Source organism: Lynx canadensis, chromosome A1 (assembly GCF_007474595.2).
Source record: "Lynx canadensis isolate LIC74 chromosome A1, mLynCan4.pri.v2, whole genome shotgun sequence".
In the NCBI taxonomy this organism is placed as follows: Eukaryota; Metazoa; Chordata; class Mammalia; order Carnivora; family Felidae; genus Lynx; species Lynx canadensis.
Window position 1 is genome coordinate 158,354,788 of NC_044303.2, and position 72,089 is coordinate 158,426,876.

The 72,089-nt window shown below is 37.4% G+C and overlaps 1 long non-coding RNA gene and 1 pseudogene across 2 annotated transcripts; one reads left to right on the forward strand and one right to left on the reverse strand.

Moving 5' to 3' along the window:
- Positions 1 to 290: 290 nt before the first annotated feature.
- On the forward strand, positions 291 to 44,654 carry LOC115520669. 2 transcript variants are annotated; one of them, XR_004344149.1, is made up of 5 exons: positions 291 to 427; positions 15,283 to 15,396; positions 17,000 to 17,239; positions 21,216 to 21,307; positions 44,544 to 44,654. It is a non-coding gene; the product is annotated as an uncharacterized LOC115520669 (long non-coding RNA). The 2 variants fall into 2 exon arrangements; XR_004344150.1 differs by lacking the exon at positions 21,216 to 21,307.
- LOC115520652 lies at positions 22,538 to 22,891 on the reverse strand (annotated as a pseudogene).
- Positions 44,655 to 72,089: the final 27,435 nt, after the last annotated feature.

A 72,089-nucleotide genomic window follows, 5' to 3' on the forward strand; every position in this document is an offset into this window, starting at 1 on the left:
AAAAGTGGTGTTAAATTTTGTTGCAGGGAAACTTGATGGAGACAAACTTTCACATACATGAATAAAATATTATGGCTATAACTTAGAAGGTTGAGTGCTTAAATGCTTCACAGCAATTATAAGTCAACCCAAGGAATGTTATTAAATTACTAGTATGTAAATTCTTAGTATACTATTATTTCATTATTACACTCAGATGGGATTTGTATGTCCTACACACACAGTTGTCAGAGATCAGAGGTTGATGACTGCTGTCCTTTGTCCCAGTAATTATTTTGTATTTCTCAGATTTACATCACAAATTAGGAAGAACTTGTCTAGAAATAGCTAAGGTTCTGCTGAGAAGAGGATTTAACTGGGAATGTGCTCTTGGAATTTCTGAATTTGAAGAAGTATGATTGCTGAAAGCATACCAAGTGTTTAAAAGGTAATATTTGCCAACCATATAAAACCAGAATTAGTCGTGGGCTAGAAATTGAGCTATTTGTGTGGTAGGAGACCGTTGTTTCCCTTGCTTTGAGTTGCTTATCCTTTTTTGATTTCTCCAGATATAAAACAATAATCATATTTTCCATTGTTTAGCTCATGGAATGTTAGAACGGAATAGGATAATGTGGGCCTAAGATTCTTCACTTGTTTTCCATTACTTGTAGGCTGAAATCCAAATTCCTTAGCAATATCATAGTGGTTGAAAACATAGGTTTTGGAATTAGATACAGGTTGTGAGCCCAGATTCTGACTCTGCCATATACAGCCATGTTCTTGGGCAGTTTACTTGAGCTTTCTAAGTTTCAGTTTCCTCGTCTATGAAATGGAGATAATAATAGTTCCTTCCTCATCGAGGTTGGTATGAGAGTTAACCTAGGTAGTATAAGCACAATACAAGCACAGGGTTTGGTGCATTTTATGTGTTCAGTAAATGGTAGTTGCTGGTATCCACGTCTCCATGGCATATAAGGCCTTTGCTACCTGGTCTTTTTCACTTCATCTGCCATCATTAACTCCCTAAATTCATCCCATTTATCCTGAATACACTCCTTTATTACAACATACCTTACTTCCTGACTTTTCTCCTCTGTGTCTTTTTGATGTCAGAAATGTTATCTTATTCATAGGTGGATTTTCCTTAGTTAGCACATAGTGGAACTATAGCCAGTTGACTCAAGAAAATTGTGTAGAATTAAACTAATGTTGGGATCGTCATAAATAAATAAGGATTGGTCAAATAAGTATATAGTGAGTACATTAAAAAATAAAGTAAATAAAAATCCCTGTGTATATAAGACATCTGAACCAGTGGTCATTGGCCAAACTAAGTATAGACCTATTTTGTTAAAATAAGTCAGGAAAATTTATAACAAAAGTTTTAATTTCTGGCTTCTCTTGAAAAGTTTGGAGATCTAGCAACTGAACCTCCCTTGCTGCATAGAAATGGTTGGAATTCTTCAATTAGACCCATTCTCCATTCAAATAACATAGATGCATCACAACAGTGTCTCTATGTGTCTACCAGTATAAAGTTCATCATTTCCTCCAGAAAACATGATTTGATTAATGCAGAATAGGAAGAGTACTGCTCTTTACCCATTCCCAGGTAGGTAGAGTTAGCTGATCTACCTGAAGAAGCAATGGCAGCCACCCACCCCACACCCCAGAAAGCCTAATCAAATGCTCTTAAAAATGTTTGATCTTGTTAAGCTTATATCGCCAAAACTATGTATAGTCTTGCTGATTTTGGTATTGTTGATTTATTCTGTGCCCTCCTGAGAAGCCCTACAGTTTGTGAGGATGAATTCGAGTTATTAATAGAGATAGTGGCTTATAATAGATGAGTTTTGTCTCTTACAGCCCCATGACCCAGGTGCATGTGGTTTTGGCCACATTGAGACAGGGCCAAGGGACTATGTGTAGTCATGTTAGGAGGCTGCGTAGGGGAGTATTTGATGTGGGCATCAGGCCAGTTTACATGCTGATTTTTTTTGGGGGGGGGTGTACATTCAACTTTTGACAACTTGAATAACTTTGTCACCTCTGTGACTATAGGTACATCCCATACATTCCCATGCTTAGGAGAATACCCATAAAGAACAAAGGGAAATGATTTAGCAATGATCTAGTTAATTTGGTAAATGTAAACACCCAATTGGCTATATCATATTATGTTTTGGAACTTGAATTGTGCACTACACTGACTAAATTGAGCATAAAATTGCCAGATCAGTTTACTCCATGTTTTACAGATACAGAATAAAAGCCAGATTAAGCAAAGAGATAGTATTTTCCTTTGAGCAGAGTGTGGGAATTTGAGTTTCTTATCAGACTTTGAAAACTGTGAATGTTAAATTATACTAGGATGGCACTTCCTGTTTTTATTTGTCGTTGAATTTATTTTCTTCTTCTGAAGCCCACAGCGAGCTTTTGACTGTATATCCTTTAATGCACTGATGTGAGCAGAGATGGGGTAGAGTTGCAGCCAGAAAAAGATTTAAAAATTTACTCAAGAAAATTTTGTATCATTCAGCAGCTCAGGTACAGGAATAAACATGACTTGTCTGAGATTTGGCAACCTCACATTCCTCTTTCAAAATGAAGCACATCCAAAACACCTTCATGAGGTGCATACTAATTGGCTCTTGCTGCTTGCTAGTTATTGTATTATTACCTAATCCAATCCAATCAGACATTCAAAAGGATATCTATTTCTAATAGTGTGATCTAGTTGGATTAAGTACAGACCCTGACATTTGGCACTCTGGTGCCACTGACTTACTTGTCAGACTCTTTGAAATATCAGTCAACACGACAGTGTCTGAGTTTCCATAAAGGACATTATGTTATCTGCCCCTGTGTCCAAATAAAGGTATTATAATGACTTAAAGGTAAATTGCTATAAATGAAAATAATACAATTCAGTGAATATGCTAGGAAATCATTGGATGGATATATAGGCAATACATGTAAGAGAATAACAGAGTGACTCCATTTTCATCCTTGTTCTCCCAGGGACTGGTAGAGTGCCAAGCTGCCTATTTCCCTCATGATTGCTGAAGGATGAATTTATCCATCAGCAGTAGTGCTTTGGTAACTACTTACTCTAACAAGGTTAAGTTACTTCAACTCTGCAGATCTCAGACTTTTCTATCTATAAAATGATTGGGATTAGCTTGTAAAAAACATTTTCTTACAGGTCCAAAATTTGACTCTTTGATTTGATGTATTGTAAAACATGGCAAATATAAATATATATATATATAAACATATATATAATGTTATATATATAAATAAATGTTTATATTTAAACATATATAAATAAATGTTTATATTTATAAATATAAATATTTATATTTAAATATATATAAATAAATGTTTATTTATATACATATACTTGATAGGATGGTCTTTGAGGATTAGAGTAAGAAAATGAGCAATGACTTAAATAATAAACTTATATAAAATTAAATAATGAAAAGAAATTTATAAAAAAGATAAATAGATGTTTTAGTGGCTGATAAACAACAACCATGACTGTTAGCATATGACTATTGTCCTAAGTGAAAATCTGTCCCTTTTGTGGTGTGGAGTGTGGAAATTTTAATGTTTGAAAGTTACCATCAAGAATTTTGGTGTATTGGGGTGCCTGGGTAGCTCAGGTGCTTAAGCGTCCAACTCTTGGCTTCGGCTCAGGTCATGATCTCACAGTTTTGTGAGTTCAAGCCCTGCGTCTGGTTCTGCACTGGCAGTGCGAAACCTGCTTGGAATTCTCTCTCTCTCCCTCTCTCTCTGCCCCTCCCCTGCTCACAGTGTCTGTGTCTCTCTCAAAATAAATAAATAAACTAAAAAAAAAAATAATAATAATTTTGATGTATTAAAAGTTCCAGGTTGAGAGAGGCTTCTGTACATATAGAATTGATTTCCTCTTAATTCCAGGTGACCCCTTTTATTATGAAATGACTACCAAATCCTTTCTCTTAAAGATGTTAGGGACTGGCCTGGAAGGAGTGTGAGAACTTTCCTTCCTTTAGTTCCTTTTAAGGTGCTGAAAGCCTTGCTCCTCTGCTGAGGTCTGATTTGCCTTGGGAGCTCAAAGCTGCAGGGCCTGTTTAGCTGCTGCGTTTTACATGTGCTGACCAAGGTTTATATCCCAATTGCTTATGTATCAGAACACTGAAGTTGAGAAAGCACCTTTGAAAAATTCAGTGATATCTGTTCCTAGAGGGATTTATATTTGATTCTTTTTCCTATCACTCCTTCCTCTTCACTTTGTTCTCTTTTGTTTCTTCCTTTGCGTGACTCTCATTCATTTATTTATTCATAAACACATATACCAAACATGGTGTTGGATCATGAGAATAGAGAGCTAATATATGTTACTTACTGTCTAGGAGCTTACTGCCCAGCATCATGTTTTTGGGTGCAATTTCTTTGCAAGTTTGGTCCTTTGCTATTTATAGCTTCTGGGAATGTACTTACATTTTGAATGCTTAGTTTTTGACTCTTAGCCTTATATAATTCATTCCTAAATTCTGTTATGTATCTGTAATAGTCAGCCCATTGAAGGAAGCTGTTTTTAGCCATCATTTAGTGGATATGAACACTTAATATTAGTTTTCTTTCATTTTGCAAGTATCTCTTTCAATAAAAAATTCAAAACTAGGATTTTTGCAGCTATAAGCTTTCTGGTAACCAGGTTCTAATCTTATTTGATGACTATACTTGGGGGTGAATGTGGAAAGGAAAATTTTTATTTTATTCCTTGCAAGCTTTCAGAGTTGAGGATGGAGAAGCTGCCTATTGTTGTAGCTAAACCTAAGGAGAGGGAAATATTAGGAAAACACCATTGTAAGGAGCCAAGGAGTCAGTTTGTCTGAGACAGAAGAATTTTGGTTAATCAGACCTTATTGAAATTTGACTTAGATAGTGCTTTTCCAAAACAATGAAAGTGAATGTTTCGATTCTTTATTGCTTCTTAACTTCCCTTTTCCCCCAAACTTGGTGGCTTTAAACAACAATCATTATATTATATCTCCTCATTCTCTGGGCTGAATGGGTTCAGCTGAGTCCTTTTGCTTCACATGAGGTCACTTGGGGATACGGCTATCTTGGAACTCACCTGGGCCAGAGCATGCAAGATGGCCAAGATGGTAGTGGACAGGTAATATTGGTCATCAGCAGGTAGCTCAGTGGGGGCATTCTGGTGGGGGGGTGGTCTTGATTCTCCTCAAGGCCTTCCACGCTTCTCCTTATGGCTACTTAGGCTTCCCTGTAGCATGGCTGCTGGATTTCACAAGGCAGGAAGTGGACGCTGCCAGTCCTCTTAAAGGCTAGCCTAAAAGGTGCACGACTTTACTTTCCCTGCATTCTATTGGTCGGGAGCAGTCACAGGCCCCACTTCTATTCAAAGGGGGTGAGGAAAGAAGACTTCACTTCTCAGTGGAGGTAGTGACAAAGATGTTGCAGTTATCTTTAATCTGCTATAGTAAATCTGTTTATAGCTAATCAATGTAAAAGCTGACATTTGAAAAAAAGACAGGGGCATAAAAAGGCCTGGGAAGTTCAAAATCTGCCCGAATGCATATTTTATAAAGGGGAAGAATAGCTGCATGTTGATCACATTCAGGTGGACTCAAGGAAAGGTTACCTTAGACCGTTCATTGTTTCTCAAACTTAAGTGTTCACCAGAATTACTAGGAGGGTATGTTAAAATATAGATTGCTGGGCCACACTCCCAGAATTTCGAATTAAACAGGCCTGGGGTGGGGCCAGGGGATTGACATTTCTAAGAAACTCCCAGATGATGCTGATGTTAATGGTCTTGGGAACCACACTTTGAGAACCACTGCCTTAGACTGTGCAGGGCCAGAAAGAGTGAGGAAAAGAGGAAAAAAGAAGGAAATATATTATTTTCCCTCTAATAGTATTTTAAAAAGCCTAGTGTCAATAGTATAAATTTAAGTTTCAAGCCACCATGAACATATTAACATAGGGCCTTTATGTTTGTCAGGGTAATTCATCCTAGTGCTACAACATGAGCCCCTGAAATCTCATTAGCTTAACACAACAAAGGTTTATTCTTACTTATGTCAAGTCCAATATGAGTCAGTAGCGTTCCTCTGTAGGGGCTACAGCATCTGGAACATGTACCTCTTTGCTGCTGATGCAGGGGAAGAGAGAAGAGAAGAGATAAGCAAGCCACATCAGCTCTTAACTGCCCCAGCCTAGAAGTGACTCAGGTTCCCTTCTCTCAGAGTCCATTGGTCTGAATTAGTTGCATGACCCCCACCTAACTGCAAATTAGGCAGGGAAATGTAGGGTGGGAGGACACAGTTAGCTAGTAAGCCCTAACTATCTCCACTATGGCACCCGACTAACTTTAGTGTCCACGTTCTGTGGTTAGGCAGAGCTGGACGTAGAAAGAATCCCATGAGCCCTCAAACCCATATGTACACCTCTGCTTATAGTTATTCAAACATTATTATTTCTTTAAAAAATATTCACTCTCTTCTATGAGTAATTTTTTGTTTTATTCCTAATTGTCTGTGTGGCATTAAACACAGTGTCTAATGATATCATTATCTCAAAAGAAAAATTTATTGTGAAAACTTCATCTCCTGTTACAAATAATTTGGTAAACCCTCGTTATTAGGCCATTTTAGTTGTTCTATTAAGGACTGATTAAATAAGATGGCATCTCTTTTTCTTTGCCAATTTTGCCAAGCACATAATTCTTTCGGTAATTATTAAAGCAATTATTTATGGTGCTGGATTCCATTGGCAATAAGTAGTATCAGGACTTTGAAAATCATCTTGTGGGCATTTTTGAAAATAAAGGAACGGAATTTATTTTTATCCCATCTGTACAAATCCCATTGTTAGCTGAGTATTAGGTAATATAGTAAAGAATATTGTCAGTGAGAAACAAAGCACAATTTAGGTTTTATTCATCGGATTGTCTCTTACTGTTGTTGCCTACCTTTGTCTGGAATTCTTTTTTTGTGGTGCTCCCACAAAAACTGATAGTGGCGAACAGGATTCCCAGCCACATAGAGACTCTTTGGTCATGGGAAAGCAGTTCCTTTTTCCCTCTGCTGATGAGAAGACTTTATTTGGCAGATGAAACCTTTGGAACATGCTACACACCCAGTCTCACTAGCTTTGAGGCCAATTTCCATTTCAATTTTGTTCCTTAAATTCTACAGGTTTAACATCTCTGATATGTTGAAACAATATGGCGAAGAGGTGGTTTTTTGCAGGAACGTGCTTGACTGGTAGCAGTCACCTGTCTTTTTTGGTAAACTAAAATTCTATATGTCATGATTATTAGAAAGCATCTGAGTTATGTACTTTGATGGCTTTGTTACATAGTCTCAGTTTATACTTAGAATCTTTATAGGATTTCCCCCTGCACACACACAATTATTTAGTGGCTACAAGACCGGCAGCTCCTTTAAATTAACAAGTGACAGATCAGCATTATTCTTCCCAATGAGCAGATGAAGAAACTGAGACAATTTTGTGACTAGTCCAAAGCGTCCTGGTGAGTCAGAGGCAGAGTTAGGATTAAACTTTAGTTTAAATGCTCAGGCCAAAGCAGCTTGTGTAACTTAGAAGTTAACTTTTTGAAGGTAGAGACACTGTCTTATGTTAATATTTGCTAGAGCAATAGCATGATGTGCAGTTATAAAAATTGGAGACTATTTAAATTAATTCATCTGATCCATTTTAGAAGTATAGCTGCAATTCCATACCTGGGATAGGTGAAGACAGGCTTACGTATACACAGAAAGCAGCATAATGAATTGGAAAAAGCAAGACACTACAGTTGGAAGAAGCAGATTTCAGTGAGAGCTGTGTGATCTTGGTCATGTCACATAACCTCTCATGAAGTTTACAAGTGTCTTCACTTGTAAAATGTGAGGCATCAGAACAGATGTTTCCTAAGGTCTCAATTTCTATTGCAGAATTTTGAAACTGTTATATTTGTGTGAGGAGGGATCCTCCTTAGATAAATCTTAATATAACCAAAATTAGCATTCTTTTAAAGATTTATTTTTAAATGCAATTGCTATGAGAGACAGTTTCTTTGGTTCTGACTTGGCATCTGGGATCTTTTCTCTGACATCAGCTCTGCTGAAGATCATAGAAGGGGATTATGGAATAAGGCTTGGCTATGAGGAGGCTGAGTGTGCAAAGCAGGAACAAACTTGTAAGGCCAAGCTCTCTCTACAACCCTGCTTCCCATTCTTCCCAGAGCTGGAGGCTGAACTCTAAACCACCTCCTCCTACCCACTACCATACTGATGGATCGAAGAAATGTTTGCATAGGGAGGGTGTTTGCTAGGCTATTTTGGTAGTAGCCCTCGTGTACACCCTCACCCCCATGTACTTGGTTGGATTCCCATGGAATGAATCTTGAGAAATTTGCTTTTTCAGCTTCTTTGTCTCCTCCCACCCTTTTACCTAGTGACAAGAAGGATGTGGCATCAATCTCAATAAAATACGATGGTGCCTCCCCATTTCTCCACCTGTCCTTGTGGAAGAGAGCTTGGTAAAAATTCATCAAGGGCAGAGTATGGGGGGTTGGAGTCCCGTGGAAGAGTTTTCTCTGCAGAGTTCAGGCTTAATTCTGAATATCACTGACCCAGGGGCCAGTTTCACATCCTGCAAAAAAGCTCTGGAAGAATGTGTCAGCAGAACTGGCATTGCATGTCTAGACAAAGAATTGATATTAGCATCATCAGCCAGCATCCAATCTGTTAACTCTTGTGTAAGCATTTGTTGTCTGTGCCTCAGGCATTTTTTGGCTTAAAATGAAAACTGTTGGTCTAAGATTTAGACTTTGGTCTTTCAGGAGGTTCTTTCAAGGCAGGGAATCACAAGTTAATTTATTTCAAGATCAGATATTTTATTGATTAATATGAAAGTCTCTTCAGTTTTTTTTTTTATTTTTCACTAAAGTGGTATCTGCGTCATCACCACTTTTATTTTATTATATATTCATTGTTTCAAGAAACATTTATTAAGCACCCGCTGGGAATCTACACAGGGAATTCTCCTAGGCTGCTCTGATAGATACATTGATGAATAAAACAGCTAAGGTCCCTGCCCTTCTGGAGTTCATAGCTTAATGGGGGAGAATGACCACAAACAAGAGTAACAGGATATTTCTGTCTCAGTTTCGGCTGAGGCACCAAAGAACAAAGCAGTAGGTGTCAGGTTCTTTGGCTTTTTAAATTGAAGTGCTAGACTACCTCTCCAGGATTTGAAAAAAGGGTACCTCAGAACTGGTTTTGCCAGCCTGAACCCATCATCCACCTTCAGGGCATTGAAGAGAAGGCTTAGTATGCTGAGAGATTCAAGTGCTGTTTGAATTTCTTTAAGAAGAGTTGTCACTGTGCTGTGTAGTTGTCCTCACTTCAGGAAGGGGCTGACTTCAAACCTAGTTGGGAGGAGGCTTCTAGGGAACTAGTCTGAGAGAGCACTGTTTTGTGTTTCCTGGAGTTTTGGGACTTAAGGACTGATATCTGAGGCATTTCAAAGCAGAAGCCATAGTGAGGGTAGGAATGGGATATGGTAGGGCAGCAGAGAGAAAAAAAAAATGGCTCTGTTGGGATTGGCCAGTACTTTTAAAGTTGACTGGGTGAGAACTGACTGAGACAAGACCAGACGGGGTCATCTTGAAGGTAACTTGACAAAGAGGACCATAAGGAGGGATGAGGTGACTGGAAAAAGATAGGCCTCTGGAATGGGGCAGCTCAATGGGAATGAGGGGGAAATTCTTATGGGACCAACCAGAAAGAGTCTTGCCTAGCAAGGCAATTGTAGGTAAGACATCCATTATGATGGGAGCCTCTGAAAACTTCACAAAGAGCAGGATTGGGAAGCTTGGGTGTTTGCCAAGTACAGAGGTATCAACTCCAGATTACAGCCAAATCTGACAAGTTAGATCTGTCTTCCCCTATCCTCCTCCATCCCCTGCCCCAACTTGAAAGGGCCCAGGATGGGAAGAGGTAAAGTGAGAAAGCTGACAAAGGCTGGCTTCCTCGACAAGCTGTCAAGCCTGAAGGATATGAGCTGGCAGAGGGGAGAAATTGTAGATGAGCTTAGGTTTAGAGTCTTGATATTAAAGTCACCCAAGAAAACAGACTATTTGTTTATGACTGGGAAGTGACTAGGACAGTTATGGGACTGGTGGGATATTTTCATTATCTTCCCAACAGGGAAGAACATAGGAAGTTGAGCAGATTTGAAGGCTAAATCTCCCAGAAGTGGGAGAGGATAAATCACTTTGGGTTCATGACATACTGATCCAGGTTCCTTTAACCTGGATATGCTAGTAAATGAGTAAAATATAAAATATGGGGGGCACCTAGATGGCTCAATCCATTGAGCATCTGACTTGATTTCCCTTCAGGTCATGATACCAGAGTTGTGGGATTGAGCCCAGCATTGGGCTCCTCACTGAGCGTGGAGCCTACTTGGGATTCTCTCTTTCCCTCTGCCCCTCTCCCCTGCTTGCATGCTCTCTGTCTGTCTCTCAAACATATATATAAACATATATATATATATATATATATATATATGTATATATACACACACACATATATAAACATATACAAAACATATATATGAAACTATGTTCTTAAAGAATAGTGGGGAGGGGTGGTAGTGGTAGAGAGCCTAGTTAGATAGCTCAACAAGGATGACCTTTCAGGAAATGGTAATGAATCAGAAAGAGTCAGTTGTGCTGTGTTTCATGGGAGTTGGGGGAGGGAGGTGCCTGCAGAGTCCAGGGGAGAGGGAACAGCATGTGTAAAGTTTGTGTGGAATCCTATGATCAGTGTCCAGGAAACATTTGGGTGGATTCAACCAAAGGTATTTTCATTCTTTGTGCAGGGCACTGAGTTTAATGCCACATCTACAAACAGGATAAATACCTCCTTCACTGAGGTTTAAGACTTAATTGATCATTGTTGGGGAAAAAAACACTTTGATAAAAGGTAAGATGTAAAATCTGTAAAGAGTGAGGAAGCTCCTGTCCTCTGCCCTCAAGCTCTTGATGGTCCCAGATAACATTCTCCTTTTCTGAGAATTTCCATGACAAGCAGTCTCTTTTAGTGTGCTGGTGACCTTTTATGGAGTGTAGGGACAGCTGGGGAAAGAAACACAGAGCTCCCCTGACAGTCCCTGGAGGGAGGGAAAGCCTTTTAACTTGTTCTAGGGCTTTGTTTATGTGTAAGGCTGAGAAAAGGCTACTTGTAAGCATGCCATCCAAACTAATAGAGGTAAGATGTCAACAATTCTGTCACTAGGGGCAGATATACCTTCTCAATTTAACACAATGATTGTAAATGTGGTTTGCCTTTGCTGGCAAAAGTTTGTTCACTCAGGAAATAAAAAGAGCAGAAAGATGAACAGGCAGCCTAGAGAAGGCCTGGGGAGAGTCTCTGCCGGAATGTGGACTCAACCATTTAAAGCTGAGATCCCAAGCAGACGGTGACCTCAGCGAGTGCCTGTGCTGATGGCACTTTCCCAGCCTTGCTGGCGTTCCAGCTGGCACTCGGTCTCCACCAGGAGATGGAACATTTTGGGGCAGGGAGTAAGGCACCCAGGCTTGTGGGGACTCCCAGGAAGTGAGGTTTAACCGACAGCCCCTGCTTTCAAGGAACTATCTGATTGGGAGACAGAATCTACATTGCCGACACATCTAGTAGTCATATGTACAGAGTCAACCCAAGGAGGTAAAGAGAGAGGTAAAATATGCTCCCTGTGAAGACCAGGAAAGGACAGTACAATGTAAATTGCCAGAGTTTTCCATGTCTCTAGTTTTTATATCTATTCACCATCCAAGCAACGTGCACTCAGCAGAGAAACTGACAAATGCAGACAGTGTAAGAAATCAGCTATTTTTTTTATTAAAGAATATTTTGTAAATAGAGAAGTGACTTCTGAATTTCAGAGGAATTTGTGCAGTCTTTCCCCCTTTCCCATTGGTGGGGAGAAATAATTTGCCTCATTAGAATCTGTGCCCCTTAGACAGGAGCCAGTCCCCAAACAGGCTGCCAGGTACACAGAAGGTCCTCGATGAATGTATTTAAAACTCAAAGTTCTGTGATTTAGGGATCTAAGATTTTCATTGTTTTGTTTTTTTTTTAGAAATTTGAGTTAGAGTGCTTTGTAACTAGTCTCTCTTGCCAGTATTCTATATGAATATTAGACCTTAAGATATTCTTTTTTTGATATTCCTTATTTTACCAATACAATGTATTTCAGAAATCAGTTTTCAGGTTGATATTGTGGTCTTTAGGCATATTTTTTCCTTGATGACACATTATAGTAGGAAGAACATGAACATTTGAGTCAGGTAAACATTTGAATACCAGCCTTATAACCCTTATATCTGGAGTATGAGGTGAGGCCCTAGATTCCCATTTTTGAGGCTTCACTCTGACCCTCTGACAGACACAGCCCTCCTCATAGAGAGAGAATTCTGAGTGGCCAAGAACACATGCCGACCTGAAACCACTGTCCCTGTGCTCTCAGAATTCTGGATTCCTTGCCCAGGCTACTGGGAACACACTGGGGCCAGACATAAGCTGGCAGGATGGTCCAAATTTTCACAGAATGCGGCCTGAAGGGGATGGATGTAGGGTGGGAAGAAAGACAGGGTAGAGCACTGGGCTGGGGAACTATCATTTTTACTCTTATGTTGGGTCCTGAAAATGTCACGGGAGGGTCCTTTATATCTGACTCTCAGTCACATTGCTTGCAAACAACTTGACCTTTCTGAACCTCATTTACCTCCTTCAAAAATATGTGTAAGAATTTCTTCTTACAGATTTTAAGGGTCCAATTAGATTATTATATAAACATAATTGTATGAAACATAGTAAAGCAAAAATTCCTATCACTGTTATCAATCTTGGCTAGAGTTTCAGGCTAAACTGAAAATGTCTACTAAAGCTGCCATACAACTGAAATGCATTACTAATTACATTATTAGCACTAACAGTATTTCAGGTATATGGTCTCTTATCTGAAATCTTTGGGCCAGATGTTTCCCGAATTAATACCTTTTTTTGGATGGTAGAAATACGTATATAAACCATATATTGCATTACACTGGGAATATTTGAGGCAGGGCCATGTTATTAAATACATTGGCATTTTCATAGCAAAACCTGTTGATCACTATGTGATAAGTAAAAAGCATACATAGCCTAATGTTAATCCAGGTCAGTTTATTTTTTTTAATACATTTTTATATTTTGGAACAGTTTTAGATTTACAGAAAGATTGCAAAGATAGTACACAGTTCCCCTATGTTTTAAATATTGTTATCATCTTACTTTACTATGGCATATTTGCCATAATTAATGAGCCAAGACTGATACATTATTATTAACTAAAGTTCATACTTGATTCATGTTTTCTTAATTTTTACCTAATATCCTTTTTCTGTTCCTTGATTCCATCTAGGCCACTCCATTACATTTTGTTGTTATGTCGGATATTTTATTGACTATGCTTCAGTTGGGATTTGTCTGATGGTTTAAGATTAGACTGGGGTTATGGGTTTGACCACAGAGGGAGAGTGCTATTCTCATCACATCTGAAGGGTACATACTATTAGCATGACTTATCACTGTTAATGTTGACCTTGATTACCTGGCTGTGGTATTTTTTGTCATATTTTCGCACTATAAAGCTACACATTTTTCTTCCCTTTTCATTCTGTGTTTTTGGAAGGGAAGTCACTATGCATGACCTATACTTAAGGAGTGGGGGATTATGTTCCCTGTCCTAGAGGGTGGAGCATCTGAATTATTTAGTATTCTTCTGCATGGGAGTTTGATCTCTTCTTCTCCGTAGTTCAGATTTTGCTGCCGATGGGTTAAAGAATTTTTAAGTTTTATTTTCATTTTTTAGTATTGTGGATAGGGATTATGGACAAGAACCAACATTCTATCTAAATTTAAAAAGTCTTACAACATGTGTGTACCCACTCTTGGTTACAGAAGAGATGAGTGATGTTTCCTTATAAAAGAATGATAGGGGGAGCCTAGGTGGCTCAGTTGGTTAAGCATCCAGCTTCGGCTTACATCATGATCTTGGGGTATCTGAGTTCAAGCCCTACTTCAGGCTCTGTGCTGACAGCTCAGAGCCTGGAGTCTGCTTCACATTCTGTATCTCCCTCTCTCTCTGTCCTTCCCCCACTCGTGCACGCTCTCTCTCTCTCAAAAAAATGAATAAACATTAAAAAAAATGAATGATAGGAACTAGTAGGAAGGGATAATGGTGGCCTGTTTCCCAGAGCAATGGATGGTCCCTGCCCATCACACATGAGAGGCTGTACAGTTTTAAATAAGTAGTATGTTTGGTTGGTTCCATACCTTCATAACAAATTCAGCTTGAAGGGAAATAATGGGAAATATGGTCATGGCCAAGTTAAGAATATAAATTTTAAAAAAGAAGACAAATTTTCCCTTTCATGTTTTGTCAGACCTTTTTTCACATAAATTTTCATAAAAACTCGTGGGATTATTAGGGACTGGGAGAGGTGTGTATAGAAGGAAATCTCGGTGGCTCTTGCCTTGGGCATGCTGTGTCACTTCCCACAGTCAATGAGGGGCCCGGTCCACTCTCCTACATTCCTGCCTGCCTCTTAGATGCCCCATACCTTCCCCCAGGCAGCTTTCTGTGACACATAGTCAGGTTAAATCCTCTTTCTCCTCAACTCTTCTCTCCCACCTTCCCCTCAACCTGGGTAAGACCCTCTTAGGACTTTTCTTGTTCAAACCTAAGTCCCCTGTGGCCTCTGTGTGGCTTCAGAAACTTCTACCAGCAGTAACATTCAAAGTATCTGACACTCTATAACCTAGAGCTACAACTGGGCCTTGTGCCAGGCACAATCCCTCTGGGTGTAGAGAGTCCAGTGCGAGAGAAATCACTGAAGGATATGTGAGGGGGTATGGAACCACAGCTATTTATCAACTCGAAGGGGAGTTTTTGATCTTTTAACATACAGGGAAAGTAAATATTATTAAATATATTTTGTATCATGTTGGTCATTGGAGCTTTCCAGAATTAAGCCCTAGCCTCCAGTTACTGATTACTGACATATTGCTTACACATTCTCAGGGTTGTCTTTCCAACTTGTGGAATCACTCACTGAAGCTCCAAGAAGGCATCCATTTAATTAGGGCAACCGTGTGACCAAATATTAACACGTTGCTGTTTGAACTTACCCCTGAAGCCTAATAGCCTATGTCATTATGGTCTTAGGACTAACTCATGAGATGATATGACGCCTGGGCAGCACCAGAATTGTTAAAAATGGACTGACAGAAATGTATCTGTAGTGACTCTTTTCCTACTTCAGCCTTCAAAGGAACACAGGTCAGGAAATTTATTTTCTATTGATTTCACTTGATCTCTCTCCAGCCTGTGATTTCATTGCCTATAATCACATTCATTTCTTTAGTATACTGTCTCTTCCACCTAATTTAGAGAAATGTGTGGATGTCTTGAAAATGGTACAAACTTCTGAAGAAAAAAAAATAGTTATATGTAATTTGGATGATGAATAAACTTCAAATAACTCTCTGAATATAAGCTCCAATTAGGGAGAAATAATTAAGCATGTTGGCATTGAAGAAATAAAATATTTTAAACCACTCTCTGATCTTGGTTGTGTCTCTTTTTCAAAGTCCAAAAATTAAACATAATGATGGACTAGATAAAGAAGTTTATTATTCACCATCTCGTTATGCTACTTGATGAATTGACTGGAATTTCTCAGACACCTTCTTTTCAAAGGCCCCCCTGGGGGGCACAATCCCCTCAAACCTAGTTTCTGTGATATTTTTAAACTGCATGTCACTGGGTTTAGTTGCCAAAGCAAAGGCCTTAAACTTGTTAAAATTCCTCTACCCATAAAAATTATTTGAATACTGTAAGTCTTACAATATATTTTATACTTTTACTAGTAAAATAATATGTATGTTGTAAAACTGTTTATGCAGTTCATTTGGAAATTTTTTGTGTACTGCCTTGTGAAAAATCTTCTACTGTATCTTGAATTGTTTTTTGTTGATTTCATTAGATTATGTTCACACCCCCTCCTTTGAATGGTTTGAAAAAAACTATTAAGTTCCAAAATTAAGACATATTATTTTCAATTTATAACAGAACATTTCGTTTAACTGTTTCTTGGACCAGAAAGACCTGGAATCTTGTCTGGTTTTGCCCTATCTGTGTGATCAGCAGCAAGCCACTTAACTTCCATGGGTCATGATTATCTCATCTGTAAAGGAAGGGCTTGGACTAGATAATTTCTAAGATTGCTCCAGCTTTATAATTTGGATGATAGGATTTGATCTGGCAAATCTCCCAGAAGGATATTCTCTGAGTTTGAGAAGGCTGTCCTAATTTGACCATGGATGTTTTGAATTTGGAAAAACCTCTTTGAAAACTCCCAAAAGACATACTCCCAAAAGCATACTCACTGGCTCTAGAGGCCTGATGTCCTAAACCGTCCTTCTGTTACACCACTCAGACAGCAGGTCGGGGTGCCACGGATGCCACACTCACAGCATCATGGCAGCAGGGAGCTGGCTACACACAAGAAGCATGAAACTGCCAGCAAAAGCATTGTTCATAAAGAGAACTTCAGCTGAGAGCTGAGTTCAAAAATTTTCAGCCCAATACACCAGCAGTTGGCTTTCTCACTTTTCTTGGTTGTGTTATGTTAGCATTTTTTTACTTTCTGAGCCTTTGTGTGCAAGCCATGGTGTTTACAGAAATAGATGCATAAAAAATACAAATCAAAATGTCATATCCTGTAAACATAATATAAGCTGATTATTTTAAATGTTTTCTTTACTCAAGCAGGTGGATTTAGGGCATGACAGCAATAATAACCATTCATCTAAAGAACAGATTTTGATCAAGGAAGTCTCCAATTGGTTCCATATATAATCTTTACTCTTAATTTTCCCAGGGCAAAAATTGCACAAAAGAAACAAACTGCAGCTCTTGAAATATAATACCAGTGGAAAAACAAACAAACAAGCAAAAACCAAATAAAATCTCGAGACAAAAACTGGCCTAACCATGACAACTAGAACTTAAATAAGATCTTGCCACACCTTTGCAGCCACCCATATCCAGTCTGTATCCTGGAAAGACTTATGACTAACCAAAGAGACGGGAGACCATGAAAAGAGTCAGTCATGGATTGGTAAGCACAGATTGATCCAGGGAAGACTTACAGTGAATTTTATTTCAATGCCTTTTATTGTTTTTTTATCATACAATCTGTGTCTGTCAGCAACAGCCTTTGACTGCTTCTTTTGCCGATCTGAAATGCTAGGAGGATCCTTGTTTAACCTGTTTTTAATAACTGCATCTCTATGCCACCCTCACCATCATTTCATTTGCTCTCAGGACCAGAGGTCTTTACTCACATTATGTTTAAGGATCTATTATAATATGATTAAGGGGGATGGGTGGTAATTATACAGGAAATGAAAAATCAAGAATCTTATGTTTCTGTCCTGGGTAAGGACTGTAAATTACAGTTCTGCCACAGCGGCCTTCTCTCCCATAGGGTTACTGTTATGAGAACACTGGTTACAGCACATTTGACGATTTATGGTTTATATTTATCATATGAATGTGCAGTAAGCACTGACATCTGATATGTAAGCAGAAGTAGATGCTGCAGTTAATCACAAGAGATTTCCTATGAAAGATTGATAAATGTGTATTTCATGAAAATGATTGTCAGCACTACTTTAAGTAGATAATGCTGCCCTTAGTGAGGAGAATGTAGAATAAATGGCAGTTGTTTTTATTTCATGCCACAGTCTGTGTGTTGAAAGTTAGGTTAATTACCCTGATTATATGATTAATGCTTAGATTTAGTAGCACTCATAATTTTGCATTTTGTGACCTTCAGTTGTTCAAGCCAGCTGTTTTGCTTGCCAGGTGTGCTCAAACTGGCAAAAGTCTAGGACCCAGCTAAAGTGTGATGTGGACTTACCTTTAGACTTAAAAAGAAAAAAATTAAATCATGAGATTCCACTGTGGTGAATATACTGTAATTTTTTTAAAATGCTAATGAAATCCCCACAACATGTTCAAAGCTAAACAGCAGAGAGGATGTGGACCATGCTTATTCTTTACAGTCTAGGTACTTGGGAGACCCTTTGCGTTAGCACCTTCTGCTGTGTGCCTTCCTCTCTCCCTACCTGGGGAGGCTGGTGTAGGTAGGGCTAACCTTACCTGTGGTGACAGTAGGTAGCCTCCTTTCTAATGCTACTTTCCTTCTATTAATTTGTCCTTATTAAACTCTTATCTACCAATTGCTTGGTAGGTAGACAGATAGATCGATAGATAGATGTATGTATAATTTACTCAAGTGATAAAATGTATTGAGTACATTTGTGTACAAGCTATGTAGAATATAGAAAAAGTAAATATATCAGTCCTTTGCTCACAGAGATGTGTGGGAGATGAGACATAGTCATATATAAATATAATATAAGGTATAGAGTGTCAACTGCCATAAAAAGGAAAGAGCTGAAGTACTCTTTCCTATGGATTAAAATGAAGCTATATTCAGGGTACAACCTCATTTTGGCTCCAGTCTGGACAACTGATCTGGCTAGCCCATCATCTAGCAGAATCTAAAACAGTAGAACCCATGAGGAGTAAGATTTGCTGGAGGAAGCATTACAAGATAAGATCAGGAAGATGGTTGACTCACCGAGTTCTGTTTTGTTCTGTGCAATGGGGGCACAGAAGAGAACAGACAGACATGGTCTCCCACAGTCTGGAAGTAGTTTTAATGAAGAACATGATCAACCAGAAAGCAGAAGGAGGGTGTGTAGAGGAAATAGACAAAACAAACAAAGAAGCAAACAAATGGTACCTGGTTGCAGTCCTGTCTTGGGTTGGCCAAGAATGTGAATAAATGTTATATGCCTGGATCAAGTATTTTCCATTTTTCTCTCTCTTTTTGCACTGAGTCTGTGAGTTAGGAAGAAGTACCAGGTGTTGTAGTGGGACATAGATCCTGGAATGGTCCAGGACTGACATGAGGAAGGCTAAGGGAGCCTTGGTGAGACATGAAAATTGGGAATTCGGAGAAGGGATGTACACATGGTTTGATACTGAAGTTACTGCCATTTAATGGTTATATTTGTAAATATCTTGATTTTGAGAAGATTAGAAGTGGCTGAGGAGAAATGAAAGGCTCTGAGAGTGGTCAGGCAAGTGGGTGATAGGAGAGGAGAAAGTGTGAGTAGAAATCTGACAACTCAGCAGATTCGTCAGTCTTTTTTCCCACTAGGTAAAGAAACATAGTCTTTGGGTTGGTGGTAAGGGAAGACAGAAGAAATGGAGAAAAAAGATAGAGCAGAAACCTGAGCCACAGCTGGATTGAGGGCCCGTTCACTGGTGAGAATGTGTGTGACAGGGGTGGGAGGGGAGGTGCGAGGGTAGAGATGGACTAAGTCTATATGGAAATATACTAAGAATGTTAAAGAGTCATATAATGTAAGAATCAATTGTATGTATTGTTTCCATTTATGTTTCACGTCTTCCCTCCAGTCCTGCTTCCCTTCCTTCCTTCCATCCCCTTTCTTTTTCTTTTTTTAAGTGCTGATTAGGGTATATAAGTTTTTCTTTTTCCCTTGCTAAGTAAATGCCCATCTACCCCGTGGTGTGCTGCCAAGGAAATAAATTCATGTGTATGTACATACATTTATTATAAAGTCTTCTGGTATATATAAAAGATTTGTTACAAATAACAAAGTATAAATATTCTTTATTGTAAATTTCATATTAGTCAGTTGATTCTTATGGACTGCTTTTATTGATTTTTAGTATTCTAGTATTCTTAGTATTCTTAGCCAACCTATGGTTGCAACTGATGAAAGAACATAGTCTTGACATGAACATCACTTGTATTTTCATGTGAGCTAACAGATAAAACAAAGATGACTCAGCAAAGACCTGCGTCATAATTTCAGTTCATCTATGGCATGAATGGATGCTGAAGTAGCTAATAATTTTTGAATACTGTAAGAACATTTCCTGAAGCTTTTTGGGTTTTTTTGTTTGTTTTTAGTTACTCATAAAGATGACACCTTTTTGATTTAATCTACATTCTTCACATTTTCTCACTTTCATTATTCATTAACATTCTCATCACTTTATTAAATCTAGAAAATTAACAAAACAATCAATCAAGCCCTGACTGGTAGCTTTTGTCAATTTCCATGGTATAAATACTTAAGCATGGTGTCAACGACATACGCAATTGGAGAGAAAAGTGCAGCAGCACCCCATTACACAATATTTTCTCCATTCAGATACAGTAGATGTAAATAACCCCAAGAGCAGGGATAACAATAAATGTAGTAAAATAATTAAGAAAATGATGATTTTTGAGTTTTTTAAGATTTATTGTAATATATGTTTGAGAATTCATTATGTTTTTTTTAATGAATTTAGTTGTAAATTTCTATGATTTAGTTTTTAATAATGGCAGTGTTTCACAAATTATTTGAGAAATTCTTGAAAATTCAACAATCAGCTCTCTTGGGCCAGAATGAGTCTCCTTTTGCACAGCAGTGGGTCTGTCCATCCTTCTAGCAGTGTGTCCTCCAGGTCATGTCTCAATTTCTGTGTCCTAGGACAGCTCTCTGCTTTGACAGGCTATTCAGGAGCCACCAAAGCAAATGACTTAAGTGTTCCATACAAATATCTTCTTTTAGAAGGGAAAGCTTCTGAGTTGTATCTTAAAATGATGGAATTTATAATTATTTTCATTTTCAAAAAGTTTGTTGAATACTTAACTGTAGATAGTTTAACTGCAGAGTAACATTGGCACACATGGGGTTGATTTAAATAGTGTAGACAAGAAGGTAGATCATGCAAGTCCCACACTTTTTGTCCTCCTCCATGCATTCAGATTTCTAAGAAATTAATAAACCTAATTGCAGGTTTTGTGTTAGTAGTATAGACCATTGGGATTATTGAATATGATGTTCTAGATTATTCATTAGTGATCCCAAATGTAATTGGTTTAGAGTAATCCAGCATCTAAAGTATGAATTCCACATATGAAGCTGGGATGTGGGAGCAAGTCTCCTAGGAAGTGAGTGAGTATCACCACCAATTCAGTGCCCTTCCATCTCTGTTTATAGGCCTCTATGCTTGTAAAATGTTGACCATCTTTCTGCAAGAAGAAGGCCAGTTGCTACTTCCAGTGATGGATGTGTATGGAAAAGTTCTAAGAGTAAGAAAGAAATGGCTTTTGTACATGTCTTAAATATTTCAGAATAAATTAAAAAACACAGAGAGAATAATAATTCATAGACATAGATATGTGTTGTTTAAGTTGCAAAAAACAAATTCCTTTTCAGTTAAACAGAAAAGGAATTCACTAAAGAATATCGTATAGTTCATAGATTCTCTAGAAGAGCCAAGGAATCAGGCTTAGAGGCCATGCATTCAGGAACAGTGCCTAAAGAAGACTACTGACTGCTCCAGCTGAAGCCACACTGCCATCATTACTCAACACAGATACCATAACTTCCATTGCTGATTCTGGTCAGTGGATGCCAGAATTTCTACCATGGTTGCACCCAAATGCTGGGTACCTATCCAACTATACTCACCAGAAGATGAATTTTAGGTGGTTTCTGCTTATGAATTCACAGTGTTCTCTTATGAATCCAAGTTGCATGGGGATGTTTCTTGTTGGTAGTCATAGTAAAATAGGTACCTGGTATCTAGGAAAGTGAGTTTCTGGCTTCTACTTTGTGGAAGTGTGACAAAAAAGCTTGAGATTGCTCAAGATGTTCAAAAGATTTGGGGTGGCCCCAAAAACTGACAAAGATCTACTGCACAAGAACTGACAAGAGTGAGATGTTAAACTGGAGGTAATGTAGCACCTAAAATGGTAGAAATTTCATACTATATTATTTGCATTTGTGGGATTTAACAAGGGTCTGCATGAATGTCAAATGTGTTCGGTACTATGACATAAAACCTGAACAATTTGCAAAAAGTACAAGAAAAATTGTCACTGGAATAATGATATTGACAAGGAATTTTTAAAAATATATATATTGATCTCTACATTATATATACACACATATATATACATACACACACACACACACACACACACACACACACACACATATATGTTATGTCTACACCAAGGTGGGGCTCCAACTCACAACCTGAGATCAAGAGTCTCATGCTCTTCTGACTGAGCCAGCCAGGCACCCCTCCTGAGATTGCTTTTTAAATTGCTTTATTAATATCATATTATGAAAAGAATAGTTTTTCCCAAAACTGGGTGAAATTGCCCTATGGACAGTAAGTTTTACACTGAGACAAAACAATAATTACAAACTCTTAAGTGGAAACACCAAAAGTTTTACAGAAAAAGTAAATCACAAAACTACAAGCTTATAGAACATAGGCCACGTTATTAACCTCAGGGAAACCTTAGCATTCAAGGTATAAGGCAAAAGTCATAATAATTATCAGGTTCAGGAGTTTGGAAGTGCCTCCTGTGCTGCTCCTTACTCTTTCTTCTGATTTACATCATCTGTCCTAGGAACTTTCCCACAACATCTCCCACTTCATTGTGATCAATATGCTTGTTAGGTATGGCTCATCAAAAATTAGGGACAAGTCATGTCACTCACTCCAGGTTGACATTTCCTCCACAGTTCTGGCCTTCACTCCCTCCCAAACTGCATAATTCCTCTCTGTCCTGCATGGGGCTCTCTTTTTCTCCTTCATTTTCCTGTTAGGCATTTTCCATCTTGACATTTTTCACCCCTTGTTTCTCTTTGGACACCATTGCTCCTGGGCCTATCTTTGCAGTCTTCTCCTTCTCCTAGTTCTAACCACCGTTGCGGTGCTAAGACACTTAGATACCCACACCTGGTTCCCTTCTGCCTCCTACTTTTTGGGCCCACCCCTGGCCCGCACACCCTCAGGGACACCCAGAGCAGGTATTGAGAAGGGAGCAATGGAGCAAGCGATGCCTAGGTCTGGACAAGGAATTTTAATTAAATTGCAGAAGTTTAACATTTGGCGTAAAATAGATAATATAGTAACCCAATTGGAATACCCTCAAATACTAATACCAGAAATTCTGAAAATGTGTCTAGAAGAGATAGATATTATGACAGCATTTAGAGGATATTGGTAACTATTTGGTACATGGGATAGTAATTTACATTGTATGGAAGTTTTACAATATGAAAAAGGCTTTATGTAAGTTGCTGTTTTGAACACGAAAAATCTATTAGGTATTTGAGTTTCTATTTTCATTGTTATAGTTTAGGAATTTATTTTTATGTTTTTAATGTTTATTTATTTTTGAGAGAGACAGAGACAGAATGTGAGTGGGTTAGGGCCAGAGAGAGACACACACACAGAATCCAAAGCAGGCTCCAGGCTCTGAGCTGTCAGCACAGAGCCCGGTGTGGGGCTCGAACTCACAAGCTGTGAGATCATGACCTGAGCCGAAGTCAGATGCTCAACTGACTGAGCCACCCAGGTGCCCCTATAGTTTAGGAATTTAAACTGAAGAGGTCAACGGGTTTTTTTTTAAGTTTTATTTAAGTTTATTTATTTATTTTGAGACAGAGAGAGAGAGCGAGAGCGCGCATGCCTACAATCAGGGGAAGCACAGAGAGAGAAGGAGAGAGAAAGAACCCCAAGCAGGCTCCACACTGTCAGCACAGAGCCCAGTGTGGGCTCAAACTCACAAATCAAACGGTGGGACCATGACCAGAACCGAAATCAAGAGCCAGATGCTTAACCCACTAAGAAACCCAGACACCCTGAGAGGTTAACTTTTTAAAGTCACGTGCCTACTGATTCATCTTGAACTCAAGTCTCATGAAGGTAGCCACTTCAGAGACTCTGGATAAAGGGCACGCTATCAAGCATAATAGCACAGAGGACATTATGCAGAGAGATATTGAGATTCCTGAGAGTCTCTTTGGGCTGCCCAAACTTAGCAATTTCCTCTGGTCTGATTATTTGGTTCTGTTTCAATAAAGGAAGTCTGGTTCTGATTCTTCCTGGACCATACACTAGCAGGTCAGGTTACTGCTATGAAGTTCATCCTCTAATTTGCACAGTTTATTAACTAACCAATCCACAGACATTTGTTGCATAGCTGTGAACAAGATCTTATGCCAGTTGTTTGCAATTATTCTTTCCCCTCTCCATGCACTTGAGATCACTCTTGCTCTTCCTTATGAGGGGATGGAAAAGCAAGTCACAATCATCTCTCTGTATGGCAAGTCTACCTCTAGTTGAATTATAAAAGTTTAATGTTTAGACACAGGTTATAATTTAGTTTGATGCGTTTTCCTCCCTAGTTAGAGTTGGTAATTTAAAATTAGGACCCTTTTTTTGGTCTAATTTGTTTAAAAACTTTTAGAGGTAATACAATTTCTCTCTTCTGGCTCATGATTTGTAATCTTGTTAATCTTCTCTTTCTAATCAATCAAAATGAGTAAAAGCTGTAATTACATGGTTTTACTGTAGAATTAATTGGATCTGACCATTCATACTCCTTATAATTGGTTTCCCGAATGGGGTGTGTGGTATTCTAACATCTCACCCAAGTATGCAGTTAAATATTTTCAACCTTCTATAAATTCAAAAACTTTCCTCCTCAATTAATCCTTTTCTATTCATTTCAGATTCATCTAGGCTAACTGATATTAATAGTTTCCTATCAAGTCAATAGGAAGATAACACATTTTTTTGCCTTTAAAAAATGCTATTAAATTTTAACTTCAGCTTTATTTTTAAAAATTAATTAATTTATTTTTTAATTTACATCCAACTTAGTTAGCATACAGTGCAACAATGATTTCAGGAATAGGTTCCAGTGATTCATCCCCTATGTATAACACCCTGTCCTTGTCCCAACAAGTGTCTTCCTTAATGCACCTTACCCATTTAGCCCATCCCCCCCTCCCATAACCCCTCCAGCACCCTTCTGTTTGTTCTCTATATTTAAGTGTCTTTTATGTTTTGTTTCCCTCCTTGTTTTTATATTATTTTTCTTCCTTTCCCTTATGTTCATGTTTTTTATCTTAAATTTCTCATATGAGTGAAGTCATATGATATTTGTCTTTCTCTGACTGACTCATTTCACTTAGCATAATACCCTCCAGTTCCATCCACGTCATTGCAAATGGCAAGGTTTCATTCCTTTTTGATTGCCGAGTAATACTCCATTGTATATATACCACATCTTCTTTATCCATTCATCCGGTGATGGACATTTGGGATCTTTCCATACTTTAGCTATTGTTGATAGTGCTGCTATAAACATGGGGGTGCATGTGTCCCTTCGAGACAGCACACCTGTATCCCTTGGGTAAATGCCTAGTAGTGCAATTGCTGGGTCATAGGGTAGTTCTATTTTCAGTTTTTTGAGGAACCCCCATACTGTTTTCCAGAGGGGCTGCACCAGCTTGCATTGTCACCAACGATGCAAAAGAAATCCTCTTTTTCCGCATCCTCGCCAACATCTGTTGTTGCCTGTGTTGTTAATGTTAGCCATTCTGACAGGTGTAAGGTGGTATCTCGTTGTGGTTTTGATTTGTATTTCCCTGATGATGAGTGAGGTGGAGCATTTTTTCATGTGAGGAGACAACACATTTTGACTGGATTTTTAATTTATGCAAGAAACCATTTAGCTTCAGATATATCTTTTCATGTATCAAACCAAAAGAAAACCAATGAAAGCTCTTCAAATTTATGAAACAAGACTTTCAGTACATTTATTATTAGTACTCTAATGATAATCCTCAGAAAATGGAGTATAAACTAATTATAAAATAACACACTTGAGTTAATGAAGTCACTACAATACATAATAATAGTTTTCCATTGGTTAGGATTCTTTAGTTGATAAGAACCTACTGGTACATGTGAATTTTTGGTGAAGTGCAAGCAACCAGTGCCAGTGAAACCATCCTACTAGCCACGATGATAATTGTTCTTTGTTGTACATTCGTTTAAAAAAAATTTTATTGACCATCTGCTAGAATGTCAAACACTCATGTAAGTTCTGCGAATGAAAAGTACTGAAAAAGACATACAAGGTCCCTGTTTTCATGAAGGCTATTATTGAGAAGGGCAGAACTAAAAACCTAGTAAACACAGAAATGATTAAGATAATATCAAAGACATAGACTTGTAATGAAGGTGGTAAGCATAGCAATGGGATAAAAAGTGACCGGGGTAGATCTACATGGGATTGTTGGCTATGTCCCTTCTGAGGCAGTGACATTTTGCTAAGACTTGGATAACAAAAGGCAACTATGGAACAATCTGTTAGCTTTCACACAGATGCTGCTTATTTATGTTTTAATGGTTAGTCTAGAGTGATGCTTCTACTCAATAGTTTTAGAAATGCGATAGTTTTCTCACACTGTTGACTTTATTACAGTACATCCTGATTATTCTTTTAAAATATTTTTATGCCACTTCTAAGGGTTCAGTGCTAATTTCCTTATGAGTTCCTTTGAAACTTAAATACTGATGGATAATTTCACAAATACCAGTATGCCTCTAGTTATGTCACTGCCTTACAGCAATGACAGTCCAAATGGGTAAGTGCTGCTATGGAAAACACAGGATACTAGAGCCTGTCTAGCTCTGTTTTGGAGACCAGGTTAAGATTTTCTGAAATAAGAGACTTCTAAATTGGATCTTGAAGGACAAAGAGAAGTGTCCCAGAGAAAGGAGCAGGGGAGCAGGAGAGAAAAGTCTTCGACATGGAGGAACGTGTGCACAGGCCCCCAGGGAGAGAGAACATGGTACATTTAAGAAACCACATATAATCTGCATTTGGCCGAATTATATAGCATACAAGCACAATTATAAAATGAGAGAGAGGATGCTAGCAGAATGAGCAGAAGTCAATAACAGAGGGTCTAGTAAGACTTGTTAAAGAGGTAGGACTTTAGAGCTGAAGAAAAAGAAAATATTCATTCATTCAACACATTTTTATTAAATACCTCCTATGCACCATGCACTATTCTAGGCACTGGGAATACATCAGTGAACAGACAGAAATCCCTACCTTCATTCTGTCTATATTCTAGAGGCAAGGGAAAGTAGATAATAAACATCAATTCTTTTTTATTTTTGGCTACCCTCATTTCTTTCTTCTTTCTTTCTTTCTTTCTTTCTTTCTTTCTTTCTTTCTTTCTTTCTTTCTTTTCTTTATTGAGTATAGTTGACACACAATGTCATATTAGTTTCAGGTGTACAACAGTGATTGACAAATTTATAGACTATGCTATGCTCACCACAAGTGTAGCTATCATCTGTCACCATAGAACATTATTACAATATCATTAGCAGTATTCTTTATGCTGTGCCTTTTGTTCCCATGACTTAATTCATCCATAACTGGAAGCCTGTGTCTCCCGCTCCCCTTCACCCATTTTGCCCAGCCTCCCCTCCCCACTGGCAGCCATCAGTTTGTTCTCTGTATTTTCACACCTCGTTCTGCTTTTTGTTTGTTCATTTTTTTTTAAGATTCCACACATAAATGAAATCATATGGTATTTGTCTTCTTCAGTCTGAATTATTTACATAATACCCTCTAGGTCCATCCATGTTGTCGCGTGTGGCACGATCTCATCCTTTTTTATGGCTAAGTAATATTAATCAAGTAAAATGCTAAGGTTTTGAGGATTTTTGAGCTGGATATAATATGGAAGAAATCTTTCAACCAGGAGCACTTGACAGATTATAGGTTAATACCAAAAAATATATATGTCAGTGACAGTGGCACTTGAGATTTTGGCATACCCTTCACTTTTCTGAGTGAAATTAAACTACCATTTCTCACACACAAGGACTATATTTTCCTTCCTCCTATACCCTTTCTGGTCAGGATTGCTCCATAACCCTGAATCCCATGAATTCTCAATAGTAAATATTCTTTAAATAGAAAGAGACTAGTAGATAGATTGGTAGCAAGAGGGATATGAATATCTTAAAGCTCTTTGGAAGTCAGTGAAGTTTTATTGTTTCACAGAGATTTGTTAATATTATGCCTGTAAGCTAGGGCTGCAGCATCCAAACTTCTCTGCCACAGAACTTTGTGGAAATTGTACTTAATTTGGAAGAATATGCTATTACAATACCAAGCAGTTCAAGGGATCTTTTCATGTCTCATCCTATTTACCCTATAGTTAGTAAGAGTTGATCATATATCATATAGTAACTAAGAGTTGATTCTAATAAATTAAGTTTTATGATTAAACAAAGTTCTCATTTTTATTATTGTGGAGACAGTGGAATGACATTTAGTTAAAAAAACAAACAAACTACTCTACTGTTTACCAACTGGATAGATTCCACTGAAGCACCAACAGATTGCTCTAAAGATAGTTCCACATTGCCATCAACTTCCTGTTTTGAAGAGAAGAAAGGAATCATATTTTAAGCCTCTGTCTCTTTAAAACAAAATGCGAGGTGCTGAACTACGTGGCACTTTTGATTATATGTTGAAACTGCACTAAGTCCCTGAAATCCAAAAGAATATTGCACTCTGGTCCTTTGTGCAGAATACTCACATGAGTGCTCACAGGAACCAATCCAGAAGCAAATTGCTGCTGATAGTAACTGACAGCATGAATTACTGCACTCTCAGAGACTCTGCCAGCATCAACCCGTATGATCTCACTTTTGCTCATATGGCAAGCAGAATTTGTGCATGTGCTAGAACCAACCTCCCAAGTTCAGGGAACAGCAAGGTTTCTCAGCAGTTGTTTGAAAATAGCCAGCACCTTTGAAATGAATCACTGTAGCATCTCATCATCTCACCCTTATAAAATGAGAGAGGATTTTTCTTTGCTGAGTTTCTGACCCTAATCATGTAGAGTCCCTTAGAAGAAGGAGAAACTGACTCATCTGTTTATTCGTCCTATGAAAACCAGACTAGTCAATGAATGCAGAGGACAGCATCAATTTATCTTCGACAAACCGACCTGCCTCTGATCTGCCACTCCCTGTGGTCCATTTGGAGACATTCTGCTGTATGTTGGTTCATAACGATCTTTAGAAATCCTCCTCTACTTTGGAATAAATAAGGACATTGAAAGAAAGAACTATACACTTTATTAAAAATGCCCAATTAAAGTATGTATGATAGAAAATGCTCTAATTTATATTTGTGCATACCAACACAACCAAGATCACTGAATTATCATTCAAATATAAGAAGAAATCATGCCAAACGTACATGTCTGGAAAGAAAAGCAGGAACTGAAAACATTCTCCCAAAGGATGAAATCATAGACCCAATTTTCACAACCCAAGATCATTCTCGAGAGTACTTCTCTTATTTCAGTCTATTACAAAACTCACCTAAATAGTACCAAAATTATAGGGAGAAAAAAAAAAAAACTTATGGTTTATTGCCCTTGCCATCATTAGCAATATAATCTACTGTTTCTGGGAAAACAGACTTTCTGAGGTCTTGAACTCTGTTCTTGGCAGGTAAGAAGCCTTCCAGGTCATCTTTAAAGGCATATTTATTTTTAATGCTTAAGTCTACACATGTTTTCTGTTAATAAGTTGGAATCTTAAACAAGATTGTTATTCACTCTATTTATTTACCTTAGAAAGTACCCAATTCTTCTGAAACAATGGTCCCTTTGAAAATGGGTGGGAAATAGAATTTAAAATTGAATTAAAATAGAGGGAAAATAGCCTTTCTTTCTTCATTGCATGTTTTTGCTGTCTCTAGAAGGGGTGATGGGCTTCCGCCCTTACATGATATTTGTTCTGAGTTGGAATTGGTCTCATGAGAGACAGGGAAAATGGGAGAGCCTTTTTTGTCACCGAAGGCACCCTAAAGGGATGGTTTGTTTAGATTGGACAGTCCTTCCTGTCTCGGGAAAGTTTGAGGTTGAAGATAGGCAATCCCAGCATGGTAACAAGAGGTAATACAACAGGTAGTGGACACACAGAGGAATGAGCACTTGCCTCTCAACGTGGATGTTCCACAGGCCTCTCCTGTTCAACATATTCAAAACCGAGCCCATCACCTCTTGTTCCTCCTCCTGAATTACTGATCTCAGTGAAAGTCCCACTCTCCACCCCAGCAAGAAGGCAGAGAAACCTGGGGTTCCCTCTTGCCTACTTCCCATGCCTTGTTCACCACACCCAATCTATCACCAAGGTATTTCACTTCTGTTATTTTTCTCAAATTGTCAAATTCTCTTTCATGTTCTTCATTCCCATGCTAAGTACACACATTATCTCCTTTACAAATAAGTCTCTTGACTGCTCCAGCCTTGTTCTTTCTGATATGATCTCTACAGTTTCTTTTTTTATTAAAAAAATTTTTTTTAGAGAGAGAGAGTGCGAGTGAGTGAGGGGCAGAGAGAGGGGAAGAGAGAAGAAGAGAGAGAGAAGCAGGGCTTGAGCTCACCCAAAGTGGGGCTTGAATTTACAAACTGTGAGATCATAACTTGAGCCAAAGTCTGATGCTTAACCAACTGAATGAGCCACCCAGGCACCCTCTATAGTTTCTGATAGATTTATCTGATCTTCTCATTCTTCTGCTTAAAAGGATCCCTATTGCAATAAAGGAAAAAAAAAAACAACAACAACAACAACTCTGAACTCCCTTGAATGGCATATTAACTCAATCAGCATTCTTTCTCCCCTCTCTTGCCTAACAGAAATACAGTTTCTGTTTTGAATGACCTCCCCTCCTCCTTTCTTCTGTTAAGTAATTTCTACATCTCTTTCAAATTTTGATTCAGCTGTTACCTCATCCAGGAAAACTTCCCTGACCCTCTTCCTGCCCCTATCACAAAATGTTCCCTGAAGTACCCCTTTTGACCCTGTCATGCATGCATCTTGAGGGCAGGTGTGGTGTTTTCATTTTGCCAACTTAGCATCTAGTTTGGTGCCTGGCAAGTGAATGAATGTAGGGGTTATCAGAGAAAGTCACACAGAGAAGGTGGAGTTGAACTGAATCACTCTTGGGAGAGAAGTAAGATGAAGTAGAGAATGATATTTGAGGGAGAAGGAATAACATGTCCAAGAGCAGGAAAGAGCTTGCCATGTTTAGAGAACAGTAGGTGGTTTCGAGATGCTGGAATATAAAAGTGAGATAAAGAATTCTGTGGCATCTGGGGCGCCTGGGTGGCTCAGTCAGTTAAGCGTCTGACTTCAGCTCAGGTCATAATCTCTCGATTCGTGGGTTTGAGCCCCGCGTCAGGCTCTGCACTGACAGCTCAGAGCCAGGAGCCTGTTTCAGATTCTGTGCCTCACTCTCTCTCTTCCTCTCCCCTGCTTGCGCTCTGTCTCTCTGTCTCTCTCTCGAAAATAAGTAAACACTAAAAACATAAAAAAAAAAAAAAAGAATTCTGTGGCATGAACCGTGTTCAGAGTTATAACACATTTGGTATAATCTGTGACCAGCTTATCCCAAAGTTTGAAAAGGCCTCTTCTTGCTTTTCTTGAGGCTCTAGGTATAGTTTAGAATGAGGAAGTGTTTAAACAGGATTATGCAAAGTAACATTCTCATATACTTACATTTAACAGATTATCCCTTTGATACAGAAAACAATACAGTTTAATTTTTTTTGTTATTTATTAGCAATTATAGGATACAAATATGAATATATATATATATATATGAATGAATATTTATTTGTAGGAGACTGTATGTAAGAGGTACAATCAGGCAATGGGCCGTGAATCTAAAGTAGTGAGATAAATGTCTTCTGTTAATATTGTGGCCCATCTCTGACACTATGTAGAGCGTCTTTGGGTGGTAATATCAAAGGTCCAACTTCGAAAATATGAACCAGGAGCCAGTGTCTCTTCACAACTCTCAGCCTCTTATTTCTTTATCTGCCCTGCGTGTGGAAGACTTTATTGGGAAAGTCATGCTGCAAGCATTTACTCCAGGGAGGCTTTTCTGCTTATGTCCATTTTTACTTCTTTTTGACTGCTTACAAAGTGAAAAAAAGAAAAAAAGTTAAAATGAGAAAAGGGAAAATTTGAAAAATGAGAATAGAAAAGGAAGGACACATTAAAGAAAATGTTTACAAAAAAATTGCTGAGGTAAAGAATGTTTGAGATAAAAACAAAATAAAGCATTTTCACATTTCAGGTAAAATAGATCACTAGCTCAATGGAAACATTTAATTACTGTAGTTGAAGAAAATTTTCAAAGTGTAATTTCTTCATGCGAACAGTGGATGCAGGAACAAGTAAATCCAGCTCGGATCAACCTACTGAGCAAACAGATCCCCCTGACCTTGCTGGAAAGTTCAGCAATCCATCCTGTAGCCTACTGGAAAAGTACCAAACTGCTAAAGTACAAAAGAGCCAAACTGCTAAACAAATGATCAGTTTATTCAAGATAATTGTTCTATATGCTAATGTATGTCGATATATGAAGTTGTTACTGAATATCCTGCTTTTCTTTTTCTTTTTCTTATACCCTTATTGTAGATGTTTTCTCTTCTTGCCATCAGAGAAGTAGGAATGGGTGTCTTACAATATTCACAACAGGAAATATATTCACATTTATAAAATGGGCAAGTTGTTATTTCTCCATTCCCTGAAAAAAATGTCTTAAAAATCTTTAATTGGGCTGAAATTTTCCAGATTACTTTTAGTCCTTGATTCAATTTCATTAGAAAAGCACAAAATTTATATATCAGGATTTTTCTCTCTCTGGAGTTAGTGCCAAGTTTTCCTTCCTTGGGTGTGGCCAAATCCTGATGAGTTTCTAGAACACGTGCATCAAGACCTGCCCTTGTCTTTTGCCTTCTTCCTGGTGTTGCTGTCACCTTCTGAGATGGACGTGGGACATGGGGCATCAAATGGTCTTGAAGAGCCATAGTCAACCTTACAAGGAAGTTAGCAAGGCTTGTAAACCACTGTTTGCCGGTTTTCCTTATATCCTTCCATTGCATCACTGTGATTCAGGTCTGTTTCTCAGATGGTGGTAAGTGAGGTGCAGCTAGCTAGAACATCACTGGTGACTCAGTGGTAGAAGCCGGTTTATGAAGAACACGATTTCCCTAACTCTTGTCCTGTGTTTTTATTTGTCTCAATGTTTGTTTTTGGTTATGCCCTCACTAGGAGAATAGGGGAAAATATCATTTTATACTTTAAATGACTTTACATACAAATAGTTGAAAAAAAAGATCAAATGTAATATTTCATTTATAGTTACTTATGTAAATATGCAGCCATTAAAACAGACAAGTTAGAGGCTATTTATAACATTCCTTTTTTTATTGTATAAACATACCAAAAAAGATTAGAAGTAGTCATTTCATTTGTTGTTTTTTAAACAATTACAAAACCTCAGTGACATCAGTTTTCAAAACATTTTTGTCATTTCTGTAAAATGGATGAAGAAAATAACAAGAGCTGTGTTAACTTATTTATATGCATAACATTGCAAAACGTTTTCATTATTAAATAAATGCCTTTATGTTTAGTATCTATTCATCATTAACTCCCACAGGGAGGTTTTTAATATTCTTGATAAAACTTTTTAAGTCCTCTCTTTTCTCTTTAGTTTTTAATTTTTTTAAGATTATTATTATTATTATTATTATTATTATTTAATTTGAGAGAGAGAGAGAGAGAGATCATGGGGAGGGGCAGAGGGGTCATGACCTGAACCGAAATCAAAAGTTGGATGCTCAGCTGATGGAGCAACCGAGGCGCCCACTCTTCTGTCTTTCTGACATGTACTTCCATGTCTTATGCCCTGGCAAACAGCCCTGTGGATTAGAAGTTCCCTCCACAATTCCTAACGTGTCTCCTAGTTAGCCTGTTAGTGGTCTCTAGGGCACTACTGAGAAGGTTTCTGGTGATTTGAACTGGAGACTCTTGGCTAATCAAGAAGTCCTTATTTGAGCTTAGGAGCAGGGTGTGGAAACAGGTGTGAGCTTTACCTCCACAATTCTCCCCCAGGTTGGGGTAAGGAAGAGAGGAAAGCAGTAGCATTGTTCTACTTCTATACAGGCTCTGGCCTCACCTGGGATTTACTTACAGCTGGGTCTAGAGGAAGGCCTTTAATCATGGAGTCTGCATTGGGAAAGGATGTATTGATTTTCTATCAAGGGTAGGCAAAGTTTTGAACTCATCCAAATAATGGTATCATATCAGATTTTTACCATAGAAGTATTGGACATAATGTGTGCTTTACAAAGGTTGGCGGAGAATTCCAATGCAATATGGTATTAATTAATTTATTTAGTCAACTACTATTTATTGAGTATATTCTATAATCCAGGTGCAATGATATGATATACTGATAGTAATGAACAAATATAATACAGTCTTTGTTCTAATATAGTCTATTTTAAAAATACAAGAGTAGCTATTTTATTTATTTAGTTAATTACTTTTAGAGAGATAGTGCAAGCAGGGGAGAGGAGAAAAAGGAGAGAGAGAGAGAGAGAGAGAGAGAGAGAATCTTAATCTTAGCATGGAGCCCAATATGGGTCTTGATCCCATGCCCCCCTGGGATCATGACCTAAGCCGAAATCAAGATTTGGATGCTCAACCCACTGAGCCACTCAGGTGCTCTAGAATACCTATTTTAAAACTAATTCCTATTTTTTTTAGTTAGTTTGTTTGTTTGTTTGTTTATTTATTTATTTTGAGAGAAAAACAGAGCACGTGAACTGGGGGGGAGGTGGAAGGGAGGGGGGAGAGACAGAATCCGAGCAGACTGCACTGTCAGCATAGAGCCCCAAATGGGGCTTGAACTCACAAACTGCAAGATGATGACCTGAACCAAAATTAAGAGTTGGATGCTTAACTGACAGCCACCCCAGGCACCCCACTATTTTTGCTTTGATGAAACAAAAATGATATATAATGGATGATTAGCTAATTACCATTTCCCTGTATTTAACAGAGCAAAAATTGTTTTTTTAACAATTATTTAATAATTTAAATAATTTAAAGATTAATTAAAATAGAAAAGAAATATTTGTATTTTGGTAGACAATATATATTGTCCAAGTGGAAAAAAATATCAAAAGGGGCAACTGGGTGGCTCAGTCAGTTAAGCATCTGACCCTTGATTTCAGCTCAGGTCATCATCTCATGTTTGTGGGTTTAAGCCCCGCTATTGGGCTCTGTACTGACTGCTCAAAGTCTGCTTGGGGTTCTCTCTGCTCCTCCCTGGTTTTTTCTTTTTTTTTTTTTCTCTCTCTCTCTCAAAATAAATAAATAAAAACTTTTTAAAAATCTCAAGAAAAATAGATCCCTTAAAAGTTATTCAGAATTTATTTCAGAAACACTGATATTCTAGATCTATTGCCAGTTTTCCAGTAACTTAATTAAGCATTACTTTTTGTTTCTTTATCATCTTTGATTTTTTTTTTTCCATCTTCTCATTTTTCTTTTGGCATAGCATCCAGGAGAAAGAGCTTCTGGTCCTGCATTCCAAAACTTGGTTCAAGTCCAGTCTTTCTTTTCATGGTTACGAAAGCTTGGGAAGTCATATTTACTGTATCTTGGCCTAGTTTCTTCATCTGTAAAATGATAGGGTTATATTGATTAATAGCCAAGATCCTTTCCAATTTTAACATTCTCTGGTTCTTTAATCTTCTGGATTTGAGGGTAGAATGTAAACACATGGACATGAACATATGTTGAGAAATGCTATTAAAAATAGAAACAACACAGAAATTTAGATTTAGTTGGAGTTATGAATGAGTTCGGGTTCACTTATAGTACAATACAGAGTTCTGTACTTTACCAGTTTGTATCTTCCAAGGAAAATGCATATGTGTGGGTAAGCAAGGTGTTTGGATTGAATGTAGCATTTAACTCACGGAAATTCAGAGCCACTTCAAACTAGAGATACCGACATTGTCTTTGGCTAGGTACAACTCAGATAATATCACTCTCAGATTGCGTCCCAAGTCACAGCTGTGTCACAGTACTAGCCTGAAGGCATCCTGTTGACGCAAGGGCCAGAATCCCAGCTCACTTATGACAGCTCCTCATTTAGTCTTTCTTGACCCCTTCCTAAACTGGAAGCTCTCTCTTCCCTCTTTATGCTCCAGTTCACTTGCATTTGGTCTTGCATTAAAGTTAGTTGCGTACAAGTCTCTCTCACTTTAGTGGTTCTTCAACTGCCTGAGAGAACCCAATCTGTCTGGTTTACATGTGTATTTCCCATGGTGCCTTGCATGAAGCAGGCATACGGACATTTTTGTTGAAGTAAACATTTCAACTCAAGTTAAAAACAACTATGAAAATATCATGTTTTATATCCTTAAGTTCTAACACAAGGGTGGAGCTTATTAGAGGTACTGAAACCTGAGCTTGATAGAGGCAGAATGGCATTCAATGAAAAATCTCAACTCTACTAAGGTATGGGAAACTTGGCAGCTCAGTCAAGCTGAAAACATTCTTGCCTGGGGTTTTGGAAGGAGACTCAGATGCCTTTGTATTTACCCAATGGATGACGTTCACCTTTTGTCAGCCTAGTCAGTGATCTACTCTTCCACCTGGGGTTGTCTGCATTCTCCCATAGACCCCGGCCATGGGTCATTCTATTTCGTCACATGATTCATTACTTGCTGTCTATATAGGCCTAAGACTTTCTGTTACCCAAAAAAGTGCTAACCTGAATAGAGAATGAAACGATAAAAAAAAATCACCTACTGTAAAGATTCAGTGGCAAAATATACTGTTCTCTGTCTTTTGGAAATCTTATTCTTCATAGTTAAAATCACTTTTAACTTTTTTAATGGTTTCTGATATAAACATAGTAATTTGTTTATTATTGTGTTTATAGTGAATATAACCTATTATTTATTGATTAACCAATTTTAATTATTATTGGTGATTTTCTGCTGTGAATGTTGTAGATTTAACTTGTTGAAACACTACTCAACTTTTCTTCCATTCTTTCTCCCAATGTTGGGTATTATATTATTAATTTTAAGCTTTCTGTTGTTACTTTTTTCATTTACAATAGTAGTATGTTTTATTTCTTGTTCCCTCAAATTTAAATGTATCTATTGATTCAATACTATGTAAGATGGTGAAAATATTCAGTGGCCTTTTCAGTGTGATGTCTTGTGTCTTTCTGCATTTTATTCCTTTTTTAAAAAAAGTTTATTTATTTATTTTGAGAGAGAGAGAGAAAGAGAGAGAGGGAACAAGTGGGGTAGGGGCAGATGGAGGGAGAGAGAGAGAATCTCAAGCAGGCATTATGCTCTGCACTGAGTCTGATGCAGGGCTTGATCTCATGACTTAAGCCATATTCAACAGTTGCAGGCTTAACTGGTTGACTGAGCCACTTATGTGCTCCAATTCCTTTTTATTTAATTATTTTTTTTCCAATTTCTTTATTCTTCTTCTGGTCCCCTATTTTGCTGAACATTGAACTTTGTGGATTGACACTTTGTGTCTCTTATCTTCTCTGTCATATGTTTCATCTTTTTATTTTTTCATTCTATATTATGATATTTTAAAAATGTGTACTGCTCTTTTATGAATTTTTGATTTTTATGTTTAAAAAATTTTTAAGAGCTGGTTCTTACTGTGATCTTTCCCATTTTTGTAGATTGTTGTTCTTGTTTTTAAGATTATGACATCATTTACAAACTTCTGAATATTCTAATAAGAATTTAAAAAGAAAGACTTTTTCAGTTCCTTGCATGTCCACCATATTCTGCTGAGTCTATAACTCTGATTTTATCTAGATCTTTCTCTTTAATACTCTTAGTCTTCCTCATATGTCTGGTGGTCCTTGCTTATTAGTGCTTATCTTAGGCTACATGTTTAGGTTGATTATTCCAGGTCTGGGTTGCAAGTTTTCTTGGCTGCTCTTTAGGTAAGTTTCTTTCCTCATGATGTCTCTTCTCTGAATTGAAGGCTCTTTGTTTGTAGGTAGAGTTTATTATCTGCAGGATTTGCCTAAGGGTGAGTAGGTAAGGGACTGGGAAATCAGAGCTCATAGTAGCAGCCTGTACTTTTCCCAGGAAGCTTACTCAATTCCTTTAGGTGCCTGCACTGTTTTTATCTTGGAGGAATGAACACTGTGTTGCCTTTTATTGTGCATGCAGAGATCCTGGGCTGTGGTGTGTGTGTGTGTGTGTGTGTGTGTGTGTGTGTGTGTGTGTGTGAGAGAGAGAGAGAGAGAGAGAGAGAGAGAGAGAGACAACTAGTGCAGCTACTTTACTGAAGGACTTTCAGTGATATCCCTGTTTTTACTGTCACCACTATAACCTACTTGCTCTGACCTGGGAGACTTTCCAAACTCCCTTTGAAAGTTAGGCTCTGCCCTTCACTGTGGTCCCCTTCTGTCCTGTACTGCAGTCTTCTGTGCTTCATTTCACTCATTCGTAGGATTTTGTGTTTTATATTCCTAGGACTTTGTTGATTTAAGTAAAACAAAACAAAACAAACAAACAAACAAACAAACAAAAACAAGATTCAAATTTCAACCACAGAGTTCTTAACCTTTATGTTATATTGCCTCTTAGTATCATGCCATTAAGAAAACCTCAAAAAATTAAAAATAGAACTACCCTATTATGTAGGAATTACACTACTAGATATTTACCTAAAAAATACAAGAACAGTAATTCAAAGGGGTACATGCATCCAAATACAGCATTATTTACAATAGCCAAATTGTGGAAGCAGCCCAAGTGTCCCTCGGTAGATGAATGGATAAAGAAGAGTGGTATATACATATAGTGGACTATTAGCCATAAAAAAGAATGAAAGTTTGCCATTTGCAACAACATAGATAGAGCTAGAGAGTATAATGCTAAGTGAAATAAATCATTCAGAGAAAGGCAAATACCATATGACCTCACTCATATGTGGAATTTAAGAAACAAAACAAATGAGCAAAGGAAAAGGAAGAGGGAGAGAGAGAGAGAAAGAGAGAGGGAAACCAAGGAACATATTTTTAACTATAGAGAACAAACTGATGTTTATCAGAGGGGAGGGGAGTGGGAACATGGGGGAAGGGGATGGGGATTATAGAGTACACTTATCATGATGAAAAAAATAAAAATTAAAACCCTTGATAGAATGAAGGTGGAGTATCAAATAAAAGCTGATTACATATTTTCTTAAAAAATAGACATTTTCCAGAAGAGACTCAAAAAATGAGTGTAATTCTATGGTGATGAGGAAGGTTGAATTATGAAATTCTGGCCACATAATTCAAAATTTTCTCAATGGAAAGAAAATTGGGAGGCAGTAGAGAACCTGGCATATTTGCAGGTAGAGAACTTGTCTGATAAAGCTGGAAGATATCTGTGTAAATTGTGGATGGGAGAGCATAACTAAGGGGAATACAAAGGACTAGGATAAAAATTTCAAGAGAGTTAAAGCCAAAGATTAGCTGAGGCTCACAAAAACCACTAGAGACAGCAGCAGCAAATTTTAGTGCTATTTTCAGAGCAATAGATAGATGAAAATTATAGGTCCATTGCTTGAGAATGATGGTATCATGTTAAAAGAAAACACTACACATCCGCTTTTCTTCTGTCTATACCAAGAAGAATGATCTTTAAGCTGGTACCATTGAGGGACCATTGCATTAAGAGGTCATTGATATATACAATGATATATACAATGAGAGGAGTTTAATGATAACAAATATTTTAGATGAATTCAAATTCCCAGATCCTGACAAATTATGTTTTAGGAAATAAACAATCTCATTGATATCATCATAGTGCTACCATATTCTTTGAGAAATTTTGGAGAACAGAGGAAAAAATTCAAAAGAATGGAGAAAGGTACATATGACCCTAGTTTTCAAAAATTCCCACCCCATCAGTGTCAGGCTTGGCTGTGTCTTGCTGTGGTCAATGGAATGTGAGGGGTGACATTTGCTACTTCCAAGCAGAATCAACAAGATTCACTGTATTTTCTGCTATCTCTGTTGAAAAACATGTCATCAGTTATTTGAACGACAGCTAAGATGTTGTATTTCTCAACTTTACATAAGGCCCATTACTCTCTATAAAAAAGAATATGTTGGATGGTAAAATTAGAATTGAAAATTATATCTGTTGAAAATATACTGAAGGAAATGTGATAAAAATTTATAACTTGAAGTGTTGTATTTGTAAGCATCAGTTGTAATGAATGAAGGAGAACTTCTTTGAATTCAGGTGGAACCAGATAGTATGGATTGGTTCAAACCTTAAATAACATTAGTGTGTGGCTGCCTCTATAAAAGTTAAGGTGATCTGAAGCTATATTAACAGAGTTTGGTTAAGAGTCCATATTAAGGGGACTATTATGTATTAATATTATATCCAATTCTTGGCATTACTTTTTAGTAGGAATCTTGATATGACCCAAGGTGTTTGGGTCAGTTTATTGGGTGGAGTTGGGAAGGTAGAGCTAGTAGGTCTAAACCTAAACCAAAGAATCTGTCCTGATAAGGGAAAGGCTAAAAAAGAAAGGAAGGATAACAATTGCAGATGTGTTCATACCTAAGGAGGGAGCAGGCTAAATATTTATATATCAAGATCTGCTTGGCTGCTTTAATACACTTGACCAGACTCCTGCTTTCCTAATCAACCCTGCTTCCTGGTGATATTAAGTTATAAATACATAAAAGAGCCATTGAATAAATGCACATCATGAAAGAGCTTTCTAATCCTAGATGATCAGCAGAATCATTTGGGGACCTTTAAAAATGCAGATACCGGGCCTCAGACTTCCTGAACCATAATTTCTGATGGTGTGCCCTGGAAATCTGTGTTTTCATAAAACTCCATTGATTCTAATGATCTAATGATTTGTGAGGCACTGTGGCTTGTGATGTGGTTAGTGTTCTAGAAACAAAAGTTGGATTGGAGATTACTAGTATGTCACCAAGGGAGGCAAAGCTAGGGCAGTGGTTCCCAGATTTTGGTCTTTATGGACAATACAACTTTTAAAGAAATGGGGCTCGTCACCTTGGATAGCTGACTTTCTAGTAGAACAGACCAGCCAACCAACCAATGACCCTTATCGTTCCATTAAAAACATTAAATTTTAAAAGGATTGGAGCGGGATATAGTATGAGAAAAAAGTGCAGTCTTTTAGAGTGAATGAACTTAGTCACTTTTCTCATTTCATCAAGGACTGGTGACAATGTCCTCACATTGTGGCATCATTTGGTATATCAGCATTTGAGAACCAACAGTATAAGAAATGTTTCAGTTCCCTATGATCTCTGGTAACATGTTGCTGCATTGCTATGCAGGGTCAAGTGGTTCATGGTTGTTTTAAGGACTCTAGATCTGACAGTGGTGGAGGAGAAGGCTCTGAAAAGAGAATATGGATGGTATGGTGGGGGACACAGGGGTACCTTGGATGATAAAGGATCTGTGAGTAATTGTTTGTGGAAGCTGATTGTTCAGCAGTAGAAGAAAAACTTGTGTGGACCTGAAAGCTATATTAAAATGTATGAAGGGCTTTGGTGTATAATAACCATTGTTATGCTAAAGGGCAGCCCTAGACCTATGTGAGGAAATCACTGGCAGACCCATTTCAGTTTAATGTAATCAAAAGCTTTCTGACAACCAGACCTTTCCAATAAAGGTGAACCAACTACATGGAGATGAGATTGCCCATTCTGGAAGAACTCAAAACATATCTGAATAACAAGGAATGTGTATGAAAGCGTTCTCATCCTAGTTGGAGGCTGGGTTAAAATCACTATTTTCTAAACCTGGCAGGTCTCCATAACACCTTGGAAGCCCTTTAAACAAATACAGATTCCTGGATCTCAGATCTATAGCAACAGAAACTTTATGAAATGGGTTCATGAATCTTCATGTTTAAAAGGCCTCTCAGAAAATTCTGAGTTAAATTGCCTACAGCCTTAGAAAACAATCAGATGAAGTGAACACCAGAGTCTTAGCATTTTGTTATGGCATCAATATTTGAATATACACTTAATATCACATACTTTATTATTGGCTACTTAAAAGTTTTGTCTGAAACAACTAGTTATCTGAACATCAGTGCAAACTGAGAACACTGACCTGTTTTTAAAACAAGATTTGCTTTGAGCTTCCAAGAGGAATTAGCCTCACATGAGGAAAATAAGTCATGAACCTAATTATGAAATATAGATATGTAAACTTTCCAAACAGATACTGTGTTTGTGCCAAAATTTTTATTTACAAGATCAGTGACTTATTTCCAGTCTCAAATCTCATGTTAGCTTAAAATGGCATTAAATATATGTTTATTTCTATGAAAGAGGATTTTCATTGGACATTTTTTTTAAATATTTTTTTATTTTCATGAATATTTCATTCTGCTATAGATTGAGTCTTAGTAGAATTATCAGGCCCAAAGTTCTTCTTACTTGTTTTTAGAGTCTGCACTTCTGATCTGGATTGTTGTCTTTGTTGAGTTTCTATCCCAAGCTTCTCCACATAGATTATCGAAAAGGCTTTCAAATGTTGACAGGAGGCTAGGTCCTGAATTATAGGCATAAGAAACTAGACAGAGGCCATTAATCAATTGGATATATAAACATTGCTCAAAAGTTTTTGAAGGTCTAATCCCTGAGATATCGTTTTCTTAATATCTTTTGAATCTTTCAATCCTTTAGAAATATATTCTCATAGACACATGTACCTTTTCTTCTTTTAGCATCTAGGCTCTATTTGCATATTGTTCATTTATGTGTTCAACAAAAGTCTAGTGGAAGCTAACAATTTACTCCGGGCACAACGTTGGATATAACAAGATTCCTGTTCTCATGATGCTGTGTTATGATAAGGACAAAGAGATAAACTTGCAGAAAAATACATAAAAAGTTTATCTAGTGACAAGTGCTATAAAGAAACTTAAATTGGATCAGAGAATTTTGGGGGTCCCTTCTCTAGATGGAGTAGTTTGGAAATGGGAGTGATATTTGCGGTGACTTGGTCACTGTGAACAGCTGTGAGAGAAGAGCTCTAGGGAGAGAGAATAGCCAGTGCAAAGGCACTGAGGCCATAATAAAAAGGGGACTTGAGATGCAAGTGTAGCACTATTTAATGAAAACTTGGATAGTACAAAAGAAGTTTACAAAGAAGACAAGGGCCAGAGAAGGCAAGATCTCACAGGTTATGGTAGGAATTTGAATTTATTGCCTGAGAGTTTCTAATCAGAGATTGATATACTTTCATATTTTACAAAGGTAACTCAGGGTCTGTGTAGAGAATGGACCACAGTCAGGTTAATAGTGAAATGAGGAAGACTAGCTCGAAGGCTGTTGTGTTAGTTCAGTCTAAAGGTGATGACTGCTTTGGGGCGCCTGGGTGGCTCAGTCGGTTGGGCGGCCGACTTCAGCTCAGGTCATGATCTCGCGGTCCGTGAGGGCTGTGAGTTCGAGCCCCGCGTCGGGCTCTGTGCTGACAGCTCGGAGCCTGGAGCCTGTTTCGGATTCTGTGTCTCCCTCTCTCTGACCCTCCCCCGTTCATGCTCTGTCTCTCTCTGTCTCAAAAATAAATAAATGTTTAAAAAAAAATAAAAAAATAAAGGTGATGACTGCTTGTTAAAGCTTTCAACTGAGGGGTTGTATATGAAAATCACATATATACCCTTTTCAACAGACATTCTCAGTCAAGAAGGGCACATATATGACTTTTACAACCTGATTGAACCTGAACTTGTATCTTTCAGGCTGATGATCATATGTCCAGCACTATCGCTAGTTTCATTTCTCAGCTTTTAGCCTACTACCATCTTCAGTTGAGACTCACTATGTTAGATGACTGGGCAGGACAGTTTGGTGTTTATCAAGGCAAATGGCATCCATCCCAGTAAAAATCCAGAGACCAATCTTCAGTTGTTTCTGCCATTTCCTTTCTTCTTTCCACAGGTTTCTCTTTCTCAGTTTCTACCACTTAATTTTCTGTTCCCAAAGGAACACAGGCTCCTACTTCTCCCCTAGTAAGCTGTCTACTCTATGAGACACAAGGATGTTAATGTTTATGCTGTTGTTTTGAAGGATTTACTTTTTGTATGTAGAGGAATACAGAGATGAACACAAATAAAAATATAGAAAACTCCTTAGTTTATTCTACTAAAAGAAGGGAAAAAGAGGAAGTTACCTTTCCTTTTTGTTAAATCTTAAGTACAGCTGGAGGGAATGCAACGTGTTTTGAACACGTTTGTTTTGGAAGGGAAATTATATTGACATGGCTGTTGATAATATAATAAAATAATAATATAATGTAATATAATATAATATATAATATAATATAATATAATATTATATATATAATATAAAATCTAACATTTCTTAAGCTATGTGTCAAGCAATGTTGCAGGTATTTTCTTGGATTAATTCTCCTATAGTTATTCCTCTTCACAGATGAGGAAACTAAGGTGCAGAACTAGTAAGTGATTGGCTCAGTGTCCCAGAGAGTGAGGGGCTAACCCAGGATTTACAGCCAGGTTTTTCTACTCTCTAGGTTATGCTTCCTCTCCAGGTGAGAAGACGTGGCAATCTGCAGGGAAAGGAGACTTTGCATGTGTAAGGCTGAAGAACCTTTACCAGGTATGTGCACCTGCCTCTCTAACTCCTGATGTGGCTTTAACTCCTCCTCCTCCCGGTCCTCTCTGCTTGATGCACTTTTTACCCCCAGGCCTTGCTTTCAGCTCCATTTTTCCTCAATCTACCCTTCACTTACACCTTTACCAAAAAGTATTTCTTTAAGTATGTGGTTGCCAAAATTAAAAGAAATATTCCCCCTATTTTTATCACTAAATTTCTGATTCTGATGGCCCTAATACTCATTTGCTGTAACAGCTGCTCTCCATTTCTCTGTGGGTGCTCTCCTTGTGTCTGAAAGGGTGGGGAACTAGGAGAGCAGAGCTCCCTAGGCCAAAGGGACACAAAGCTTTCCTCTCTGTGGTTTGTCCCCATACATGTAGAGACACTCATTTATCAGCTCAGCCTTCTCGCAGGTAGACTTTTGGTCACAGCAGGCTCCAGGAGATTACTTGTCTCACTACTGAATTTTCTTTATATGCTTTTTTTTTAAGTATGTATGAAATTATAGTCTTGAGCTTTCCTTTTTCATACACAAACTAATCATTATGAAACCCAATAATGATCCCTGAGGGAAAAACCACATGGAGCACAAGGGCTCAGACGTGGGGTGAGGGTGTTGGACAACAGACATCGTTCCCGGACCCGTGGACACAATTCTCTCCAGGGGGTCAGTGCACTGCATTTTTATGACTTGAAACTATTTTTTTCAGGATATTACACCATAGTTTCCGCAAAGCCCAACTGTGTGTTGCAATGCCTATTTTGCATGTGCTGTATCACTCCTGAGCCTGAAATCTCAAGGTTTGAGCATCAGGTATTATTGATCTGATGATCTGACTGAAACACAGGAGAGGAAGTTTAAAGGATCAGAAAAATCAAAAACAATCCATGAGACAAACGGGCTGGTTTTCTCTAATACCTTTGACAAAACTCCTTTAACATGTTATTCTTATGGGTTATGTGACTACTGGATGACTAACTTGATTATTTGCCTTGCAGTATAATAAGAGTGTGAGGGAGAGGTTTCTTTCAAATATTAGATTTAAACATGATTTATCTCCCAGAAGGTAGAAGATGGATGTACCTCAGCATTTTGCTTTTGAAAGACAAAGCTTTTGGTGCTTTTTAAAGGTTCTTGTTTGTTCTTGGGCCAAAATTAGAACAAGGGAAAGTTCTGGCACGTTTGGCTCTCAGAAAAGGCTGGCATATCTCACTTTTTATTTTATAGATAAATATGCTGTTAGTCAAGCACTCTTTCACATCATAGTGATATAATGTCACTTAAACATGATCTCTCCCAAAGAAAATTTTAGTTTACCACAGATCAAATCTTCAGGTGAAAGAAAGAAATATCCTGATTATGATTTACCTATGTATTTGTCTGATCTTTTTTTAATGTCTTATTTTATTTTTGAGAGAGAAAGAGAGAGGGAGACAGAGTGTAAGCAGGGGAGGGGCAGAGAGAGAGACAGGGAAACAGAGAATCTGAAGCAGGCTCTAGGCTCTGAGCTGTCAGCACAGAGCCCAATGCGGGGCTCAAACTCACGAACTGGAACTGTGAGATCATGACCTGAGCGGACACCTAGGCAGCCCGTTTGCTTTTCTTTTTAAGTTTATATTGTACTTTGTTTCAAAACGGAGATTTAAGGCTATTCATCATAGAATAAAAAATAATTAAAAATAAATAATTGAGAATATTAGGATGACTTTAATATTGATAATTTGGGGTTTTAGAGGAAAATGGAAAAGAATTGTTTTGTTGTTGTTAGTAACTCTTATTTTACCTTGAAATCTTAGGGCAGACATGAGATGGAGTCACCAACTCCACTTTATAAAAGACCAATCTTAGAGGCGCCTGGGTGGCTCAGTCGGTTAAGCGTCCGACTTCGGCTCAGGTCACTATCTCACAGTTCGTGGGTTCGAGCCCCGCGTCGGGCTCTGTGCTGACAGCTCAGAGCCTGGAGCCTGCTTCACATTCTGTGTCTCCCTCTTTCTCTGCCCCTTCCCTGCTCATGCTGTGTCTCTCTCTGTCTCAAAAATAAATAAACATTAAAAAAAAAAAGACCAATCTTACAGCACATCTTAGATACTTTATGGTTAAAAAGGGTTTTCTTGGGGTGCCTGGGTGGCTCAGTCAGTTGAGCGTCCGACTTCGGCTCAGGTCATGATCTCACAGTCTGTGGGTTCGAGCCCAGCCTCGGGCTCTGAGCTGTCAGCACGGAGCCTGGAGCCTGCTTGGGATTCTGTGTCTCCCTCTCTCTCTGACCATCCCCTGCTCGTGCTCTGTCTCTCTCTGTCTCAAAAATAAATAAAAACATTTTAAAAAAATAAAATAAAAAGGGTTTTCTTATATTTTTCAGCTTGCTTAAGGCATTTAGTACAGGTTACTATTCATGGTTTAGTTCTTTAGTAGCATTCTCGTTGGTTATTTATTAACCTCCCTTTAAAGTACAGCTTAATCGTTCAAGGAAGGTACAAAGTTAATGTTTCTATTATTCCAAATTATGATACTACATAAGGCCACTGTATAACTTGAAATGCCTCCTAAAACCTAAAATTCATATATGAAATAATTAGCCTGTGGGGAACTGACTCTGAATACTATCATTATACAGGGTAATCCCAGAGTAACAGAAAAATGCTGCCCACATTAACGGAATGATCATATGGTACCTGTGTTCCACACAGTCTATATGTTTCACTGTGACCTCCACCTCCTCCTTCCTCTGTTGCTATTGTTATAAGCATAGGGTGTCAAAGGTGATCAGATATTCACCCAGGGAATCCAGAAGGAAGAAAACAGTAGATGTCCTCCCCTCTAGAGATATGTCTATTATGCAATTCATCAAGGATGATTATTGCTTAGGATCCAAAATTCAAACTGAACACAGGAGTTCAGTTTTTTTTTTTTTCCCTCCCCATTTGGAGTAATGAAAAAAGTAGCCCTAGAAGACTTGAGTAAGTTTCTAGGTACTATATTTAAAACCAGTAAGAGACTGGGTCTCTTTCCTGCCCTCCTAGAACCTAGAACAGTTCCTCAACATCATATGTGTTCAGTATCACTTATAAAATGTATGTAAAATCAAATCTCCCTTCCTAAACCTACTTTTTTTGAGTCAATGTAATGAGAGCTCTAAGGTATGGGAAATCCTTCAATTTCTACCATGTTGATTAATGGTAAATAAGCTCTTGTTCCTTCTTATATTGTGTTGGTCAAGGGTGCTCAATTCTGGAATCAAGTTGCTTGAATTGAGAACGTATCTTCACCACTTACTAACTGTGCAAATGTGGGGAAGTTGCTTAGGTCCTCCAGAACCCAGTTTTCTCAGCTATAAAAGGGGATGTTAGGAGAAGCAAATGATGCATTAAGTACATAATACGAGATACCCATAGCCTTGTAAATATTTGACAGCATGGTATAGCAACTCTAGCCTTGAGAAAGCCTCAAGCCCTATCTGCTAAAAGGAAAATTCTTTGTGTCTAGAAATGATAGGAAGGTCAAGAAGTTAGAGACAGGTTCCCATTTACCTGTGGCTTTTAAACTCATGTGAAAAATTAGAGGAGCAATAAAAAGGACTGCTTTCCAGAGAGAATTAGGCAGCTATCCAAAGTATTTTGAGTCAGAAATAAATATTGATAGATTTCTCTCTTTAAAGCAATTTGTAGAATTATCTCCAATAGGGGCGCTTGGGCGGCTCAGTTGGTTAAGCGTCTAACTCTTGATTTTGGCTCATGTCATGATCTTGTGGTTCGTGGGATTGAACCCCACGTTTGGCTCTGTGCTTGGCATTCTCCCTCTCCCTCTCTGCCCCTCCCCACTCACTCGCCCTCTCTCAAAATAAATAAATAAACAAACAAACAAAAAAGAGTTATCTCTAATAGAATGAAGAGTTTACAGGTTTAAAAAAGAAAAATTGTAAAAGGTCTTAAATAGGAGATATTATTTTGAAGTTATTTTTCTTTAACAAACATGCCATTCACTCAACACATATTTATTAAGCAACCACTATATGCCAAGCTAATATGTTAGGTTAAAGGGAGAAAAAGTGAAAAAGACATGGTGCCTGTTCTAAAGAATTTAGAGACTCTAAATATTCAGATAAGCAATGCCCTTCAAAATAGTTATCCTGGTTTCCTGCACATTTATTCCAATACTATTGCTCTCAACACCTTCAAACAACACTTGGGTAGTGCCTTCAGAGTCAATGCCCCAGACACACAGAAACAGCAGTGGCCTCTTCACTTTTTGGAATATTCAGTGGACATTAAAATACCTTAAATATCTTTGTTGGCTGGTAAATGCCACAGCTCAGAAACTCCCAAATGCCCACTTATCCCCACTGCTACATTTTGTCTTCCAGGACTCTTTAGAGCAATGCACAACCCAGCTACTAAAAAGTTACTATCTGGATCTTGGTTACGGTACTCCAGGACCTTGCTCCAGTAACATCTGTTTTGATTGGCCTGTGTCCTGAAATACCTTTTGTTGGATACTTGGAATATCACCCCTAACATAAAGTGTCACACTGTGTTTCCTCAATCCTTCTTTCATATCTACTTCATTCTAGCTGGTACATCCAGGACCCCATCTCCTAGATTACTTTTAGCTATCGATGAAGATCACATCCAACTTTAAAAGACAAAATTTGGCTGCCTTTGAAGACATTTCTTTAAAATAAAAAAGGAACAGACTAAAGATAAGTCCAAAAGAAAGATGCTAAAATTGTTGTGTGCAAAGGCAAATGTCAAGGAAGTTAGCGTGTGGTCTCCCAAGGTGACTACTCAGAGGGGATGACATCATTTCTTATGTAAATTCTGGTGCTTTTATGAACAAAAACAATAATATCAGGCCAATTACTTTATATTCACATCTTTCATGTTAGATCAATGTCTAATTGTAGAAGAGTTGTATTTTAAACCTTTAGTAAAGGTTTAAACCTGTAGTTAGGAGCATTTTTAAAACTTAGTATATTTTTCCCAGCTAATGTTATCATATAACATGTTAGCAAAATGTTAATATATAAGGAGTATGATAGGCATATTTATTTCAGTAGCATTTTGGAATTCCTAACACCCAGATATAAAAATAAAATAACTGAATATCTTTTCCAGTGACAGTAAGATTCAGAATTACTCAAAATTTTAAAGCATGGCACAATTATGAAAACAAGAGAAGTTTTTGTTGTGGGCCTTGTGAATTCAGAAACATATGTTGTTATAAAAATATGCTTATTTTTTAATAGGATTTGTATGATGAGAATCTAAATTTATTTTTATTTGTTATAGGAAACTTGAAAAACAAAATCTCAAATCAACAAAAACAAAACAAAACAGAAAGGATTTTCTGAAGACAAAATTATTTATTGGTAGGTAGGACACAATTTTGAAAGAAATGAATATCTGATACTTGTGCTAAAGACAGACTGGACTTTAGGTCCCACAGCCTAGAAAATTCATAAATCATTAAATTAATTTAAATTTATATTATATATTATTATTATATTATATTATAAATTAATATTATTTATAAATTTATTAAATTTAATTAAATTAATTAAAATTTTTGCTGGTTCAGCTGCTAAATGATTTGTATGAAAATCAGTAGATTTTTTTCATTATGATAATGGATCCTGTAGATAACATTAATTCATTCTGTAACATTAACCACTGAGCTGAAGTTTATTTGCTGAATGAATGAATGTACAGCCGATCAAAGGTAGAAATTAACATTTCATTTGGATTGTTTCTCAGGACTTCATTTCTTTGAAAGATAATTTTTATTTATTTTTCTTACAAAAAATAATTATAAGTTGATAGAAAATTTTCACAAATGAGTAGAATAGAAAGATTACCGATAATGCCCACCATCTGTAAATAACCCTTTGCATTTTTTTTGTGTGTCTTGACACCCATTTTCTATATATGTGTAGTATAAGTAGAATACACTATATATGTGTTTGATTTACAAAAAAATAATCACATATACAACTTTTTCTTTTATATAACATGTTGTGTTACCTACCCATGTATGCCATTAAGCAGTGTTATATAATATTACGTTGAGTAACTGCATCATATTCTGCTCTAGGTATGTATCATAATTTATTTCACCGATCTTCTGTTATTGAGCATTTAGGTTGGTTTCAGTTTTTTGCCATTGTGTTGTAGAGACATTTGGCTATTCCAAAACTATTAAATCATTCTTATACTATTGTTATTCCCTTGGACAGTTAAACTTGTGGATCCTTTCCCAGAATAAGGGTGTTTTTTGTTTTTTTGGATAAAACTATAGGGTTACAGAAGAAACCAATTATGTTGATTGAAATAGTTATCAAAATATTTCTTCAGTTTATAATATATATTTGATATTATGTATGATATAACATATTAAATAATAGGATCTATTGGCACATCTAATAACAACCATAATTTTAACTAGTGAAGACCATTAAGTGACTTTTGAGATACTTGAAACAATTAGAATGCAGTATAAAAGTAGCTTTTATGTTCCATTTATTTCATTGTAATTTGTTGCTTGCATTAATAATAGGAAATGCTCAATAGAAGTTAATGAATAGAAGTTAATAGAAGCTAATGAAAACAAAGATGAGATTTTTTTTCTGCTCCAAAATCACAGATAGCTTGAATTTTATCCATGCATCTCCATAGCCACAAGACCTCAGATTAAGAACGTCTGTTCTTGATTATCAGACTTACTTGAAAGTTCTAAATATAGTAATAAGGGAGAAGTAGGTATGTTCCCCAAAGATTAGCAATATGGACTTAAAATAACAAAATGGTACTAACCTTGGTGAAGCCAATGGAGGTTGAAAATCATAATCTGTAACACAAATAGACCAGGATGATGAGTAATGGTGGAAGAAACCTAGGAGTTGTGGGAAGCTAATTATGAGTAGGGTTTCAAAGGAATGGAAGAGCAGAGAAAAACCCGGCTATTTCAGGCTTCTAATGAAAAGACATTGTGTTATTGAAAAGGGGAGAGTGAGCTTTTCTCTTAACTTAGTGAAACCCAAATGTACCAGCCTCAACAACCAATGACTACAAAATATTATCTTATTTCCCCTAAATAACCCAAGTGATGTGAGCTCTAGTCTCACAGACCAGCCTGATTGCCTCAAAATTGGTACCACTCTCAAATGTTCCACCAACTTTTCCTGTGTTCCAAAGGGTGCCGTTTTGAGGATATGCAGGATGGAACATGTCTTGTGTGTTCTTTCATTTGGGCTTTCTGCAAAGCCACCACATGTTGCCTCTGTTGTCAGTGACTTTTATGAAATTGATGTACAAAGATGTTTAACCATCTTTCCGATCTGGTGTTGGAAGGCAGGGGTCCTTTCTGTACCCTTAGCTACTCAGTCCAAAGCAAAAACCAGTTCTTCTAATTCTACACAGCAGAGACCAGGCTGCAAGTTTCCACAAACTTCACCCAACATGGGAGTGGACCAGAGTGATGTTGGGAAGTATAATTTATATTTATGGCAGAGCTTCTAGGACCAGCCATGTCTCAGGGTGACTAAAGGGATGATTTCTCACTTGCTAGCTCAGTCTGGGAATATTGAAATTCTCCCAAGAAGCTTCAAGGGAGAAGAGAGGTTTTCATCTCTCCAGTAAAAGTGCCATTCTCCAGAGTCCCCGCATTTCTAGTTCAGACCCCTCCTGGGACTGACACTGGGAATGCCATAGGGGGAAGACCCTAGTCTACCCACAGAAATTGTCCTATAATTTATTAGTTCAGCATCTAAACAGTCTGAAGTATTTAGTCCCAAATAACGTAATTACTAGGAATTCCAAAGTACAGCCTGTTTATTTTTTTGGTTTCTTGTCCAGCATGTGAAGTTCATATCTGCATATAATTTTTATAGTCTTTAAATTCAAGTCTTCTGCAAACAACTGCTGTGACAAGGATAAACATCTTCATGTCTTTTACCCATTTTCTAATTGGATGGCTTGTTTTTTCACTGTTGAGTTTTAAGAGTTCTTTATATACCCTAGTTACCAGTCCTTTGCCAAATATATAATTTGCAAATATTTTCTTACAGTATGTAGCTTGTCTTTTTATCCCATGTGGACTTTTGCAGAGCAAAAGTTTTCATTTTTGTGAGACCCAATTTATCAGTTTTCCCTCTTATGGATTGTACTTCTGGTGTCAAGCCTAAGAACTCTTTACTTAGACCTCAATCCCAACTATTTTCTCTTGTTTTTTACTAACAATGAAAAGGTAACGGGGTGCCTGGGTGGCTCAGTCAGTTAAGAGTACAAGTCTTGATTCCAGCTCAGGTCATGATCTTATGGTTTGTGAGTTCGAGCCCTGCAATGGGCTCTGTGCTGACTGCACTGAGCCTGCTTGGGATTCTCTCTCTCCTCCTCTCTCTGCTCCTCCCCCACTGGTGCTCATGCTCTAGCTCTCAAAATAAATAAATACACTTTTTTTTTTTAAAGAAAAGGTAACAAGATTTTACATTTAAATCCATCATCCATTTTGGGTTAATTTTGGTATAAAATGTGAGGTTTAGGTCAAAGTTCTTATTTATTTACTTTCCTATAGATGTCTAACAGCTCCAGCACCATTGATTGAAAAGACTTTCCTTTTTTCATTAAATTGCTTTTCACCTTTGTCAAAAGTCAGCTGGTCATATTTGTGTGGGTCTGTTTCTAGGTTTTCTATTCTTTTCTGTTAATCTGTGTGTCTGTCACTCCACAAAGACCACACACTTTCATTGTAGCTGCACAATGAATCTTGAAATTGGGTAGATTGATTTCTCCTCCATTATTATTGTTTTAAAATTTTGGTTTTTTAGCTATTCTAGTTTCTTTGTCTTTTCATATAAATTTTATAAAGAATAAGCTTGCCTGTATCTATAAAAATTCTGTCTGGGAATTGGATTAAACCTATACCGTTGACCCTTGAACAACATGGGTTTGAACTGCTCATATGCACTTAAACACATTTTTTTTTAATGAAGTTAGTATAGTACTCTAACTGTATTTTTTTGGTATGATTTTCTTAATAACATTTTCTCTTCTCCAGTTTACTTTAAGGATATAGTATATAATACATATAGCATAGAAATATTTGTTAATGGTCTCTTTTTGTTATGGGTTAGGCTTCCTATCAACGGTAAGCTATTTGTGGCTAAGTTTTTGGAAAGTGAAAAGTTGTATTTGGAAGGAATCAGCATCCCTAATTCCTGCATTGTTCAAGGATCAACTGTGTATGAATTTAAGAAGTAACATCTTTACTATGTTGCAATTTCTAGTCCATGAACACAGTATGTCTTTCCATATATCTAAATCTGCTTTGATTTCTTTAATCAACATTTTGCCATTTTCATCATACAAATACAAATACAATACAGTACTATAGTGTTAAATTTACACATAAGTATGTCATTTTTTGAATGATTGTAATTGGTATTGTATATTTATAATTTTGGTGTTCATACTTGTACATATAAATGAACTTGATTTTCTGAATGTTAATTTTGCATCCTGTGACCTTTCTGAATTCACATAGTATTTCTAGAAGTTTCTTTTTTTATCATTTTTAATTTTATTTTTTATTTTTTAAAATTTTACATATAAATTAGTTAGCATATAGTGAAACAATGATTTCAGGAGTAGATTCCTTTAATGTCCCATACCCATTTATCCCATCACCCTTCCCACAACCCTTCCAGCAACCCTCAGTTTGTTCTCCATATTTATGAGTCTCTTGGGTTTTGTCCCCCTCCCTGTTTTTATATTATTTTTGTTTCCCTTCCCTTATGTTCATGTTTCGTCTCCTAAAGTCCTCATATGAGTGAAGTCTTATGATTTTTGTCTTTCTCTGACTAATTTCACTTAGCATAATACCATCCAGTTCCATCCACCTGGTTGCAAATGGCAAGATTTCATTCTTTTTGATTGCCGAGTAATACTCCATTGCATATATATATATATATATATATATATTTATATATATATATTATATAAATATAAATATATATATAAATAAATATAAATATAAATATAAATATATATATATATATATATATATATATATATACCACATCTTCTTTATCCATTCATCCATCGATGGACATTTGGGCTCTTTCCATACTTTGGCTATTGTTGATAGTGCTGCTATCAACATGGGGGTGCATGTGTTCCTTCGAAACAGCACACCTGTATCCCTTGGATAAATGCCTAGTAGTGCAATTGCTGGGTTGTAGGGTAGTTCTATTTTTAGTTTTTTGAGGAACCTCCTTACTGTTTTCCAGAGTGGCTGCACCAGCTTGAATTGCCACCAACACTGCAAAGGAGATCCTCTTTCTCTGCATCCTCGCCAACATCTGTTGTTGCCTGTGTTGTTAATGTTAGCCATTCTGACAGGTGTAAGGTGGTATCTCATTGTGGTTTTCATTTGTATTTCCCTGATGATGAGTGATGTTGCGCATTTTTTCATGTATCGATTGGCCATCTGGATGTCTTCCTTGGAAAAGTATCTATTCATGTCTTTCACCCATTTCTTCACTGGATTATTTGTTTTTTAGGTGTTGAGTTTGATAAGTTCTTGATAGATTTTAGATACTAACCCTTTATCTGATATGTCATTTGCAAATATCTTCTCCCGTTCTGTCGGTTGCCTTTTAGTTTTGCTGATTGTTTCCTTCGCTGTGCAGGTTTTTATTTTGATGAGGTCCCAGTAGTTCATTTTTGCTTTTGTTTCCCTTGCCTCCAGAGACATGTTGAGTAAGAAGTTGCTGCGGCCTAGATCAAAGAGGTTTTTGTCTGCTGTCTCCTCAAGGATTTTGATGGCTTCCTGTTTTACATTGAGGTCTTTCATCCATTTTGAGTTTATTTTTGTGGATGGTGTAAGAAAGTGGTCCAGGTTCATTCTTCTGCATGTTGCTGTCCAGTTTTCCCAGCACCATTTGCTGAAGAGACTGTCTTTATTCCATTGGATATTCTTCCCTGCTTTGTCAAAGATTAGTTGGCCATGGGTTTGTGGGTCCATTTCTGGGTTCTCTATTCTGTTCCACTGATGTGAGTGTCTGTTCTTGTGCCAGTACCATACTGTCTTGATGATTAAAGCTTTTCTTATGAATTTCTTGAAATTTTCTATGTAGATAATTATGTTATCTGCAAATTGAGATAGTCTTATTAATCTTTCCTTGTGATCAGTATGCCTTTTAATTCCTTTTCTTGCTTTATTTTAATGGTTACAACTTCCACTATTATGTTGAATAAGAGTACATATTTCTTTGCCTTATTCCTTTTTTTAATCTTAAAAATTTTTTTTAATGTTTATTTATTTTTGAGAGAGACAGTGTGAGCAGAGGAAGGCAGAGATAGAGGGGGACACAGAATCTGAAGCAGGCTTCAGGCTCTGAGCTGTCAGCGCAGGGCCTGATGCGGTGCTCAAACTCACGAACCATAAGATCATGACCTGAGCCGAAGATGGATGCTCAACCAACTGAGCCACCCAGGCGCCCCCTTTGCCTTATTCGTAATCTTTGACGGAAGGCAGTTAGCCTTTCATCATTCAGTGTAATATTAAATTCATCAAGTTTAAGAAGTTCCTCTCTATTCCTACGTTTCTGAGAGTTTCTTTCATGAATGAGTGTTGAATTTTCTCAAATGTTTTTTCTCATCAAATGATATGATCATATAATTTTTTTCTTTAGACTATTAATATGGCAGATTGCACTGATTTTCAAATATTGAAGTAACCTTACATCCTTGGAATAAACTCTACTTTTTCATGGTATATAATTATATTTATTGCAGAATTCTAATTGCTAATGTTTTCTTAAGGACTTTTACATGTATTTTCATGAGTGATACTAGCCTGTAGTTTTCTTTTCTACACTCACATTGTGTGTTATTTGGTTAATATTAGCTTCATAAATTTACTTGAGAGGGTTCTCATCTCTTCTGTTTTCTGAGAGATTGTGTAAAATTGGTTTTTAAATTCTCCTATAAATATTTGGAAGAATTCTCTAGTGAAAACATCTAGGACTGGCGATTTTTCTTTTAATGTTTTTATTCATTTTTGAGACACAGAGAGACAGAGCATGAGCAGGGGAGGGGCAGAGAGAGGGAGACACAGAATCCGAAGCAGGCTCCAGGCTCTGAGCTTTCAGCACACAGCCGGACGTGGGGCTCAAACTCATGGACTGTGAGATCATGACCTGAGCTGAAGTCGGACACTTAACCAACTGAGCCACCCAGGCACCCCAGGACTGGAGATTTTTTTTTTTAGCTTTAATTATTATTATTTTTTTTTTTTTTAGCTTTTAAGTGATGAATCTTTAGATCATGAAATAACCATTTACCGAATAATTGTTGGACAATACAAATTATCTATTTATAGTGGGTTAGTTGTGGTGCTTTGTACTTTTCAAACAGTTGGTCCATTGCTTGTAAATTGTTAGAATTATGTGTGTCCACTTATTCACAGTATTCCTGTACTATCCGGGGTCTGTAATGATATCCCTTTTAAAATTTCTGGTATTGGTAATATGTGGCTTATCTTTTATTCCTTTGTCTGTCTTGTTAGAGATTTGTCAATTTTATTGATTTTTTTCAGAGAATCAAATTTGTATTTATTTATTTATTTATTTAATTTTTTTATTATATGAAATTTATTGTCAAATTAGTTTCCATACAACACCCAGTGCTCATCCCAAAAGATGCCCTCTTCAATGCCCATCACCTACCCTCCCCCCCTCCCACCCCCCATCAACCCTCAGTTTGTTCTCAGTTTTTAAGAGTCTTTTATGCTTTGGCTCTCTCTCCCACTCTAACCTCTTTTTTTTCTTTTTTTTCCCTTCCCCTCCCCCATGGGTTTCTGTTAAGTTTCTCAGGATCCACATAAGAGTGAAAACATATGGTATCTGTCTTTCTCTGTATGGTTTATTTCACTCAGCATCACACTCTCCAGTTCCATCCACGTTGCTACAAAGGGCCATATTTCATTCTTTCTCATTGCCACGTGGTACTCCATTGTGTATATAAACCACAATTTCTTTATCCATTCATCAGTTGATGGACATTTAGGCTCTTTCCATAATTTGGCTATTGTTGAGAGTGCTGCTATAAACATTGGGGTACAAGTGCCCCTATGCATCAGTACTCCTGTATTCCTTGGGTAACTTCCTAGCAGTGCTATTGCTGGGTCATAGGGTAGATCTATTGTTAATTTTTTGAGGAACCTCCACACTGTTTTCCAGAGCGGCGGCACCAATTTGCATTCCCACCAACAGTGCAAGAGGGTTCCCGTTTCTCCACATCCTCTCCAGCATCTATAGTCTCCTGATTTGTTCATTTTGGCCACTCTGACTGGCGTGAGGTGATATCTGAATGTGGTTTTGATTTGTATTTCCCTGATGAGGAGTGATGTTGAGCATCTTTTCATGTGCCTGTTGGCCATCCAGATGTCTTCTTTAGAGAAGTGTCTATTCATGTTTTCTGCCCATTTCTTCACTAGGTTATTTGTTTTTCGGGTGTGGAGTTTGGTGAGCTCTTTATAGATTTTGTATACTAGCCCTTTGTCCAATATGTCATTTGCAAATATCTTTTCCCATTCCGTTGGTTGCCTTTTAGTTTTGTTGGTTGTTTCCTTTGCTGTGCAGAAGCTTTTTATCTTCATAAGGTCCCAGTAGTTCATTTTTGCTTTTAATTCCCTTGCCTTTGGGGATGTGTCAAGTAAGAAATTGCTATGGCTGAGGTCAGAGAGGTCTTTTCCTGCTTTCTCCACTAGGGTTTTGATGGTTTCCTGTCTCACATTCAGGTCCTTTATCCATTTTGAATTTATTTTTGTGAATGGTGTGAGAAAGTGGTCTAGTTTCAATCTTCTGCATGTTGCTGTCCAGTTCTCCCAGCACCATTTGTTAAAGAGACTGTCTTTTTTTCCATTGGATATTCTTTCCTGCTTTGTCAAAGATTAGTTGCCCATACGTTTGTCGTCTGGGGTTTCTATTCTAATCTATTGGTCTATGTGTCTGTTTTTGTGCCAATACCATGCTGTCTTGATGATGACAGCTTTGTAGTAGAGGCTAAAGTCTGGGATTGTGATGCCTCCTACTTTGGTCTTCTTCTTCAAAATTACTTCGGCTATTCGGGGTCTTTTGTGGTTCCATATGATTTTTAGCATTGCTTGTTCTAGTTTCAAGAAGAATGCTGGTGCAGTTTTGATTGGGATTGCATTGAATGTGTAGATAGCTTTGGGTAGTGTTGACATTTTAACAATATTCTTCCTACCCATTAGGTAGGAATGTTTTTCCATTTCTTTGTATCTTCTTCAATTTCCTTCATAAGTTTTCTATAGTTTTCAGCATACAGATCTTGTACACCTTTGGTTAGATTTATTCCTAGGTATTTTATGCTTCTCGGTGCAATTGTGAATGGGATCAGTTTCTTTATTTGTCTTTCTGTTGCTTCATTATTAGTGTATAAGAATGCAACTGATTTCTATACATTGATTTTTGTATCCTGAGACTTTGCTGAATTCATGTATCAGTTCTAGCAGACTTTTGGTGGAGTCTATCGGATTTTCCATGTATAATATCATGTCATCTGCAAAAAGTGAAAGCTTGACTTCATCTTTGCCAATTTTGATGCCTTTGGTTTCCTTTTGTTGTCTGATTGCTGATGCTAGAACTTCCAGCACTATGTTAAACAACAGTGGTGAGAGTGGACATCCCTGTTGTGTTCCTGATCTCAGGGAAAAAGCTCTCAGTTTTTCCCCATTGAGGATGATATTAGCTGTGGGCTTTTCATAAATGACTTTTATGATGTTTAAGTATGTTCCTTCTACCCCGACTTTCTCAAGGCTTTTTATTAAGAAAGGATGCTGAATTTTGTCAAATGCTTTTTCTGCATCGGTTGGTACAAGATCATATGGTTATCTTTTCTTTTGTTAATGTGATGTATCACATTGATTGATTTGTGAATGTTGAACCAGCCCTGCATCCCAGGAATCAATCCCACTTGATCATGGTGAATAATTCTTTTCCCCTGCTGTTGAATTCGATTTGCTAGTATCTTATTGAGAATTTTTGCATCCATATTCATCAGGGATATTGGCCTGTAGTTCTCTTTTTTTTTGCTGGGTCTCTCTCAGGTTTGGGAATCAAAGTCATGCTGGCTTCATAGAATGAGTCTGGGAGTTTTCCTTCCCTTTTGATTTTTTGGAACAGCTTGAGAAGGATAGGTATTATCTCTGCTTTAACTGTCTGGTAGAATTCCCCAGGGAAGCCATCTGGTCCTGGACTCATTTGTTGGGAGATTTTTGATGACTGATTCAATTTCTTCGCTGGTTATGGGTCTGTTCAAATTTTCTATTTCCTCCTGTTTGAGTTTTGGAAGTGTGTGGGTGCTTAGGAATTTGTCCATTTCTTCCAGGTTGTCCAGTTTGATGGCATATAATTTTTCACAGTATTCTCTGATAATTGCTTGTATTTCTGAGGGATTGGTTGTAATAATTCCATTTTCATTCATGATTTTATCTATTTGGGTCATCTTCCTTTTCTTTTTGAGAAGCCTGGCTAGAGGTTTGTCAATTTTGTTTATTTTTTCAAAAAACCAACTCTTGGTTTCATTGATCTGCTCTACAGTTTTTTTAGATTCTATATTGTTTATCTCTGCTCTGATCTTTATTATTTCTCTTCTTCTGCTGGGTTTAGGCTGCCTTTGCTGTTCTGCTTCTATTTCCTTTAGGTGTGCTGTTAGATTTTGTATTTGGGATTTTTCTTGTTTCTTGAGATAGGCCTGGATTGCAATGTATTTTCCTCTCAGGACTGCCTTCGCTGCGTCCCAAAGCGTTTGGATTGTTGTATTTTCATTATCGTTTGTTTCCATATATTTTTTAATTTCTTCTCTAATTGCCTGGTTGACCCATTCATTCTTTAGTAGGGTGTTCTTTAAAACCTCCATGGTTTTGGAGGTTTTCTGGACTTTTTCCTGTGGTTGATTTCAAGCTTCATAGCATTGTGGTCTGAAAGTGTGCATGGTATGATTTCAATTCTGTTATACTTATGAAGGGCTGTTTTGTGACCCGGAATGTGATCTATCTTGGAGAATGTTCTGTGTGCACTGGAGAAGAAAGTATATTCTGATGCTTTGGGATGCAGAGTTCTAAATATATCTGTCAAGTCTATCTGATCCAATGTATCATTCAGGGCCCTTGTTTCTTTATTGACCGTGTGTCTAGATGATCTATCCATTGCTGTGAGTGGGGTGTTAAAGTCCCCTGGAATTACCACATTCTTATCAATAAGGTTGCTTATGTTGTGAGTAATTGTTTTACATATTTGGGGGCTCACATATTCGGTGCATAGACATTTAGAATTGTTAGCTCTTCCTGATGGATAGACCCTGTGATTATTATATAATGCCCTTCTTCACCTCTTGTTACAGCCTTTAATTTAAAGTCTAGTTTTTCTGATATAAGTATGGCTACTCCAGCTTTCTTTGACTTCCAGTAGCATGATAAATAGTTCTCTATCCCCTCACTTTCAATCTGAACGTGTCCTCAGGTCTAAAATGAGTCTCTTGTAGACAGCAAATAGATGGGTCTTGGTTTCTTATCCATTCTGATACCTTATGTCTTTTGGTTGGTGCATTTAGTCCATTTACATTCAGTGTTATTATAGAAAGATATGGGTTTAGAGTCATTGTGATGTCCGTAGGTTTCATGCTTGTAGTGATGTCTCTGGTACGTTGTCTCACAGGATCCCCCTTAGGATCTCTTGTAGGGCTGGTTTAGTGGTGACAAATTCCTTCAGTTTTTGTTTGTTTGGGAAGACCTTTATCTCTCCTTCTGTTCTAATGACAGACTTGCTGGATAAAGGATTCTCGGCTGCATATTTTTTTCTGGTCATCACATTGAAGATTTCCTGCCATTCCTTTCTGGCCTGCCAAGTTTCAGTAGAGAGATTGGTCACGAGTCTTATAGGTCTCCCTTTATATGTCAGAGCACGTTTTTCCCTAGCTGCTTTCAGAATTTTCTCTTTATCCTTGTATTTGCCAGTTTGACTATGGTATGTCGTGCAGAAGATCGATTCAAGTTGTGTCTGAAGGGAGTTCTCTGTGCCTCCTGGATTTCAATGCCTTTTTCCTTCCCCAGATCGGGGAAGTTCTCAGCTATTATTTCTTCAAGTACACCTTCAGCACCTTTCCCTCTCTCTTCCTCCTCTGGAATACCAATTATGCGTAGATTATTTCTCTTTATTGCATCACTTAGTTCTCTAATTTTCCCCTCATACTCCTGGATTTTTTTATCTCTCTTTTTCTCAGCTTCTTCTTTTTCCATAACTTTATCTTCTAGCTCACCTATTCTCTCCTCTGCCTCTTCATTCCGAGCTGTGGTCGTCTCCATTTTATTTTGCACATCGTTAATAGCATTTTTTAGCTCCTCTGGCTGTTCCTTAGTCCCTTGATCTGTAGCAATAGATTCTCTGCTGTCCTTTATACTGTTTCCAAGCCCAGTGATTAATTTTATGACTATTATTCTAAATTCACTCTCTGTTATATTGTTTAAATCGTTTTTGATCAGTTCGTTAGCTGTCGTTATTTCCTGGAGGTTTTTTTTGAGGGGAATTCTTCCCTTTCGTCATTTTGGATAGTCCCTGGAGTGGTGTGGAACTACGGGGCACTTCCCCAGTGCTGTCTTGAATAACTTGCATTGGTGGGCGGGGCCGCAATCAGACCTGATGTCTGCCCCCAGCCCACCGCTGGGGCCACAGTCGGACTGGTGTGTACTTTCTCTTCCCCTCTCCTAGGGGCAGGATTCAATGTGGGGTGGCGTGGCCGGTCTGGGCTAATTGCACACTGCCAGGCTTGTGGTGCTGGGAATCTGGCGTATTAGGTGGGGTGGATCCGCAAGGTGCACGGGGGCGGGAGGGGCGGGCTCAGCTTGCTTATCCTCCGTGATCCACTTCGGGAGGGGCCCTGTGGCACCGGGAGGAAGTCATACCCTCCGGAGGGATGGATCTGCAGAAGCACAGCATTCGGTGTTTGCACGGTGCAAGCCAGTTCCCTGGCAGGAACCGGTTCCCTTTGGGATTTTGGCTGGAGGATGGGTGAGGGAGATGGCGCTGGCGAGCGCCTTTGTTCCCCGCCAAGCTGCGCTCTGTTGTCTGGGGCTCAACAACTCTCCCTCCAGTTGTACTCCAGCCCTCCTGCTCTCAGAGCAGAACTGTTAACTTATAAGCTTCCAGATGTTAAGTCCCACTGCTGTCTGAACACACTCCATCCAGCCCCTCCGCTTTTGCAAGCCAGACTCGGGGGCTCTGCTTGGCCGGCAGGCTGCCCCTCTGCCCTGGCTCCCTCCCGCCAGTCCGCGTAGCATGCACCACCTCTCCGCCCTTCCTACCCTCTTCCGTGGACCTCTGGTCTATGCTTGGCTCTGGAGAATCCATTCTGCTAGTCTTCTGGCAATTTTCTGGGTTATTTAGGCAGGTGTGGGTGGAATCTAAGTGATCCGCAGGATGCGGTGAGCTCAGTGTGCTCCTACACTGCCAGCTTCGAATCAAATTTTTATTTAGTTGATTTCTGTTTTTCTTTTAATTTCCTTCTTCTATTTAATTTTGGTTTATTTTTTTCTTCTTTTCCTAGGCTCTTCAAGTAGAAGCTTAGATTACTGATTTAAGACTTTTCCTCTTTTCTATTGTAAGCATTTAGTGCTATAAATTTTCCTCTCAGCGTTGCTTTAACAGTGGCTCACAAGTGTTGATACGTTGTACTTTCATATTCATTCACTTCAATGTAATCTTTGATTTCTCTTGAGACATCTTTTTGAGCCATGAGTTGTTTAAAAATGTATTGTTTTTCTGTTATTGATTTCTAGTTTGCTTCCATTGTGGTCAGAGAACACAGTCTTATGTTAAATTCTATCAAATGTGTTGATAGTTGTTTTGTGACCTTATATATGGTCTTTCTCAGTGTATGTTCTATTGTTCTTGAAAAGAATGTGAGTTCTGCTGTTGTTGGGTGGACTGTTTCATTTATGGAACGTTTTGGTTGATGGTGTTATAGAATTTTCTGTATCCTTGATGATTTTCTTCTTTTTTTTTTTTTTTTCAACGTTTATTTATTTTTGGGACAGAGAGAGACAGAGCATGAACGGGGGAGGGGCAGAGAGAGAGGGAGACACAGAATCGGAAACAGGCTCCAGGCTCTGAGCCATCAGCCCAGAGCCCGACGCAGGGCTCGAACTCACGGACCGCGAGATCGTGACCTGGCTGAAGTCGGACGCTTAACCGACTGCGCCACCCAGGCGCCCCTCCTTGATGATTTTCTATCTGATTTCTGCCAGTTGTTGAGAGAGGAATGCTAAAGTTTCTATAATTGTAGATTTGTCTGCTTCTTTCAATTCCACTAGTTTTTGCTTCAGTTATTTTGTAGTTTTGTTGTTTGGTGCTATACATATCCAGGACTGCCTTGTGCTCCTGGTAGACTGACCATTTTATCATTATGTCATGTCATTGTCTGTGGTAAATCTTTGTTCTTAGGTCTACTTTATCTGTTATTAAAATGGCTATTCCTGCTTTCTTTTGATTAATGTTTGCACGATATATCTTTTTCCTATTCTTTTACTTTCAACCTACCTGTATTATATTTGAAGTGAGTTTCATGTACACAGCATTTGGTTGGGTTATGTTTTTTAATTGACTCTGCCAATCTCTAAATAAGTGATGAACATAAGTACACAAAATTTGAAAGCTACCAAAAGGACATGTTAAAAAGTCAATCTCATCCCACCCTTTCCCCCTTTATATCTCCTTCCCAAGAGGCAACCATGTTCTCCAGTTGTCTTTTGTCTTATGTCCAAGCCAGTCTGCACACATGCAAGCATTTATAGAACTATAAATTTTTCCTTTAAAAAGAAAATACAAATAAAAAAATGTATATACTATTCTACCTCTCACTTTATGTGTGTGTGTATACCTTGGATAATTTCTATGTTGGTACATATTGAGCATACTGCCAACATTTAAATAAAAATATTTTCTTCTGGTTTCAAAAATCTTAAAATCCAGTCTCAGGAAGTATGCTCTTTTGTACAAGATCACATGTTAAAATTCTCATAAATTGAAAACATTTAGCAATCAGAATGGAGAATATAAATTATAATGAAATATATAAATTACTATACATATTGAGCTTAAATACTTTAGAATAAGTGTGCTGGAAATCCACTCTTTTTAAGTCATAGATTTCCAATGAGTTGTGAAGTTATTTAGCAGCAACTGTCTATATGGCTAGGAATAATGGGATGAGACCAAGAAAAGGAGAGGCAATATTTAAAGTAAAAATATAGCTCCTGGAAACTTTGTAAAATACTTTATGCCATTATTTTCTTATATACCCAAATGGGGGAAAGACTACTATCCCATGAAATAAAACAGAATTCTAGATCTTGGTATTTTCCTTTGTCTTTTATAATTGCAAATTAAAAAGGCTTCTGAAGAGATAGGGATTAATCAATTCAACAAATATATATTAGATATCTACTGTGTTCCAGAGACAGTTCCAGACAGTAAACAAAGTAGAAAAATCTTGCAAGCTCTCATTCTGGGAATAGCAATGGGGAGCAAAGAAAATAAAGGAATAAAACCGAGAAAAAAAGCCAGGGAGTGATAGGCATTTTGAAGAGAATAAAACTAGGTTATGTGTTGCAGAGACACAGGGAAATTGTTTTATATTTGGTGTTAGAAGATGCTGTTAAACTGAGAAGCCCAGGAAACCATGTCCATAATCCAAGAAAAAGTCCTTTGCTTACATTGCTCTAGTTTGCTCTGTCCTCCTCTGACCTCCTTCTGGCTAAATCCTTAAAGCCACAGCACAGTCCTACATTCTTGGTAAAGTCTTCTGGGATATTCCTGCCAGGAGGAAGAAAATGCACCTGATGTAACAGCCGCTGTAAGTACTGGACTGGCAAATGATCTGATTGGCCCAGTGTAAGAAGGGTTGGAGAGAAGAAGAAACCACAAGTAGAAAGGCCAGATGAGGAAATTAAGCTAAATATATACTATCTCAAGAATATTCCCAGAAATTACTGTTAAAATTAAACCTCTGCTTACAGTGGAATACTGTATAGCAGAAGTTCTCAAACTTTTTGATCTGAGGACACTTTATGTGCTTAAAAATTATTGAGGACTTTAAAGAGCTTTTGATTATGTGGATTATAGCTATTCATGTTTACCACTTTGTGATTTAAAAGTGAGAAATTTAAAGAATATTTATTATAAAATTATTTAAAGCTAACAACACTAAACACATTGCATGGTAACATAAATAGCTATTTTTTATAAAAAGTACTTTATTTTGCACAAAAAAATTAATGAGAACAGAGGTGTTATTTTACATTTTGCAATCTATTTACAACTGGGTTATGAGAAAATAGCTGGTTTCTAATCTCTGCTTCTCCATTTGATCTATTGTTATATATTTTACTTAAAGTATATGAAGAAGATACAGTCTCACATAGATAGATAATTTCTTTCTTTCTTTCTTTCTTTCTTTCTTTCTTTCTTTCTTTCTTCCTTTCAAATACATGTGGATATCTTTCTTTGATACTACATTAAAACTTGACAAGTGGTAGTTCCTTAAAGGTTAATTGTAATGTGGATACTGAAATCATATCAACGAACATTTGATAGTCTGATATGTTAAATCCATTGGTCTGTCCTGGACTTTGAATTAATCTTGTACTAATGCATGATTTGTATTAGGCATTCATTATTCAGAAAACATTGGTTCACTGACTTATGCAGAGCCTTCAAATGCTTACATATTTCCTTATATAATATTTTAAAAATCACATATAGCAAAGTATTTAAATGTTGTGAAGCTGTCAAATTCATGGTGGTGGACATGTTGTACAAATCATAATTTTTGTTTAAAAAGTTGAAGTTTTGTCATTGACATAAATTACTACCAGTAGTTTTCCCTAAAGTTAAGGGTTCCCTTCATTTATTTTTGAGAAAATGTCTGCTAAATACTCAGATTCAATAACCATTGTTTTCCTGTCAGTCATTCTTTCTAGTAAATTTGTGTTCCATGACAAAAGTGACTAGTTTAGCTTGCAACTCACATTGCTTTTCCTAATGAGTTTTTTTCATCCATTGTACTTTATGTGGAAGTACTTTATGCATACTTTACATCACACAGAATATTAAAAAGACATGTACTCAAGGGTTGAGAGCTAATGTAATTAATATTTTTTTCACTAAAGAAGTTATTAAATACAGTTGTCATTTTTTTTGTTTTATGTTTTTGTTTACTGGTGGTGCATGATGTTGAACAATGATAGGATAATGTTTAGTACAATTTGGTGTCATTGCCTTGATTTATGCTAAGGTGCCAGCAATTTTATCCACTTTTGCTTTTGTACCATCAGTACAAATATCAATACGGCAAAAAGGATAAATTATATGTTACAATATTTATGAAAATTGCTTACTTTTGGACCACACTTTAACCTACATTTATCAACCACACTTTGAGAATTATTGCTGGACAAAAATGAGAATGAATGATCTATAGCTACCCACAACAATAATGGTTGAATCTCACAAATATATTGTTAAGTAAAGGAATCCAGATCCAAAAATAATACATGATATATGACCCACTTATATACCCATTGTATATAAAATACAAAAACAGGCAAAGCTTATCTATGGTATTAGAAATAGGAGATGGTTATCCTTAGGGAGGCTGAGTGAAAGGAAAGGGTAAACCTCTGGAGTGCTCTGAATGTTTTGTTCTTGAGGTAGGCATTTATCACATGCATATGTTCAGAGAGCTGTACGCTTATAATATGAACACCTTCTGTATATATATTACATTTTAACAAAAATTTCTGAAAGTAAAACGAGTTATTTTCTTATGTTTTATTTCTTATCCTAGTTTCTTGAAGGTTCTGAGTATGAATAATAAAAATCAAGAATAAGTGGCTTCTTGCTTTTTTAAACATCAGCATTTTCAGTTGTTTAAAAGATTTTGAAAAAAAAAATTAAAGGTTTTGCCTGGGTTTCAAATGGGAGACTCATTTTGGGGACACTATTTGATTTACACTAAGGTTTTTTTGTTTGTTTGTTGTTGTTTTACATTTGGCATTCCATATTCACTTTTTTTGTGTAGTAAACTGTACTTGATTACTTAATCTTGAAATATTTACCATTTTTCCCTTATTTTTTTTTTTTTATGAATGCAGTATATATGGTTAGATGAAAGTTGTCCATGGGGTTTCTGACCTCAATGCAATTTTATGCTTTCAATGTATTGTTGACGTGGAAAAAGGTCTTAATGAAGCAGAAACGACATTTCATGCCTTTGGTCCAGAAGAAGGGGCTGGCTGACACGGAAATAATGTAATATGTTTATTTGTTCTATGGCATAATAAGCTACACAATTTAAAATATTCTCTTAGAGAGATAGAATTAGTACCTAAAAACATTCAAGGTATTTGGCCTTTGCTAAAATATTCTCTTCCCAGAATCCTCTCCCATCTTCCCTATACATTTAAATCCTCTCCCTCTTCCAAGCTTCGCACAGACCCTGCCTCACCCACAAAGCCTTTCCTACCCTCTGCAATCGGTGGTTACCTCCCTTCTTCTGAACTTAGTACTTCTTATATAGCCTATTTTCCAGTTTATTTTTTCATTGATTTGATCTTTATTTTTGTATTTATATAACTCCTACGTTGTACTAGGTTTAGCATCTAAAACTTAAACCAGCTGGCGAGAAAGACCAGTTAAAAGCTCATTTCAAAACAGTATGTAAAGTGTGACCCTAGAGATAAGCACAGGAAACTGGGCAATACACAGGCAAGGCACCAGCTGGGGCAGTATCAGGTGGAATTTAGAGTGACTGTCTGAGAGACCTTGTTCTGGAAATCTATTTCTTACCGTAGAAAATGGAGATAATAGGTGTTCCTGTCTTAGGCACATTATAAATGAAGGAGTAAATGAAGAAATGTGTGTAGAACGTATAGCATATGCCTGGCACAGGATAAGTGCTCAGTGAAAATGAAATACTATCACATTTTTATATTTTAAGTGTATATAATGTCATGGCCCATGTGGTGAATTGTTTGAACTACATCACAACAGAAAATATGTAATCTCAGTTTAAATCAAAATTCTAAATTATGTATCTTGAACTCATAAAAGGGAAGCCATAACATACAATCACATTCCTCAAGAAAATCTCTGTTTTTTCTTTTTCCCCTTCTACTTCCGTTATACACTCATGAGCTGGGCCTATACATTTCTTTTCCAGTGTCCTCCTTCAAAACTGTTTGGTGCATCTCATCCATGCTGTTCCTGTCTCATGACCCAAAAGTAGCCATTGTATGGATAGGGAATGATTTGGAACTGGCCAGGGGAGATAAATAGGGAATTGCCTAGCTTAGTCACTATATGTAGTGGGCTCTCTAAATATTTTTTCATGATTGAGGAAAGTTTCTTCTAGCTACATGTGTCAATGCCTTTTATCCTAATGTTATGGGAGGTGGGAAAGGGGGATACTTTCCATAAATGGTGAATATCAGCCGGGGTTCTAAGTTCTCCTGTCACCTTTAGTTATTTTTCATCATGAATCAATTTCCTCTTAATGATTCTTTCTGGACAACATCAGTAGATTAGCAATTCCAGAGAACGTTCTTATCTCACTGTGACCATGTCTCCTAATGCCTTTCCTAAGGAAGTTCACCAGGGAGATGTCTGTCCAGTTTATTCCTGGAGATAGGCATCAAAATAAATACTCTCACAGGCCATTTATAGCCCACTTTTAAGAATGGTTTACTCACAGCTCCTTTTCTAGAAGTATGTAGTTAGGAAACAGAGATGGGTGAAGGAGAGGGAAGGGATGGAGAGGTGGAGGAGGAGAGGGAGATAGATTAGATTACATATAATTAATATAAATCAATTAAAGGACTTCTTTCTAAGGGGAGCGTGGAAGGCTAAGTTAGGGAAAGGGAAAAGAGAATGAAAACTAACATTTATTTTGTATCTACTGTATGTCAGGAACTATACAGGTACTTTACACATGTTCTCTCACTTAATCCTCAGAACAAACATTTGAGGTATTACACCTATTTTATAGATGAGGAAACTGAGGACGTTAGAGATGCTAAATAATTTATCCAAGGTTATACAGGTAGTAAGTTGCATTGCCTAGGCCACACCAAAGTTGTAGCATGACTGACAAAAACTGTTATCAATTAAATTTTTATCTTTCACTGTAGCATGGTAGGGGGATGTTAGAATCTATTACAAAAGTTCTAATGTCACTTCTTGTGGGGCAAGGAGTCTCTGGCTGACCTTGCTGGTCGCCTAATGAACAACTCTTTCTCCTCTTTGTTTTGTGCTGTTAGAGCCTGTCTCTCATGCAAAGGCTGAAAATGCTAAATACTGATCCTCCCATTTTCCTTTGTTGCTATGGCATGGGCCTGTGACTCATTCCTGGCTAATGGAACCTGAGGAGAAATTTGCTCAGAAAGTTTTTACACAGATATAAAAGGAGTCTCTACCCTTACTATTCTTAACTGCTTTGGACTTTTTTTTCTGAAGATGTAATGCTTGGAGCTGTGGCAGCCATCTTGTGAGTGGCAGCCATCTTGTGACCGTAGAATTTCCTCATGCTTTTTATTCTCACATGCTAAAAGACACCCTCAGGCACAGTAGTACTCACCTATTATTAATTGCTTTTATTGATCTGTGCAGAACAGGGTATGTAAATGTTAAAATGATTATGATAAAAAATAGAATTTTTTAATGCAAACATTTTTTGAGGAGGAAAGGGGACCTTTGAGATTTTCTTGATTATCAACCTTTCATTTTACAGAAGAAAGAAACCCAGAGAAGTTAGAGGTGTTTTCTAAAGTTATAGAGCTGGTTAGTGACAGAGTCTGGATGAAAACCTAGGTCTTCTGACTATATCAAATGTTTAGTTTAATAAGATATTTCTTAATGAATAAAATATTATTTAGATATAACTAAGCCATTGAAAATATTTGTGATTAGTAAGTCATCTGAAATGATTTAGCTTATTTGGTTCATTTTGTTTCTAAATACTTTAGAGCTTAGTTGGTTACTTAATGAGATCATCTGACATTCTTTTTTTCTGATTCTTCCTTGAGTTTAATAAATTATTTGAAATAAAAGTACCACAATTTCAGTTATTCTAGCAGAGAAACCCAACACACTTTGCCTGATGTGCTTGTTCAGTATGATTTATCAGAGAAAGAAGAGCTGATATGCCATTGTTTATAATTAAAAAATATATATATTTAGTTATTTTATTTTATTTTATTTTATTTTTTAATATGAAATTTATTGCCAAATTGGTTTCCATACAATACCCAGTGCTCATCCCAACAGTTGCCTCCCTCAATGCCCATCACCCACTTTCCCCCTCCCTCCCAACCCCCCATCAATCCTCAGTTTATTCTCAGTGTTTAAGAGTTTCTTATGGTTTGCCTCCTTCCCTCTCTGTAACTTTTTTTTTTCCCCTTCCCATCCAACATGTTCTTCTGTTAAGTTTCTCAGGATCCACATAAGAATGAAAACATATGGTATCTGTCTTTCTCTGTATGACTTATTTCACTTACCATAACACTATCCGGTTCCATCCACATTGCTACAAAATGCCATATTTCATTCTGTCTCATTGCCAAGTAGTGTTCCATTGTATATATAAACCATAATTTCTTTATCCATTCATCAGTTGATGGACATTCAGGCTCTTTCCATAATTTGGCTATTGTTGAAAGTGCTGCTATAAACATTGGTGTACAAGTGCCCCTATGCATCAGCACTCCTGTATCCCTTGGGTAAATTTCTAGCAGTGCTATTGCTGGGTCATAGGGTAGATCTATTTTTAATTTTTTGAGGAACCTCCACACTGTTTTCCAGGGTGGCTGCACCAATTTGCATTCCCACCAACAGTGCAAGAGGGCTCCCGTTTCTCCACATCCTCTCCAGCATCTATACTCTCCTGATTTGTTCATTTTAGCCACTCTGACTGGCATGAGGTAATATCTCACTGTGGTTTTGATTTGTATTTCCCTGATGAGGAGCGACGTTGAGCATCTTTTCATGTGCCTGTTGACCATTTGGATGTCTTCTTTAGAGAAGTGTCTATTCATGTCTTCTGCCCATTTCTTCACTGGATTATTTGTTTTTCGGGTGTGGAATTTAGTGAGTTTGTTATAGATTTTGGATACTGGCCCTTTGTCCGATATGTCATTTGAAAATATCTTTTCCCATTCCATCAACTGCCTTTTAGTTTTGTTGACTGTTAAGTTTGCAGTGAAGAACATTTTATCTTGATGAGGTCCCATAGTTCATTTTTGCTCTTAATTTCCTTGCCTTTGGAGATGTGTCAAGTAAGAAATTGCTACAGCTGAGGTCAGAGAGGTTTTTTTCCTGCTTTCTCCACTAGGGTT